Raw genomic sequence first — 60,969 nt, forward strand, 5'->3', positions numbered from 1 at the left:
GGGGCGTTTTGTAGTTGTGGGTCTTGGCCTGGGGGCAGTGGGCCTGGGGTAGGAGGTCTGGTGTTTGTGGATATGGGGGGGGGGGGGTCTTGGGGGCAGTGGGCCTGGGGTAGGAAGTGGGGGTCTTGGGGACCTGGGGGAGATGGGTGTTTGAGGGACGGGGGGGGGGGGGGTAAGTTCCTCCCTACAGAAAGTTGTTTTGTTTTACTTGGAGAATAAAACAATAATTATGTATTTGTGTAAAAGAAACATTGTGCTGGGGAATTAACCATTACCTGCCTAGCAGCAACAGGGTTTAAAATTCCTTTTAATATGTATCTGTGTATACTGTACTTAAGATTTCATAAATGTGTGTATATCTATCTTTATACACACAAATCCTAATATATACACTCTTGGGTCTTCTATTAACTATTTCTATTTTGTGTTGATCAAAAAATAGATTGACATTTAGGTTCCCTCAGGGATAATTTCCAAAAGTGTGTGTGTGTGTGTGTATATATATATATATATATATATATATATATATATATATATATATATATATTATTGTTGTGTGTGTTGTGTGTCTTTTATATAGCGCCATAAATGTACATAGCGCTTCACAGTAGTAATACATATATAAATAACAAATAATATAAATAACAAGTCATGGGAATAAGAGCTTCAGACATAAAAGTAACATTAAGGAAGAGGAGTCCCTGCTCCGAGGAGCTTACAATCTAATTTGTGTGTGTATGTGTAATATATCTATATATATATATATCTCTCTCAGAAAATAGCCGTGTTAGTCCAGTTGCGATAGTGCAGAATAAATGAGTTCTTCAGTATTCGGTGATACCTTTTTTATTGGACTAACAATTTATCACCGAATACTGAAGAACTCCTTTATTCTGCACTAATATATATATATATATATATATATATATATATATATATATATATATATATATATATATATATATATATATTCCTTATCTGACCTTAAAAATAGCTCACATGGTGTTGTTTTTTTTAAATTAAATTTGTTGGTTTTGAGGGGGGGGGGGGGGGATTGTGTAATGTCCTTCTGTTCTGTTGAGACTCAAAACGGACTAATGTTTAAAATGTCCTGTTATAAGAACATCCCCCTTATAAGAACATCCGTACGTGCCCCATCCTATGTGGAGAACCCCGTTATAAGAACACCCCCCTTATAAGAACATCTCCTCACAGCCCGTACGTACACCTCCTATGGGGGATCCCCCGTTATAAGAACATCTCCCAGCCCGTAAATGCCGCATCCTATGGGGGGATCCCCCGTTATAAGAACACTTCCGTACACGGGGTCTCAAAGTCTTGTAATTACAGACCTGTGGCCTGTACAGGGAATTAAATGTTCGTTTAAAGAGCCATCTCCTTAGACTGCTTCAGCCATTTTGCTAAGCCGGCGTGTGGAGACTTAACCCCAGTGGTCCTGCTGTGTGTTAAAGGCTTCACACTGTGTGTGTGTGTGTGTGTTTATATATATATATATATATATCTATCTATATCTCTCCCCCCATCCCCTCCCCCTGTTTATCGCCGGTTAAGCGTACGTCGTTGGGCAGGACGGGGTTAATATATACCGGCTGCTTCCGCCTTCCTGTATGTAAGGGTGGAGTCTGGCCCTGGACCACTACACTGAGCGCTGTGTGTATGCGTGCTGTGTGTGTATATAATAATGCTTTTATATATATATATATATATATGTATACAGAATTGTGGGTGTATATTTTTACATACATGCGTAGTTTTGTATACACATACATACAATGTGTGTTTAAGTATTGTACGCCAATGTATATAGCGCCATGCTTGTATGTAGGAATGTGTGCTGTACTGTAATTGTGTGCGCATATATACTTCCCGACAGTGTACGGGCTGCTTATGGTGGGCGCTATATATGCTGCAGTGGCTGTATGGCTGGAGTGTGTGTATCTATATCTGGCTGTGTGTGCGCGCGTGTGCGGCTGGCACTATACGCTGTGGTGTGTAGGGCTGGCACTGTATACGCTGCTGTGGCGGGCGCTGTATACGCTGCAGTGGGCGCAGTATACGCTGCAGTGGGCGCAGTATACTGTTTGTGTGTCTGGACCTGTATACAATGCTGTGTGTAGGGCTGGCACTGTGTTTGTGTGTAGGACTGGCGCTGTATACACGTGTGTTTGTGTGTGTGTGTGGGACTGGCACGGTGTACGCTGGTGTGTGTGACTTGCGCTGTATACACTGGTGTGTGTGTGTCTGACGCTGTATACACTGGTGTGTGTAGGACTGGCACTATGTGTGACTGGCGCTGTATACACTGGTGTGTGTGTGTGTGTGACTGGTGCTGTGTACACTGGTGTGAGAAGGGCTGGCTGTGTGTGTGTGTCTGGCGCTGTATACACTGGTGTGTGTGGGACTGGCACTGTACGCGTGTGTGTGTAGGGGGACGACTGGTGCTGTGTACACTGGTGTGAGTAGGCTGGCTGTGTGTGTGTGTGTGTCTGGCGCTGTATACACTGGTGTGTGTAGGACTGGCACTGTGTGTGTGTGTGACTGGTGCTGTATACACGTGTGTGTGTGTGTGTGTGTGTGTGTGTGTGACTGGTGCTGTATACACGTGTGTGTGTGTGTGTGACTGGTGCTGTATACACGTGTGTGTGGGACTGGCACTGTGTGTGTGTGTGACTGGTGCTGTATACACTGGTGTGTGTAGGACTGTGTGTGTGTGTGACTGGAGCTGTATACACTGGTGTGTGTAGGACTGTGTGTGTGTGTGACTGGAGCTGTATACACTGGTGTGTGTAGGACTGGCACTGTGTGTGTGTGTGTGTGTGTGTGTGTGGGACTGGTGCTGTGTACACTGGAGTGTGTGTCTGTCGCTGTATATACTGTATTTTAGGGCCTAGTGTTCATGGCCTTCTTGCCCTTTTTGTGTTTCTCTCTTCAGGCTCGTGGGAGTCTAACGGCTTTGGGCCGGACCCAGAGATAGAGTCGCTAGCAGGTCGCACCGAGGAGAGCGTTCCCCTCAGCCCCTCCAACTCCCTCAACCTCCGTCATCTGCGAAACTGCGAGAGAGAACCCTCCGGGCGCCAGCCCCAGCGCTCCCCTCCCTCCCAGTACCATCCGAACCACTATCCCTCCCACCATCACCACCACCACTTCCGCCCCTTCTACTCCGGCTACCGCAAAGGCTACTGGGACTACGAGAGCCAGTACCGGGACGGCAAGCGCAAGGAGTGGGTGCCCAGGCCAGGCGGGGGAGGCCGCAACCAGCGACCCAGGAACCGTGAGGCCTTAAACTCCACGGAGGGCTCGTGTGGAGACGCCAAGCCTGAGCAGACCGCGGGGGAGAAGGGGAAGGTCGGGCAGACGGGAACCGGCGCTGTATCTCGCCAGCCCTCGCCCCCTGCCAAGGAGGAGCAGGCGGCAGACAGCTGGTCGCTTTTTAAGCCTTTGCCTGTGTTCCCGGTCGATAGCAGCAGTGCCAGGACGCTGCCGAAAATCAGCTACGCCAGCAAGGTGAAGGAGAACCTGGTGCCCAGTTCGGCCCTTCGGACCTCCAATGGTTTGCCCAACTGCCTGCTGAGTGCCAGTCCACCGGGGGCCCAGCCCGAAGTCCCGGCCACTGGGCAGCTGGCGGGCTCCCTCTCCTCCTCCTCCTGCTCCTCCCTCTCCTCCGCTCCCCCGTCCCCAGTCAGCCAGGAGAACCTGGGTGCCATTTTCCAGAACGAGTGGGGGCTGTCGTTTATTAATGAGCCGGGGGCCGGGGCGGAGGGGAGGGGAGCCCAGGAAGGGGGAGGAGGGGGCAGTTCAGCAGCGGCTCTGGGGCGACTGTCGCTGCATGGATTCTACGTGGAGGGAACGGAGGAGGACGGGTCGCAGCTGGAGAATCCTCGGGATTGGGAGGCCCTGGTCCATTACAACGGGCAAGGTAAGCACTGGAGATGCAGTGAAAGCTGGGGTCCGTACAGTAATGGCAGAGGGGGCTGCCAGGCCGTATTGGAGGTGCAGTGGCAGAACTGTGCGTGGTTGGGTCTAGTCATTGGGTTCTGCACTACACAGTGATGCAAGTATCTCTCTCGCACAGCGTTGAGCTGCCTGTAATGTTACATCTGTCACTTCTGATAGGAAGATGACCCATCTGGTCTGCCCAAGTGGTTGTGATCTGCCATCAAATTCTGTTTGCTGTCTGCCCTATAACCCAGAGCACTAACCTGCAGCATGAGGTGTGAGCGTCTCTTGGGCCCCTTCTGCCCGTGTGTCACTTTGTAGTGTTGTGTTATGGGCCCTTTTGAGTCACTGTGGAGTGCTCTTGGGTCCCTTGGGTCAGCGTCATGTCATGTGAGGGACCAGCTGGTTGGGTGCGGGGTCCCCTGTGTCACTCTGCTGTGTGGGGGACAGACTTGCTATGTCCCGTGTGTCATTGTCACCCTGCTGTGTGAAGGACTGGCTGGCAGATTGGGCCACTTCCTGTTGGACCTATCCCTCGCTCTCCTCCCCTTCCTGTTTGGTCTGAGAGTCGGGGGTCAGGGAGAAGTGCACACGGGGGAGGACATGAGATTTGGAACTGCAGTACATACATGTAGGAGCGGTGTCTGTACATACATGTAGGAGCGGTGTCTGTACATACATGTACATTTTTACTTCATTATTTCCTTTTTTTTATTTCCCCCCCAGAGTGGAATCGGGTCTGGAACCTGCATAAGAAAGGTAAGCTATAAACCTAAATCTGACCGCTCCACCACTGTGTATATAATGCAGAGGGATGAGAATAATCCCATATCTCACAGCTCACCACAGTATATATAACACCCCATACAGGTATGCACTGTGTATATAATGCAGAGGGATGAGAATAATCCCATATCTCACAGCTCACCACAGTATATATAACACCCCCATACAGGTATGCACTGTGTATATAATACAGAGGGATGAGAATAATCCCATATCTCACAGCTCACCACAGTATATATAACACCCCCATACAGGTATGCACTGTGTATATAATGCAGAGGGATGAGAATAATCCCATATCTCACAGCTCACCACAGTATATATAACACCCCCATACAGGTATGCACTGTATATAATACAGAGGGATGAGAATAATCCCATATCTCACAGCTCACCACAGTATATATAAAACCCCCATACAGGTATGCACTGTGTATATAATACAGAGGGATGGTGATAATCCCATATCTCACAGCTCACCACAGTATATATAACACCCCCATACAGGTATGCACTGTGTATATAATACAGAGGGATGAGAATAATCCCATATCTCACAGCTCACCACAGTATATATAAAACCCCCATACAGGTATGCACTGTGTATATAATGCAGAGGGATGAGAATAATCCCATATCTCACAGCTCACCACAGTATATATAACACCCCCATACAGGTATGCACTGTGTATATAATGCAGAGGGATGAGAATAATCCCATATCTCACAGCTCACCACAGTATATATAACACCCCCATACAGGTATGCACTGTGTATATAATACAGAGGGATGAGAATAATCCCATATCTCACAGCTCACCACAGTATATATAACACCCCCATACAGGTATGCACTGTGTATATAATACAGAGGGATGAGAATAATCCCATATCTCACAGCTCACCACAGTATATATAAAACCCCCATACAGGTATGCACTGTGTATATAATGCAGAGGGATGAGAATAATCCCATATCTCACAGCTCACCACAGTATATATAACACCCCCATACAGGTATGCACTGTGTATATAATGCAGAGGGATGAGAATAATCCCATATCTCACAGATCACCACAGTATATATAACACCCCCATACAGGTATGCACTGTGTATATAATACAGAGGGATGAGAATAATCCCATATCTCACAGCTCACCACAGTATATATAAAACCCCCATACAGGTATGCACTGTGTATATAATGCAGAGGGATGAGAATAATCCCATATCTCACAGCTCACCACAGTATATATAACACCCCCATACAGGTATGCACTGTGTATATAATGCAGAGGGATGAGAATAATCCAATATCTCACAGCTCACCACAGTATATATAGCACCCCCATACAGGTATGCACTGTGTATATAATGCAGAGGGATGAGAATAATCCCATATCTCACAGCTCACCACAGTATATATAACACCCCCATACAGGTATGCACTGTGTATATAATGCAGAGGGATGAGAATAATCCCATATCTCACAGCTCACCACAGTATATATAAAACCCCCATACAGGTATGCACTGTGTATATAATACAGAGGAATGAGAATAATCCAATATCTCACAGCTCACCACAGTATATATAACACCCCCATACAGGTATGCACTGTGTATATAATACAGAGGGATGAGAATAATCCCATATCTCACAGCTCACCACAGTATATATAAAACCCCCATACAGGTATGCACTGTGTATATAATACAGAGGAATGAGAATAATCCAATATCTCACAGCTCACCACAGTATATATAACACCCCCATACAGTTATGCACTGTATATAATACAGAGGGATGAGAATAATCCCATATCTCACAGCTCACCACAGTATATATAACACCCCCATACAGGTATGCACTGTATATAATACAGAGGGATGAGAATAATCCCATATCTCACAGCTCACCACAGTATATATAAAACCCCCATACAGGTATGCACTGTGTATATAATACAGAGGGATGAGAATAATCCCATATCTCACAGCTCACCACAGTATATATAACACCCCCATACAGGTATGCACTGTGTATATAATACAGAGGGATGGTGATAATCCCCCTACCTCTCAAAACTCTGCACTGTGTATATAATAGCACATAGTGGATGTATAGAAACCATCTCGCCTCCTGTACCCTGCTCTCACGCTCTCGCTCGCTCTCACGCTCTCTCTCTCTCTCTCTCACAGATCCCTCCCGTGTAGTGGTATATGCAGAGTCCCTGGATGGGAAGGGTTAATCGTCTCGAAGGGGCTACAGGAGGTCTGCTCCGCCCCTCCGCACACCCACCCATGAACCCCCTCGGCACGCAAAGAGTCCGCAGCGCGGGAAACAAGAGAAGCCACGGCAGCCCTCCCGGGCCCACCATATTACCCCCTTCCCTGCTGCCCCCCCCAGGACAGAAGGGGTTGAAAGTGGCATTTCCCGGGAAAAAGAAATTACATTTTTACTGTAACCGCCCCCCCCCTTTTTTTTTTTGGCCCCCAATTTTTTTTCTTGCACTTTTTTTTAACCCCTTTCCTGCCTGTTTGTGCACCAAGACACCCCAGGAGTCGCGCTTCCTCCTCTCCTGCAGGGCAGACGCCGCCTTTCTGTTCCCCTGTTCTCTTCATAGCGACTCTCCTCCGGGGTGGTAAAAGGGGGGGGGGGAAAGAGGCAGAGCCAGAGCCATCTCCTGGATGCGCCGCAATGTACATCGATAACAAGTATATCTGCACACTTGCAGATCCCTACAGCTGCTCTGAAGCAGACCTAAAATAAACATTACCGCACTTCAGCAGTTATGGCAACCCCCGGGTGAAAACTCCCCCTTCTGTTGGGAGGAGTGTATCTGTTTTTATTGGGGTGTAAAGGGGGCAGGTAAAAAAGGAGGTGCAGGGCAGCTGTATAGGGCGAAGGTTGCAGGTGTATAGAGATACTCGGCATCATTATATAGTGCAGCGTGTTCATTTAGCATGGGATGGGGAGCTGCTTGGGGATCCCGTCTCCCTGTAGGATTTGAAAGGATCTATCCTTTTATCTGTATCCTGTTGTAAACACTCTCTCACACGTAATGGTGGTCAGAGACATCCTGGCGATTGGTTTCCTGCCAGGACGGGATTTATATTGTGATTAAAGCAAAAATCTGTTTTATTAACCTGTTGCCGTGTTTAATTAGCACATCTCTGTTTTTTATGAATCCCAGAGGGAAGGTGTGTGTCCGTGTCCACACCGCAGTGTGTCGGAGCCGGCTGATGTTTGTAGACTTCGTGTGTAACACGGGAATAATCAAAGGAACTGACCTGTGTAATCGGGAGATCCCAATAATGTTTGTGTGCAAATGAGGGCATCGAGCTGCAACGTCTGACGGTGTAACACCCCGCTGTAGCGTATAGTGTCAGGAACACCGCCCACCCTGTAGCATGGAAGGGGGTGTAAGAGGGGCACCCCGACTACGTTGTGTGGGACAGCCTCCTTGTAGTTTGTGTGTGACTCCCCCCCCCCCCCCCCCCTGAAGGGTGTGTGTGCACACATGGGGGACCCCCCTTGCACTGTGTGACCCCCCTGTAGTATGCAGTGTGCGTGCAAGAGTGACACCCCATGTAGCGCGCGTGCAAGAGGACCCCCCCCCCGTTCCCAGAGTATCGCGTGTGCAAGAGGGACACCCCCACTAGCGTATATAGTGTGTGACCCCCTGTATTGTGCTGTGTGGAAGAGGGACACCAACCCCCCCCCCCCCCCCCCTGTAGTATGTGCGTGCAAGATTCTCCCCCCCCCACCTGTTCCCAGTATGGGGGGGGGGGGTGCGCGCAAGAGTGGCACCCCCCCGTAGCGCGTGTGCAAGTGGGATACCCCCACTAGCATATATAGTGTGTGACACACCACTGTAGCGTGTAAGAGGGATACCCCACTGTGGCGTATCGGGGAAAAGGGGGGGGGGTTGGTTATACCATTGTATGCCTGCGTTCCACTATAGGATAAGGAGAGTGTGGGATGAAGCAGCTATTCTCCCCCATAGTGAGTGAATTCAGGCCTGTGTTTGGCCCTAAATTTCTATGGTAACTGACATTGCCCCAAGAAATCCTTTAACTGCAGGCCTCAGTTGCTCACACATCCAGTTCTCCGCTCCCACAGCTCTGTACACATACATGGCTCAGATACTACACCAGGGGAACAGAAGTGTGGGAATAGAAACTAGCCAATGAAGAGACAGGGTTTAGAGCCTTTATTGAGACTCGTATGTGATTATCAACATATTAGGATGTGAATTCACACGTAATCATTTGTTTTTATCATCGATATTGACGTGATTTATATGGGTTGCAGGCAATAAATGGGGAGAAGAGGGAGTTGCAAATGAAAGTGATGCGCATTACATAATGGGGAGAAGTGAACGTGTGTGTGTGTATATATAATACATAGAATATACATTTTCATCACACGTATACTCTTTCTGGGGCATTGTGGGAGATGGAGTCCCGAGGTATGAGCCCATAACGCCTTTGGAATGGACTGGTGACTACAACTCCCAGCAAGCAACGGGCACACAGACAAGGAAGTCTGCTCTAGGTTTCCCTAGCAACCCAGAGCGCCTGTCAGACACGTTGCTCTGACGTAGCGGCGCCATTTTGTCCACCGACAGCAGCTTCCCCGATACGCGCATGCGCCCTTTCCCGTCGCTGAGCAGCACTTCCGGGAGGCGTGTCGCGTCTGCGCGTGCGCACAGGCGAAGTTGGCGCTGACCACTGCATTGGGCGTGCTGAGGTGGGGATATAGAATAGTGCAAGCTGGGAAATATAAGGCGGTGGCAGTCGTCACTGGCTTTCTACTCCCATTGAGGTAGTCCGCGGCGTACCGTTTCATAACGTTGGACTACAAGTCCCAGAATACATTGCGGCAGAGAGCTTGGGCGGAGTGCATTGTGGGGTATGCAGAGCCCTGCAAATCCAACTGTAAAACGTTCAACTACAGGTCCCGAGTGCATTATAAGGGAAGGTGCATCATGGGAGCTGAAGTCTCGCTTTTGAATTAGGACTACAACTCCCAGGATGCACTCCCATCATTTCACAGCAGAAAATAGGTACACATGCGTCTAATATAACCCCACGCCCTATATCTATCTATCTATACATGCACACTTTCTCTCATATATATATCCTACACCCATCATATAGATCCACACACCTCATATACACTAGATCCCCTCATATATCCCACACCCCTCATATAGATCCCCACTTAAACCACACCCTCAGATCTGCTCATATACCCTACAACCCCCATATAGATCCCCACATATATCCCACACCCCTCATAGATCCTCTCATATACCCTACACCCCTCATAGATTTCCACATATACCCTACACCCCCCATTTAGATTCCCACATATATCCTGCTCCCCACATATACCCCACACCCCTCATATAGATTCCCATATATACCCCACACCCCTCATATAGATTCCCACATATACCCCACACCCCTCATATAGATTCCCACATATACCCAACACCCCTCATATAGATTCCCACATATACCCCACACCGCTCATATAGATTCCCACATAGCCCCGACACCCCTCATATAGGTCCCCACATATATCCCACACCTTTCATACAGATCCCCACCCCACTAATATAATAGCATGCATCATTTGGCAGCCGCGCCTTACATCCACTTTATAAGGAAACTCCTTGCAGCTGCAGGCAGAGGGGACCCACACGTATAAGGACATCGTTGGGTCCAGAGGGCAGCTGCTGCTTGCTACCTGCAACAGCGGCCCAATCGGAATCTTTGACGACGCTGATCGGCCGGCCATTTAGTGAAGCCACGCGACCAGCCTTTCGGCACCGCCGAAGATTCTGATTGGTCAGTGGTCGCAGCGAAGGAGCGTGCAGCAGCGCCAAAAACCGGTATACTGACTGGGGTTTGGTACAGGAGCTTGCTAAACCGGTACTGTACCGGCTACATCGGTGCCGTGGGAGGGATCGACTGGTACGGCTCTCCTTAAAATAAGGGCGTGGACAGAGGTGTACGGTGGGAAAGAGAGCGCATTTGATACAGCTATTAGAGAGAAGAGATGTATTATGGGATGGCAATGACGTGCATGCTGGGATAAAAGAAAGCTGGGCAGTATGGGAGTAGTGAGCCATCCTCGGTGACCTCTTTCACAACGAGATCCTACACGAGGAGGGGACAGACTCCGAGGGGCAGTACTGCACTGCAAGGGTGGTGCGTGCTTGGATCAGGCTCCCAGCGAAGGAGACAGGAAGTAGATAGATTTATTGGGATTCCAGAGCACCTGGGACAGACACACGGGATCCTTATAGGATGAGCAAAATGGTGGTGCAGGTTCCACTGGCTGCCACACTACACCCATGGCTGCAGCTTTCATGGAGTGGGCCAAGATGGTGGCCCTGCCGGCAAGCCAATCAGGAACTGCGACCAATGATATCATGCAGGGAGCTGCTTGGTGGCCATCTTGGTAGAGGGCAAATGTCTCTTGAGGGAAGTGATCAGGATAGGGTTGTCCCCACTTCCCTCTGCTTATCTTCTCCCCCTGCAGGTGTTTGGGGTGAAGGACCTCTCGTTCACTGATTGGAGCTGGTGGGGGGGATTCGCCATGTTTCTGTGCCAGCCATGCGGGGGCCTGCGGTCCTGTGTATTCCAGCAGCCGCCTCTGCTCATGTTCTTCCTGTGCCTGGTGACCCTCGCAGTCACCTTCCTGTCCCTCGGGGCGTACGTCAAGACTCACCCCGTCAGGAACGCAGACGTCACCCAGGTAGCTAGCGGTGTGCCTGGGCTGGAGAGGCTGAGAATATGGCTGTTTCTGAGACACGGTGACAGATAGCTGTGTCTCCCCCACCCCTCTCTCTCAGGACTGGGACTCCCTCCTCCAGGCCCTGGGCTTGCTGCAGTTCTGCCCCCAGGGTAATACGACTGGGCGTGTCACCCCCCTCCTACTGGCCGGGAGTCCGTTGAACGTATCAGGGCTCCATCCAGGTGGTCTTGCCAGCACCTCGGTGTTGGTTGGGCTGTCTCTGCGCCCGTGGGACCCCGTCACCAACACCAGCGGCCTGCGGCTTTCTGTCTCGAGCGCCCAGCTTGGGCTTAGAGGTATTTATACAGGGGTCCCGCACATGCAGGGGGGCAGCACCTAACTGTCGTATTGGGGGCCGACTCCCTGACTACACGCCCCTCTGTCTCCATGACATGGTCTCTTGCATCCATGTCACCCTGCGTTAAACAGGCCACACAGGATAGTCCTGTCTCTGTCACCTTGCGGTGTGGGGGACGGGCGTGTCACTGGTCCCCAGCGGTGGGAGGGACGGGCGTGTCACTGGTCCCCTGCGGGTGGGAGGGACGGGCGTGTCACTGGTCCCCTGCGGCGGGAGGGATGGGCGTGTCACTGGTCCCCTGCGGGTGGGAGGGACGGGCGGGTTAGCGGTCCCCTGCGGGTGGGAGGGACGGGCGGGTCAGCGGTCCCCTGCGGGTGGGAGGGACGGGCGGGTCAGCGGTCCCCTGCGGGTGGGAGGGACGGGCGGGTCAGCGGTCCCCTGCGGGTGGGAGGGACGGGCGGGTCAGCGGTCCCCTGTGGGTGGGATGGGCGGGTCAGCGGTCCCCTGCGGTGGGAGGGACGGGCGGGTCAGCGGTCCCCTGCGGGTGGGAGGGACGGGCGTGTCACTGGTCCCCTGCGGGTGGGAGGGACGGGCGTGTCACTGGTCCCCTGCGGCGGGAGGGATGGGCGTGTCACTGGTCCCCTGCGGGTGGGAGGGACGGGCGTGTCACTGGTCCCCTGCGGGTGGGAGGGACGGGCGTGTCACTGGTCCCCTGCGGCGGGAGGGATGGGCGTGTCACTGGTCCCCTGCGGGTGGGAGGGACGGGCGGGTTAGCGGTCCCCTGCGGGTGGGAGGGACGGGCGGGTCAGCGGTCCCCTGCGGGTGGGAGGGACGGGCGGGTCAGCGGTCCCCTGCGGGTGGGAGGGACGGGCGGGTCAGCGGTCCCCTGCGGGTGGGAGGGACGGTCGTGTCAGCGGTCCCCTGTGGGTGGGATGGGCGGGTCAGCGGTCCCCTGCGGTGGGAGGGACGGGCGGGTCACTGGTCCCCTGCGGGTGGGAGGGACGGTCGTGTCACTGGTCCCCTGCGGTGGGAGGGACGGGCGGGTCAGCGGTCCCCTGCGGGTGGGAGGGACGGGCGGGTCAGCGGTCCCCTGCGGGTGGGAGGGACGGTCGTGTCACTGGTCCCCTGCGGTGGGAGGGACAGGCGGGTCACTGGTCCCCTGCGGTGGGAGGGAGGGACGGGCGGGTCAGCGGTCCCCTGCGGGTGGGAGGGACGGGCGTGTCACTGGTCCCCTGCGGTGGGAGGGACGGGCGTGTCACTGGTCCCCTGCGGTGGGAGGGAGGGACGGGCGGGTCAGCGGTCCCCTGCGGGTGGGAGGGACGGGCGTGTCACTGGTCCCCTGCGGTGGGAGGGACGGGCGTGTCACTGGTCCCCTGCGGTGGGAGGGACGGGCGGGTCAGCGGTCCCCTGTGGGTGGGTGGGACGGCGTGTCACTGGTCCCCTGCGATGGGAGGGGTGTGTGGGTGTCGGGGATGGGCACTGACCCTCCTGTCATGCTGCTGTTGCAGGTGAGGGGACGGGCGCGGATCTATTCGTCACAGTGTCCCCAGTCAGGTCGGCGGGTGGCTGCGGTGACACCGACTGCTCCACGAAATACTGCGTCACCGTCACCGCCCCGGTGTCCCTGCTGCCTCAGGCCAGGTGAGAAATAGACGTGTGTGGCGGGACTGCGGTGACAGCCGTGTGTGGCGGGACTGCGGTGACAGCCGTGTGTGGCGGGACTGCGGTGACGGCCGTGTGTGGCGGGACTGCGGTGACGGCCGTGTGTGGCGGGACTGCGGTGACGGCCGTGTGTGGCGGGACTGCGGTGACGGCCGTGTGTGGCGGGACTGCGGTGACAGCCGTGTGTGGCGGGACTGCGGTGACAGCCGTGTGTGGCGGGACTGCGGTGACAGCCGTGTGTGGCGGGACTGCGGTGACAGCCGTGTGTGGCGTGACAGCCGTGCGGGGCGGGACTGCGGTGACAGATAGCCGTGTGGGGCGGGACAGAGGGACGTAGTGCTAGATAGCTGTGTACCCTCTCACACTGTACCACTGGATGCAGGTCGCCCCTGCAATGCCCCCAGAGCATGCCCAGCGCCCCCCCCGCCTCCTGATCTGTACGTGGCACAGCGGTACCCGGGCCACCCCTCCCACTGTTACACAGCCACGTATAACCGGGACCCTGAGATGCTGAGCATGATATCCCAGGTGAGGAGCGTACAGTGCTGTATACACTGCCAGTAACTATACAGTATATACACGTATAGCACCGTATATACCTGGAACTCTACAGTATGTGCACATACAGCGCTGTATACATTGGCAGTAACTCTATACAGTATACACACAGCACCGTATACGCTGCCTGTAACTCTATACAGTATATACACGCACAGCACCGTTTACACTGCTTGTAACTATACAGTATATACACGCACAGCACCGTATACACTGCCTGTAATTATACAGTACATACACGCACAGCACCGTATACACTGCCTGTAATTATATAGTATATACACGCACAGCACCGTATACATTGCCTGTAATTATACAGTATATACACGCACAGCACCGTATACACTGCCTGTAATTATACAGTTTATACACGCACAGCACCGTATACACTGCCTGTAACTATACAGTATATACACGCACAGCACCGTATACACTGGCAGCATAGAAACCTGGAATGTGACGGTGGATAAGAGCCGCCGTGTCAGTGCGCTCCCCACCCTGCTGTAACACCTCCGTCCTGGTTGGATCCGTGAGGCTTTCTCTCATATTGAGGATTTAGCCTTCTGTCTCTCACCCCGTAGCACCTCTGCTGGGACGCTAGTCCACGACTCCACCCCCCTTTCCATAAAGAAGCACTCCCTCACATCTCCCTTAGCTGCCGCCTGTCGGCCCCGGAGAGCGACTTCTTGTCCTAGCGCTCCTCTCTCTCTCCGGAATACGCTTCCCGTCTGTACTCCTGAAGCCCTCATTCTCTCCCTCGTCCCCCCATGGCAGTACACACGGGGGGTGGGGAGGGATTGATGCCCCACCTCCTGCGTGGCAGGACTGGCTTTGGATTGGCTCCTCGCCCGTCAGGTCCCCTGGCATGGCCTTACTAGGCGCGGGTGTAGACCTTCTCTCTCTCACTCCCCCACCCTTCTTGCTCACTCTTCTTCCCCCCCTCTTTCTCTCTCCCCCTTCTTCTTTCTCTCTCCCCTCTTACCCCCTCTTCTCTTACTCAGCTGTCCACTTCTCTTACACCCCTCTCCACTTCCCTTACCCCCCTCTCCTCTTACCCCCTCCCCCTCTCCTCTTACCCCTTCCCCCTCTCCTCTTGCTTCCCCCTCTGATCCCTCTTTTTACTCTTCGTCCATCTTCGCCCCCCCCATTCCTTTCCTCCCCCCCTTTCCTCGCCTCCCATTCCCACTGCCCCCACGCCATTCCCTTCCCCGCCCCCCATTCCCACTGCCCCCACGCCATTCCCTTCCCCGCCCCCACCCCATTCCCTTTCCCGCCCCCACGCCATTCCCTTCCTCGCCCCCACGCCATTCCCTTCCCCGCCCCCACCCCATTCCCTTCCTCGCCCCCACCCCTCCTTTCCCCTTCTATCAGGAGCATGATCTGGCGCAAAGGCTAACCGGGCCCGCAAGCCTAGCAATAGCTCCATCTGGCCCCTCCACACCATCTGGCCCCTGCCCTCCCTCAACACCGGCTCTTCCGTCCCTCCACATTTGCTCTTCCGTCCCTCCACATTTGCTCTTCCCCGCCCCCCGCCCCTCTCCTGGCAAAAAACGATGAAGAAGCTGCCGCCCGTGGGAAGCCACATGTTGTCGCATCACCCTCCGATCCGGATCATCAAGGTAGGTTAGAGTTGCAGGGACCGTCCTGTCTGGACCACAGGAGGAGGGTGGGGGGCGCCAGATGAGATCTTCCGCAGGAGCCGTCTATGCCTCCGTCTGGTGGGTCTTATGTGTTCTGCTGGAAACCGCAATGACGGTGCTACCCGGCCAGATAGAAAGAGGGACTCCGGCAAACGACGCATATCAGGGGATGTCGGCGTCTTCCGTGACGGCTAGGTCCAAACGTTTGCCACACGAATGGTAAAGTTGAATAAAGGCGCAATGTTCCAGGTACAAGGACTAACCCGGAGGCACCAACACAATCCTATGCGTTTCGTGGCTACGTGGCCACTTCATCATGGAATGAATGGTGGAATTCCCATCTGGCTTTAAATACCCTTCCTGGATTTCTTATTGGCTCATGTCCACATGGTAGGACTACATGTCATTAAAGTTACACTAACACACAAGTAACGTACGCTTATTCATAAAATGTAACACAATAAAGAACACAATGAAAACAACTATATGTAGCAAACAAGACCGGCCCCTTCAGCTTTAACATATAAGGGGATTGATGTTGTTCCTATCAATAGAAGGGGTGGAGATCGAGAGAGGACCCTATCCAGCCCGGAGAGCTATTGGATTTACAAGCTCAAGACTACAATTCCCTTTGGCCTTAATGAGGATATTGTATTTCTCCTCTAGTACGGCATAATCAATCCTTCCCCTGCTGAGAACCCTCACTTATCCCTCCGCCATTCCTTGTCTGTGTAGCCCCCTCTCTCTCTGTCTCTCTCCCAATATGCTTCTGCAACTTCCTATATGCTCTCCCCAGCCCCCTGTGACATACGAGGTGGAAGATATGCTAGATGGTGGTGCTTTTGAATTCTGGGTGCTCTCCGTTGGCTTGGTGTATCTACATTTAATATAAGTATCCAAACAGGTCTGCTCCTTCCACCTCTTACTATAGGATTTTCCCAGCAGTGTTTCCATATGGTTCCTTTATTACATTAGTGCTTAGATGGTTATTCTGTTTGCATGAGCATATACCATCCTATTCATGCTAGCACACTTTCTTTTTTTAAACATAGATTTTTTTTATTGTAAAATTTGGGTACAGAAGGGAAAAAGGGTAGGGAAAGGTGTTAAGAATTACAGTACCTTGACATTCGTTTATTCACACAGGGAGCTCAACTTACTGAACATTCATAGTCGTAGTGTGGTACAAAAATCGTAAGTCAGTCACTCGGGATGTAGAGGGTGGGGACATCCATGAGGTAAAGAACACACCAACTAACGTAGGGAGAGGGCGGGGGAGAGGAAATGATCACAGTATTCTCGGAATGACATCTCAGCATCTTGTCCCATTCCTATCGCCTGCATCTCCTCTGCATTTACATCTTTCCAAAGCATCAGATTTTACAGCATTGCTAGCTCTGGGGCAAGCCCCGTGCCACCCTCTTGTGACAGCCATGGTTCCCACACCTGAGCAAATGTATGGGATTTCTCTCTTAGATATGCCGCGATCCGCTCCATTTTCAAGATATGCCATATCCTGTGTTTGGATAGTAATCCTGGGCTAGTCTGCTTATTCCAACACGCAGCTATGGAACATCTAGCGGCCAGCAAGATGTGTAGCATTCATTTATATCTGTGCCTGGGTATGACCTATGAGGGGATCTGCCTAATAGGTCAAGCTAGCTATGGGTCAGGGACCATCCGTGTGTCTCCTAGGGAGTTGATGAGGTCGAATATTTGCCACCATAGGGTAATTAGAACTGGACAGGATCACCAGATGTGTAAGAGGGATCCTCTCAGCCCACAGCCTCGGACACATAAGGGGGATATACTGCTATTGATAGCATGTAGTCTTCTTGGTGTAAGGTACCAGCGACACGGCATCTTATATGTATTTTCTTTTATGGTCGTGCATATGGAACTGGAGACTGACGCCTCACATATCAGACCATACCTCAACCTCTAGGACTTTCCCAAACTCCTCTTCCAATCGCTGCATATAGATAGTCTTTATAGTAAAATCCATATCTAGCAGAACCTGATAAATGGTTGAGATTAAACCCTTCACATATATCTTGAGATATATAGCATTTCCAAATAGGTTTCAGCCGCCGGAGATGTGCTTGTGTGCTTTGTTATGATAACATTGTAGAAAGAGAAAGGGGGTGGCCCGGTATTAAAGGGGTTGCACCCCATTTGGCCATCCCCTGACCTCACCAGGGAGACAAGGGGTTAACTGGGCTGAGGTCCAGAAATGTGATGTAACCCTTGTTATGACATGAAAATGTGTATTCCCCTGTTCCCATGCTTTATTGTAATGTCTGGTTTAATCAGTGTCTGCATCACACACACACTAGGATCCATCCGGGAGCACAAGGGTTAATAGTTGTTTAGTGATTATAGCCCTTTGTGTAATTTTTCCGCCTTTTCAGGCACCATTTTGCAGGATCCCATAGGCCGCCATTGGGGCTCCATGTGTTTCAATGGCGAATCTTGCTGTTTGGGTCCTGGTTCCTGTGAAGACCAGCAGATGGCGTCCGAGAGGAGGAGCGGAGGTTTCCCATTGTACATCAATGGGCCCATTGACTTCAATGGAGAATCCTCGAAAGAGCTTTCCAGGAACGAGTTGGCTGCCGTCCAAACCGCAAAGCGGATACATTTTCAATAAGAGCTTTGATCACTTAACAGTCAAGTTCAACGACAAGTGGCGTGGGAATAAACAGTTCTAGAGCACATAGAAATAAAATTCTTTTTACCCCTAGTTCCTAGACCTTCCCCCACTCGACCACAACCGGGACCCAGTATCCTGGACCCCCGATAAGGGTCGAACCGAGAAGAGCGGGTCGCGCCATAGGTTCCAATGGCGGCGGCAGAAACAGCTCAGGAAAACGGCTAAGTGTCAAAAGCTGAACTTTGGGAATCCATAGCTCCGGTTCCGGAGGGTCCAGAGGATCAGGGTTTGGGGTATCTGTAGTCACTGCTCCGGCATCGCTGCAGAACCATCCTTGACCCTCTTGGACCAACCCAACGGAGTATGGACCCCCTTGAAAGTTCGGGACTTTTCCCATAGACTCCAATGGTGGCCAATCGCCATTGACCGGCTATGGCGGAAAACCCCCATTGATTTCAACGGCGGCGTCGCCCCGTTGAAAGTCTATGGCGGCGGATTCCCATAGCCGCCAACGGCGGCGGTTTGCCATTGAAAGTCTGGCGGCGGAGCCTGTTGTTTTCAATGGGGATTTAGTGAAAAACCGTGATTTAATTTACAGCGGAGTTTTTTGTATTAAAATAGGAAACGGTTTAAGGTGTATTTGTGTAACTCCGGTTCTGAAGGTCGTAGCAAGTCGCAAATTAAACCATAGGATGTCCCAGTTCCGGCATTGAGAACTGGGAAGTTTGGACTGGCTGGACCCAACGGAACCGTATATTTTAATATGTTTGTGTTTTATCCTTCATACTGTGTCCCAAAGCAGGGATAAAACCCAGAGGAAATTCCTTTGCATACCAGGGGAGCATATGGCCAGAGAGGCGACCCAATGTCTAGGACTTAAGTATTGTCCACCTTTTATCCTTTGTCTTCTGATATCATCTGAATTGTTACCTGATTGCGAGAGAATTGCTATGCAACATACTTCTCATCCCCCATCCCCAAAGTAAGTGTACTTCTTTTCTGTTACTGTATTATTTCGTGTGTTCACCTATCCAAAGGAATAAATATACTTTATTATATCTAAGCCTCGTTCAGTTCAAACCCAGTATTTGGTGTAAATTACAACCTGTGATAAGCTATCGTCACAGGCTTGTATATTAACTGGTGGCAGCGGCGGGATTGAACTGCACCTGGATTACAGTATTCTGTGGGGTACTGTGATCCAGTGGGAACTTGATGGTAATTGCAAATTCCTGGGACTAAAGATATTGAACACACAGTAGTGCAACAAGTAACGCAAGTTGTCACACCACCTCACTGCTGCGACCCAGAACCATGAGTGAAGCGGAAAGTGTCTACTACCTGAGGACTAGAGCTCAGCTAAAAGAAAAGTGCCGTGATTATGGACTGGAATATGAGGACTAGGAGGTCGAAGACATGATTGCCGCAATCACGGACTATGAAGCCAAGCGGGCAGAGTCGCAGGATACGGCTCAGCTTGCCCTTGTACAGCCGCCCGGAAATCAGGGACTGAACCCAGTGCCGGGGCAGCAGAATCCCGGGGAAGGAACGAGTGCACCTCCCGGGACAAGTGCGACAGGAGGGGCACTGATGGCTGCGGCCACCAGTCCGTTTACCCCCGAAATGTTGGCACTGATTACAATGTGGGGAGACCGAGGGACAGCGGAGGAGCGGCTAAAGTTTATCTGGCCAGTGGTTGACAAATCACCAAAAAATCTACTCGCCACACAAAAAAATCTACTCGCCACCTAGTACCAAACGTGTGCTGCTTGGGCCAATATTTACTCGCCCGGGGGTTAAATCCACTCGCCCGGGGCGAGCAAATGTATAGGTTTGTCGAACACTGTCTATGGCAGTGAACAGACCCGCTTATTGCCCCCCGGTCCAACCCTGCAAAGATGAACTACAACTGGACAAGCACAGTCTCACCAAGTACGTGGAAGGCACTGATCGGATCGACATGGTGCTTCCCCAGCATAGGGTTGCACGCTTGGACCCGCTACTCTCCGGCTTGGCTAAGCAGACATTGATGGAGCTTACAGAGGAGTTTGCTGATGATTATGACCACCTGAAAGAACTATTGCTATTTCAGCACGGTTTTACCCCTGAAGCTTACCGGGGTAAATTCCGGCTGGAGGAGAGGCAGCCTCAGGAGACCTACGTCACCTATGTGACCCGCATGGCTTTATACGGGCTACACTGGGTGGAGGGCTGTGAGGCCAAGACTTACCAACGCCTGCTGGACCTCATCTTTCAGGAGCAGCTCATGCAGCAGTGCCCGCCGGCAGTGAGGGCTTTGGTGTATGACAAAAAGCCCAAGACTTACACAGAGGCGGCGAGGCTGGCAGATGACTATGTGGTCAGCCGGTCCTAGATGATCGCCAAGGTACCAGCCAAAGCGGCGGCAGCGCCGGCGCCGGCCAAGAAGTCTGTTACTACCCCCCAGTGGACCCAAAAGCCGCCTGCGGGCAGCAGTTCACAGAAGGCGGGAGAGCTCCGGCATGAGCGCCGGTGCTACAACTGTAACAACACTGGTCACTTCAGACCAGATTGCCCGGAACCCCTGTGTTCCAACGGACCCCATTGGGGGCAACGCACCCCAGCTGCGAAGCCGGTAGCCCGCGTGCAGGTGGCTTCCACCAAAGAACCAGGTCCGGTCATGGAAACAACTCCCAGCGAGACGTCCCATGTCACCCCTATCCCGGTTTCATCGGTGCCTACAGCCAGTAGTGGAGGACATCTCAGCGCAGACCTGCAGCAGACGGACGGCCGGAGCAAACATCTCACCCCGGTCACAGACGGTGACCGGCAAGCAGTCGGCTTGCTGGATTCAGGAGCTGCAGTGACCCTGGTCCGACCTGATATGGTCCGGCCAGAGGAATTGCTCCCAGGCCCAGGGATGCAGATCACTGTGGCCGACGGAGAGCCACGTTTCTTGCAGGTGGCCCGCATCTTTTTGGATTGGGGGGTGGGCCAGGGTGTGCGGGAGGTGGGGGTTTTACCCGGTTTGGATGCTGAAATTCTTTTGGGCAACGACCTGGGACCGATGACCAGCACCTACGACCGTGTGCCCCAGCCCGCTGCAGTGGTGGCGGTTACCCGGAGCCAGACCGCGGCAATGCCGGCGACGGCCGCTCCAGTCCCCCAGCCTTTGGGACCAACGTTAGCGGAGGGCGCAGAGGAGCCCGGGGAGGTAAGCCAGGATCAGTTGCAACCACAGGCTGACTTACTGTTCCCTTTCACCCTGTCCCCTTCCCCTGACAATGACATGACTGGGGGGTGGCCAGACTTAGGAGCCCAGTTTAGGGAGGCAGTGAAGACAGACCCTACCCTGGCCGGCGTGAGACTTCGGGCGTCCGAATCTCAGGCAGGGGAGGGCACTGAGCGCTGCCTATGGCATAAGGGACTCCTATACAGAGAAGAAGGGAACCCGGGGATAGAGGAGGGGGTGACCGGTAAGCGACAGCTAGTAGTGCCCCAGGGGTACCGACAGCAATTGTTACGGGTAGCTCACTCTATTCCGTTAGCAGGACATCAGGGGGTCACCAGAACGCGAGCCCGGCTATTACAGCGTTACTACTGGCCGGGGGCATCCCGGGATGCGAGCAACTTCTGCCGCTCCTGTGATGCCTGCCAGCGAGTGGGTAAGGCGGGCGACCGTGTGAAGGCACCCCTGGGACCCCTACCGATAATAGGGGAACCCTTACAGAAGGTAGCGATGGACCTGATAGGACCCCTCATGATTCCTAGCAGGTCAGGGAAGCTCTACATCCTGACGGGGGTGGATTTTGCCACCCGGTACCCTGAGGTGGTAGCGCTTGCCACCATAAGTGCCAAGACAGTGGCAGCAGCTTTGCTGAACATTTTCTCTAGGGTAGGTTTCCCTAGTGAGATCCTAACCGATCAGGGGTCGCAGTTCATGAGTGAACTGTTACATTGTCTCTGGGATGCATGCGGTGTACAGCACCGGCGCACTACCCCTTACCATCCCCAGACAAACGGATTATGTGAGAGGTTTAACGGGACCCTGAAGCAGATGCTTCGGACCTTTATAGAGGCAGAGGGGAAAGACTGGGAGATTCACCTGCAGCACTTGCTGTTTGCATACCGAGAGGTACCGCAAGAATCTACAGGCTTCTCCCCCTTCGAGCTACTATATGGCCGCAGGGTACGTGGACCTCTGGACATATTCCGTGAGGGATGGGATGGGGAGACTACTGCTACTGATGCTTCAGTGATCCAGTATGTATTTGATCTCAGAGACCGGTTAGAGATGCTCATGGGCGTGGCCCAGGACCACCTCAGGGCTGCGCAGACCAAGCAAAAGCAATGGTATGACCAGCATGCCCGTAGCAGAGAATTCATCCCAGGACAGCAGGTGCTTGTTCTCAAACCCACTCGGGAGAACAAGCTGATGGCTGCCTGGTCGGGACCGTACTCGGTTATCCGAAAGGTGAATGAGTGCAACTATGTTGTACAGGTAGCGCCTGAGAGGCACAAGACATACCACATTAACATGCTGAAGGAATACAGAGCACCGAGTATGGGAGCAGTGCTGGCCATTTGTAGCCCACTGCTGGAGGATCCGGCGAGCAATGCTCTGCCTGATCTCCTAGGGGAGGCTAGGCAGGGAAACACTGTAGAGCAGGTAGAGATAGGGGCACAGTTGAGTGCTAGGCAGAAGGGAGAAGCCAGGGACATGCTAGCTAAGTTTGGGGCCCTCTTCACTGACATGCCAGTGACCACATATCTCACAAAACACCCAGTGCACACAGGGGACCTGCAGCCTCTGCATAAGCACGCTTATAGAGTGTCAGCAGAGGTCAAGACAAGTATGGAGAGAGAGATAGAGGAGATGCTGATCCTAGGGGTAATTACTCCGTCCCAGAGCCCTTGGGCAAGTCCAGTAGTCCTAGTTCCTAAGAAGGACAAGACCACCCGGTTTTGTGTGGACTACCGGTTGCTCAACGCTGGGACGGTGTCAGATGCTTACCCCATGCCCCGCATGGATGAGTTACTAGATGAAATCGTGGGGGCAAAGTACCTGACCACCATGGATTTGAGCAAAGGCTATTGGCAAATCCCACTGTCCCTGGAGGCTAGGGAGAAGTCAGCATTCCTCACTCCAAGTGGCCTCTATGAGTTTTTGGTGATGCCATTTGGGATGAAGAATGCCCCGGCTACCTTTCAATGCCTGGTCAATAGGTTACTGGAAGGGATGCAGAGCTATGCCAGGCTTACTTAGATGACATTGCTGTCTTTATTAGTTCCTGGGAATCCCACATAGGACATGTAGCTGCGGTGCTGGATAGGATCAGGGAGGCTGGGCTTACCTTAAAACCCAGTAAGTGTATGGTCGGGATGGCAGAAGTCCTGTACTTAGGGCACAGGGTGGGTGGAGGGCATCTCAAACCAGAGCCAGCCAAGGTAGAAGCCATAGTTCAGTGGCCTGTTCCAAAAACCAAGAAACAGGTCATGGCATTTTTGGGCACCGCAGGGTACTATAGGAAGTTTGTCCCACAGTACAGCGCCGTGGCCAAACCCCTGATTGATCTGACTAAGAAGCAACTGCCTGTGCTTATTACCTGGACTCCTGCCTGTGAAACTGCTTTCCAGGCACTGAAAACGGCTCTTGCTGGAGCCCCCATACTGGCTGCCCCAGACTATACCAAGCATTTTCTTATTCAGACTGATGCCTCAGACTTTGGTGTTGGGGCTGTATTGAGCCAGGTGGGGGACGACGGCAAAGAGCACCCTGTGGTGTATCTCAGTCGCAAACTGCTCCCCAGGGAAGTGGCATATGCCACCATTGTGAAGGAGTGCTTAGTCATTGTGTGGGCACTCAAAAAGCTCCAGCCCTATGTATATGGGAGGGCTTTCATGGTCATCACAGACCACAATCCCCTGAGTTGGCTACAGATTGTATCAGGGGAGAATGCCAAGCTGCTGAGATGGAGCTTGGCTTTGCAAGAATTTGAATTTACCATTCAACACAAAAAGGGCAGTGAAAACAGCAATGCTGATGGACTTTCACACCAGGACTATCCCTCTGAGACTGAATTCATTAATGGTGCCAGCAGTGCCCCACTCCCCGTTAGGACCAGTGGGCCTCAGGCAACCCATTAAGAAGGGGAGGTGTAGAGGGAGAAAGGGGGTGGCCCGATATTAAAGGGGTTGCACCCCATTTGGCCATCCCCTGACCTCACCAGGGAGACAAGGGGTTAACTGGGCTAAGGTCCAGAAATGTGATGTAACCCTTGTTATGACATGAAAATGTGTATTCCCCTGTTCCCATGCTTTATTGTAATGTCTGGTTTAATCAGTGTCTGCATCACACACACTAGGATCCATCCGGGAGCACAAGGGTTAATAGTTGTTTAGTGATTATAGCCCTTTGTGTAATTTTCCCGCCTTTTCAGGCACCATTTTGCAGGATCCCATAGGCCGCCATTGGGGCTCCATGTGTTTCAATGGCGAATCTTGCTGTTTGGGTCCTGGTTCCTGTGAAGACCAGCAGATGGCGTCCGAAAGGAGGAGCGGCGGTTTCCCATTGTAAGTCAATGGGCCCATTGACTTCAATGGAGAATCCTCGAAAGAGCTTTCCAGGAACAAGTTGGCTGCCGTCCAAACTGCAAAACCGCAAAGCGGATACATTTTCAATAAGAGAGCTTTGATCACTTAACAGTCAAGTTCAACGACAAGTGGCGTGGGAATAAACAGTTCTAGAGCACATAGAAATAAAATTCTTTTTGCCCCTAGTTCCTAGACCTTCCCCCACTCGACCACAACCGGGACCCAGTATCCTGGACCCCAGATAAGGGTCGAACCGAGAAGAGCGGGTCGCGCCATAGGTTCCAATGGCGGCGGCAGAAACAGCTCAGGAAAACGGCTAAGTGTCAAAAGCTGAAATTTGGGAATCCATAGCTCCGGTTCCGGAGGGTCCAGAGGATCAGGGTTTGGGGTATCTGTAGTCACTGCTCCGGCATCGCTGCAGAACCATCCTTGACCCTCTTGGACCAACCCAACGGAGTATGGACCCCCTTGAAAGTTCGGGACTTTTCCCATAGACTCCAATGGCGGCCAATTTCATTGACCGGCTATGGCGGAAAACCCCCATTTACTTCAACGGCGGCGTCGCCCCGTTGAAAGTCTATGGCGGCGGATTCCCATAGCTGCCAACGGCGGCAGTTTGCCATTGAATGTCTATGGCGGCGGAGCCCGTTGTTTTCAATGGGGATTTAGTGAAAAAACGTGATTTAATTTACAGCGGAGTTTTTTGTATTAAAATAGGAAACGGTTTAAGGTGTATTTGTGTAACTCCGGTTCCGAAAGTCGTAGCAAGTCGCAAATTGGACCATAGGATGTCCCAGTTCCGGCATTGAGAACTGGGAAGTTTGAACTGGCTGGACCCAACGGAACCAGATATTTTAATGTGTTTGTGTTTTATCCTTCATACTGTGTCCCAAAGCAGGGATAAAACTCAGAGGAAATTCCTTTGCATACCAGGGTAGCATATGGCCAGAGAGGCGACCCAATGTCTAGGACTTAAGTATTGTTCAAAGGATTTTGTCACCTCCACTGTTTACCTGAGGGCGGAGATTACTCAAACCAGAGCAGTCTTTAAGTGTCCCATTTAACACCTTACAACAAAGTATATCCTGCCAGGAATCCAATCTGGTAGACTAGCTGGCATTCCTGATGCAGATGAGGGGCTACAGAAATGAGACCCCAGAGCTCTAATGCGCATGTACCAGCTAGCAGGGGGGCATGTATCAAAATGTGTTCCCACGTTAATGACTGGCTAGAGGTAATTGAAGACTAATCACCTGTACTTAATGTTAAGGATAGGGTACAAAAGGTTTATAAACTGTGGTCCACCCTTTATCCTTTGTCTTCTGATATCATCTGAATTGTTACCTGATTGCGAGAGAATTGCTATGCAACATACTTCTCATCCCCCATCCCCAAAGTAAGTGTACTTCTTGTCTGTTACTGTATTATTTTGTGTGTTCACCTATCCAAAGAAATAAATATACTTTATTATATCTAAGCCTCGTTCAGTTCAAACCCAGTATTTGGTGTAAATTACAACCTGTGATAAGCTATCGTCACAAACATGTTTTAGCTGGAGATATCTGAACACCTCTCCAGGCCGTAAATCAGCCTTCTCTTAAAGCTCAGAGAAATCCTTAAAAATTTTTTTATCAGATATCATGTGCTTGATCCTAGTTATGCCCCATCTTTTCCAGGCTGCAATCCTGCCTTCCTCCATCCCCGGGGGAAAATTGGGGGTTATTGAAAAGCGGGATCATACTAGAGTTTTTTTGTTTGTGAATCTGTACTTAATTTAAGCCGATCCCACTTTGACAGTGAGTGCTTAATCATTGGGTTTGCTATTCCTCCTGGTGGTCTATTCTGGCTGTCCAGCCAGGGCAAGGCCATAGCAAAGTGTCTAGATTTGTCGGGGAACAGATATGGTCCTCTATATCAGCCCATGCTCTCGTACCCCTTTCTGAGTTCCAGAGGAGTATCTGGCTCAGCTGCGAGGAGTATATTTTTTCACCGCTAATCACCCTAGCTTCGAGGGTCTTTGTTGTATTGTATTTAGGATTCTGGACTGTTTCCCTGACCATATGAACCTAGCAATACTTCGCTGTAGACTGGAAATATCTTTCTCTAGGGCTCGGACCGGGAGAGTCCGAAAGAGGCACATTATCCTGGGAAGGAGAGTCATTTTGATTGCCGTAATCCTGCCTATCCAGGAGATACAATATCTTTCCCATTCTTATAAATTGCTCTTGAGCCAACGCATTTGTTGAGGATAGTAATACTTATAGATTGTCTGCACGGATGTTGTAAGATTTACCCCTAGGTATGGTATATAGTTTGTGCGCCATGTAAAGTTAAAATTAATACTCAGAAATTTGATCAGGTCATGGGTCAGATTGATACATAGGACTAGTGATTTTGTCTAATTTATTTTGAAACCTGATATACTTCCAAATTGTAACAGTGCTTAAAAGGTTGGGAAGAGTAGTGAATGGTCTGGTAATCGTCATTAGTATGTCGTCCACAAATAACGCCACTTTATGTTCTGTTTTTCCCACCCGTACACCTGACACGTTGGGGTCCAGTCTCAAGGCGGCAGCCAAGAGTTCAATGGCGAGCACAAACAGGAGTGGAGAGAGGGGGCAGCCCTGTTGTGTACCATTTGCTATGGGTATTGTGTCAGAGAGGCGCCCTGCATTCCTAATCTGGGCTCATAGGGCTTGATATAAGGTCTGTTCACCCCTAAGAAAGGCTCCAGTGAAACCCATTTCTGTCAGTACTCTCAAAGAGATATCGCCAGTCCAGACTATCAAAAGCTTTCTCAGCATCCAGTGAGAGTGGCATACAGGGGGTCTTTTCTGTTCCAGCTGTGGGTATGAAGTTAATATATTGTCTGGAGCATGTCTAGCTGGGATAAACCCCACTTGATCGTGGTGAACCATATAGTTCATCTATTTTTGTAAGCGGTTAGCTAGAATTTTTGCATATAGTTTGATATCAGTGTTTATGAGCGAAATAGGGCGATAGCTGGCGCAACTCGTGGGGTGTCTTCATCTTTTTTTTATATATTAATACAATGGTAGCTGTAGCCATCGATTTGTGGGACTGGTTCACCCTTTAGAAATGTATCGAACATTGTTACTAGATATGGGGTAAGAATATTCGAGAGTTTCTTATAGTAGGCCCAGGAAAAGCCGCCTGGGGCTTTTGATGCCTTCAGTTCCTGCATGGTCTCGATCACCTCTTTTGCAGAGATTGGTTCATTAAGCTCTGTTCTATGGTGTGGCTTAAGTTTGGGCAATTGGCAGGCCTCTAGATATTTGTTTGTTTTGTTTGTATCATTTCCCAGGTGATCCACCTTTTTTCCATCATATAATTTTTTGGTAGAAGCTGTGGAACTGTTTTACTATCTGTAGTGGGTCTTTGGTCAACGTTCCATCAGCTAGGCGTATTGCGTGTATATTTTGCCTGGCAAGCATAGTGTGGGCCTTATTGCCTCTCTTGTAATATTTTTGAGAGGTTCAGCGTAGAGCCTGCTCTGTTTTAACTGAGAGGCATACATTTAGCTTCCCTCGGGTCTGGATAATCCTGGCCATCACCTCTGCGGTGCTGTTGGCTTTATTTGTCGCGGTAATGCCTCTGTATGATAATATTGATCATTGCATGGTCTGACCACGTAATACTGTCAATGTTTGCCTGCACTTTTTGTGATAGCAGTCTCGCGTCTACTAAGAAAATGTCAATTCGCGAATGTGTTGTGAGGGGCTGAAAAGAAAGTGTAATCTTTTTTGAGGGTGTTAAGTGATCTCCAAACATCGACTAGTTTGTGTTCCTTCATAAAATACTCAAATAGTTTTAATTTCTGGGGTTTGTCTCAGACCCGTCCCAAATTTTTTTTATAACCATTTGCATTTCTCTGGGGTTCTTCCCATCTCTTTTCAGCAGTCTATGGATCAAACTCTCAGAATGCATCCATTCTCTATATTAATGTATCCATTGGATAGTCCTTTTTTACTACATATAGTTGTTTTCTTTGTGTTCTTTATTGTGTTATATTTTCTGTATAAACGCATGTTACTTGTGTGTTAGTGTAACTTTAATGACGCAGTGGTATCGTGGCCATGAGCCAATAAGAAATCCAGGAAGGGTATTTAAAGCCAGATGGGAATTCCACCATTCATTCCATGATGAATTGGCCACGTAGCCACGAAACGCGTAGGATTGTGTTGGTGCCACCGGGTTAGTCCTTGTACCTGGGACACTGCGCCTTTATTGGACTTTACCTTTGCATGGCAAACATTTGGGCTTAGCCGGCACGCAAGACGCTGACGTCCTCGGATACGCGTCGTTTGCCGGTGTCCCTCTGTCTATCTGGCCAGGCAGCACCGTTATTGCGTTTTTCAGCGGAACGCATAAGACCCACCAGACGGAGGCACAGACGGCTCCTGCGGAAGATCTCCTCATCTGGCGCCCCCTCACCCTCCTCCTCCCGTGGCCCACTTACCTTGATGATCCGGATCGGAGGGTGATGCGACGACCTGTGGCTTCACGGTTCATGACCCATTGTTTTTAACTTTTTTTTTATTCTGTCCGTGCATATCTTGCCACTGTAACTATTTCATACAAACTTAGTCTACTATGAGAGTTTGTTGCACGTTTCTTTTCCACTTTCTCCAGATCTGATGCTGTCATCCCACCTGATCAGCAGCAGACTCTCATATTCCCACAGAGAGGATACCTGCTATATTTATTCCTTGATTATTAGTTGCGTTCACATGCTTCACTTGTTTGCCCTTTTTTAAGTTTATTTGCACACATTTTGTCTTTTTTTTTTCACTGTATCCTATACACAGATTTGGTCCGTTTGATTCACTATTTTATATATCACCATTTTTTGTATATGTACATATTTTTGTGCACTTTAGACCTTATTCATGTTTATACTCGAGGTCTGATGCATCCTCTGTGATCCGGTCACTTCACTTCGGCACGTACAACCTCTGAGATCTGATGCATCCTCCGTGATTTGGTCACTCCACTTCTGCGCATATACTGGTAAAAATTCCTCCGGTCGAGGCCTGACACATTGTGTTGCTCTATGTGCCTAATGTGGAACAAGATGACATACTCACTATGCTACAAGGCTTTGCTCCGTCTGCATTAAGCCCATTTCAGAAGAGAGAGCCCCAACTCCGATGAGGTTCTCTCATGGCTGAAATCCTCCGTCTTGGAGACCTTTTGAGGTTACCGGATTGGAAGCGGAGACCGTAGCTCACCAGAGAACGATGTCCATCTCCGTGGATTCTGATGTTCACAACGGCTTGCACGCTGATTGGCAAGACTCTTCATCGGAGGAAGAAGCCATAGAAATACCAGAAAATGTCACGGTGGAAATTGTAGATTAACTCATCAAAGGCATAGTTACCTAGTAGTTACATAGTTACATAGTAGATGAGGTTGAAAAAAAGACACGCGTCCATCAAGTTCAACTTATGCTAAATTTAGACGTCAGATACTTTATCCTATATCTATACTTACTTATTGATCCATAGGAAGGCAAACAAAAAACCCCAGTGACATATCATCCAATGATATCTCATACCCGTCTCCACGGGTAATGAATTCCACATTGTAACTGCCCTTACTGTAAAGAACCCGTTCCTTTGTTGCTGGTGAAATCTCCTTTCCTCCAACCTTAAGGGATGGCCCCGGGTCCTTTGTACTGACCCTGGGAAGAATAGTTATTTTGAAAGCTCCTTGTACTGTCCCCAAATATATTTGTATATAGTTATCATATCCCCTCTTAGATGCCTCTTTTCTAATGTAAATAACTCTAATTTAGCTAGCCTCATAAGTTAGAATGTCCATCCCCTTTATTAATTTGGTGGCTCTTCTCTGCACTCTCTAGTTCCATAATGTCTTTTCTAAGAAGTGGTGCCCAAAATTGTACTCCATACTCAAGGTGAGGTCTTACTAATGCTTTGTAAAGGGGCATAATTATGTTTACTCCCTTCCATCCATTGCCCGTTTAATGCAAGATAAGTTCTTGTTTGCCTTTGCAGCTACTGCCTCACTTTGGGCACTATTGCTAAGCCTGCTGTCTACAAGCACTCCTAAATCTTTCTCTATCGAGGATTCCCCCAATATATCTCCATTTAATGTGCAAGTCGCCTGTTTATTCTTGCTTCCCAAATGCATAACCTTACATGTATCTGTATTAAGGGACTGTGATACATATGAAGGACTGTGACAGGACGGCCTTGCGGTAGGGTCACTAAAGAGTCACAAACCATGGGTAAGGCTTTTACCTTCAGTGGTTTACTTTCCACAATCGTATAAACATTAGGCACACTGTCCCTTTAAGGTAAACATAAAAGGAACACCCACTCCACTGTAGGGAGCCTAACTATACAATATAAGCCTAGCTGCGAGCTGGCTGACTAAACCGGTTACCAGCTTTTAAATCACATTCATGGATAGAGGAATAAGATCAATTCCTTATCTGTTTGGTTGGGACTCCTGTCCTAAGAGTGTACAGGCAATCCTTCTGGATCCAGCAGCCTGGACAAGACAGCTCTGTAGTATGAGACAGCCACCTACTACAAGCAGTAGCCTCCTTATCAAGCTGCCTGACAGCTGTCTTAATGCAGCCCTGATTGCTCAGGTACCTCTAACTGGGTTAACCCTCTGACTGCTGCTTTCAGCAGTCAAAGGTATGTTTCCGAGGCATACTCATTAGCAAATGACTTCACCCTGTCACAGGGACGCTATGGACATTGAAGATGTAAAGCAAGATCTTAATACTGTGCACCAAGTGGTCCAAGATATCATGGGTAATAAGTGGCTTCATCCAGACTAGAAATTTGCCATCGTGAAATGTTTTGAAAAGATGTACAGTATCCCTTCAGTGGCAAGTGGGGAGAACTTAAGAGACAGTAGGAGGGTATTATGGTAAGTTCATCTGCAAGGGCTCAGTGCATCTGAGATGTTTAGTATCAGCCAGGGGAGCTACCCATGTGCTTCATTAAAGAGGTGTGTTTTTTAAGAAAGGTCCTAAAGGTGGAGAGAGAGGGTGCTAGTCGGATATTTCAGAGGTGTAAGGCAGTGAGTGGGAGTGGGCTTTTTAGATACTAAAGGGGTAGACAGAAGACATCCTTGACCAGAATGCCAGAGTTGGGTCAAGCTTGCTGTTTTTGAGTAAGGGTACAACTGTTGCATGTTTTGAAGGAGGTGGGAAAGGTACCAGAGTAGAAGGAGGAGATGAAAATGTGAGTGTAGGGATTAGAGTAGGAGCGATGGCTTTGAGGATATGGGAGACAATAGGGTCAAGAGGGCAGGTGGTAGAGTAAGAAGAGGACATCAGCAGCAACACATCCTCCTCTGTGACAGTGGAAAAACTCGAGGAAGGCAGGAAGAGGTGTTTGATGGGAGGATAGTCCTACACGGACTCCAGTTTTTTGGATAGTTCATAAATATGGAAAAGTGCTTGCTATCAATGAACCAAAGGTTTCTGGGAATGCAGTCAAATACCAGCATGGGCAAAGTTTTCTTACCTCGGGAAAAAGTCCTCAATTTCCTACTTCAGCAGGCCACTGTACAAGGTTGTGATGTCTCTTCACCTTGGCCATAGAAGCAGAGCCATGGGCACAACTCTATGTCCGAGCACTCCATGCCAATTCTTTTAATGAATTGGGACGGAGATCCACAGAATCATGCACAGGAGATTCATTCATCGTTCCTCACTCGAGAGTTTGAGATGATGGGAAAGCCTTCCGAATTTCATGAAAGGGCAAGCTCTTGAGATCAGAACTTGGCACACCCTCTTTACCAATGCCAGCTCAAATGGTTGAAGCACCTTCTCTCAAGGAAAATGGTCTGCAGTAGAAGTCTTTGTCCCGATTTAAATGTCCTGGAGATCAGAGACATATACTGGGGCGATAATCCACTTCTCCCCTCTCCTTCAAGGAACGGTTCTCCGAGTCATCTCGGACAATGCCATGGCAGCGGCTTACCTGAATAAACATGGCGGCACAAAGAGTTCACAGGTGTTAGAAGATGTTTCAAAGATTCTGTCTTGGGCAGAAAATGATGTTCCTCACATAAGGACTCTGCATATATCCGGGAAATCAAATATATCTACGGATATCTTAAATTGTCACATGATCCACTCAGGGATGGGGCCTCTAAAGCCAGAGGTGTTCAAGTGACTTCCAGTTGGGAGATCCCGACAAACGATTGTATGGTCGACCGGAGAGTGGGCAAAACTCCAGGTCTCTTGTTCTCGAAATCGCGATCAAATCGCGATCAAAAAGCAATTTTTGTGGCCATGGTTTGCGGGCCTTCTAAAGATGTTCATAGAAGCTCCCTGGAAGTTACCTCTCCTACCGGATCTCCTCACACAGTGCCCAATAAGGCATTCAAATCCAGCATTCCTTGCCTTGACAGCCTGGCGATTGAGAGGTGGTATTTACAGAACGAGATTGTCGGACAGAGTAGACCAGACTTTTGTCTGGACTAAAAAGCCATCTGCGTCCAAAATATACCATATGGTATGGAGTGTTTTTTCCAATTGGTGTGTCTCGCAAAGGCATAGATTCGGCAAAAGTCCAAACTCGTCACGTGCCAGGCTTTCTGCAGAGTGGATATGACAAAGGCCTTGGCCGTAGTTCTCTCAAGATCCAAGTTACAGCCCTATGAGTTTTTTCAATACATCTTTGGCTAGTGACATATACGTTTTTAGTTTCCTCAAAGTGGTCGAAAAACTAATGCTGGAACTTCATCTCCTCGTACCTGCTTGGGACGTAAATGTTGTTTTTGGAAGTGTTCGCTTCCACTCCTTTTGAACCGTAATTCCAGGTTTCGGATCAATGGCTTACCCATAAGACAGTATTCCGTACAGATATTACCTTGCGCAGAAGAATTGGGGACTTGCGGGCCTTGTCTTGTAAAGCACCTTGTTTCAGGGTTCCCCAGGATAAGATAGTTATGCGACCTGTACCTCAGTTCCTCCCTAAGGTGGCTGCAGCCTCCCATATGAACGAGGACATGGTCGGCCCTTCATTTTGTCCAAATACTAGGGGTGAAAAAGAGGAACATTTGCATTGTTTAGATGTGGTTGGAATCTTATCTCATTACATTGATAAATCTCGGGTTTATCGGAGTTCAGAGCGGTTGTTTGTACTGTTTACCGGTAACAGAAGAGGCTGTCCTGCCTTTCTCCTCCATCATTAGGTGGATCAAGCGATGTATCTAGGATTTCTATAAACGTAGTCACCTGGATTATCTATAAGTAATTAAGGCCCATTCTACGAGGGCCATAGCTACTTCATGGGCCGATACGACTGGTGCCTCTTCAGAAGATACATGTAAAGCTGCTACATGGTCTTCACAGAATACATAGGAATGATAAGATTCAAAAAAGTGTAAAACTGCGTACCAATTGTGTAAGTGTGATTGTAAACACATACAATGTAATAAGGTTAAAGTGAAACCAGTGATATATACACAGAGTAAACCATATAGATAAATAAGTTACTCTAAACAATATAAGTGCACCCAATGTGATATCAATTGATATTATGTGAAAATAGTTTAAATATACCCGACAGAAATATGGTCTGCTGCTCGTCAAATATGATGGCTCAACATCACAGGTGGATACATGTAAAGAAGAAAGACAGCGCACGAGTGTATGTGTATGTGTACACACACACACACACACACACACACGTGGAAGGTAATAAATGCACATACAGGAATACAGATCATAAAAGCAGGGCATGTTCAGGGTACACGCTACCACTCCGTAAGCTGCTGTTCCGCCACTTGATGTAAACTACCGTCGCCCTGTGCCTCCGGCTGGATGGGGTTGGAGTGTCGCTGGATCACGACTGTCCGCGTCCTGGAGACCTCCCGCGGGATGATATCCGCTTCCCAGTTGGATGTACCTCCTTGGCATTGAGGTGATGGAGGGTTTATGGCGGAAGAAAATGCAGCACAAAGTCCCACACTCCCGGCTTGAAGACACTACCACCCTCAATGGATGTCTTCGCTCCGGTGCCTCGTCACGGGCCCGCTGACATCACTTGATTGCGCCGCTATTATGCGACCCTCCAGCGCTGTTTGTGTGAGCATCGCAGGCTACCAATAGAGTGACAAGTGATACGGGGACAATAATGTGAGATTGCAGTTGCCTCAAACGTCCTACGCGTTTCGTAGAATTAATCTACTTCAGGGATCCTAATACCTCTCCCTATACACCCCAACATCCCACTGCTAATACCTCTCCCTATACAACCTAACATCCTGCTGCTAATATCACTCCCTATACAACCTAACATCCTGCTGCTAATATCACTCCCTACACACCCTAACATCCCGCTGCTAATACCTCTCCCTATACACCTTAACACCCTGCTGCTAATACCTCTCCCTATACACCCTAACATCCCGCTGCTAATACCTCTCCCTATACACCCTAACATCCCGCTGCTAATACCTCTCCCTATACACCTTAACACCCTGCTGCTAATACCTCTCCCTATACACCCTAACATCCCGCTGCTAATACCTCTCCCTATACACCCTAACATCCCGCTGCTAATACCTCTCCCTATACACCCTAACATCCTGCTACTAATACCTCTCCCTATACACCCTAACATCCTGCTGCTAATATCTCTCCCTATACACCCTAACATCCCGCTGCTAATACCTCTCCCTATACACCCTAACATCCCGCTGCTAATACCTCTCCCTAATCACCCTAACACCCCGCTGCTAATACCTCTCCCTATACACACTAACATCCCGCTGCTAATACCTCTCCCTATACACCCTAGCACCCCGCTGCTAATACCTCTCCCTATACACCCTAACATCCTGCTGCTAATACCTCTCCCTATACACCCTAACATCCCGCTGCTAATACCTCTCCCTATACACCCTAATATCCCACTGCTAATACCTCTCCCTGTACACACTAACATCCCGCTGCTAATACCTCTCCCTATACACCCTAGCACCCCGCTGCTAATACCTCTCCCTATACACCCTACATCCTGCTGCTAATACCTCTCCCTATACACCCTAACATCCCGCTGCTAATACCTCTCCCTATACACCCTTATATCCCACTGCTAATACCTCTCCCTGTACACCCTAACATCCCGCTGCTAATACCTCTCCCTAATCACCCTAACACCCTGCTGCTAATACCTCTCCCTATACACCCTAACATCCCGCTGCTAATACCTCTCCCTAATCACCCTAACACCCCGCTGCTAATACCTCTCCCTATACACCCTAACATCCTGCTGCTAATACCTCTCCCTATACACCCTAACATCCTGCTGCTAATACCTCTCCCTATACACCCTAACACCCCGCTGCTAATACCTCTCCCTATACACCCTAACACCCCGCTGCTAATACCTCTCCCTATACACCCTAACATCCCGCTGCTAATACCTCTCCCTATACACCCTAACATCCTGCTGCTAATAGCTCTCCCTATACACCCTAACATCCCACTGCTAATACCTCTCCCTATACACCCTAACACCCCGCTGCTAATACCTCTCCCTATACACCCCGCTGGCGTCCCCCTTTGCTTTCTTACATTACTTGCCTACTTTAAAGTCTGCTGAAATAATGACTCGCAGACGCCTTTCCTCTGTACAGTAGTTCGTTTCATTATAGCGCCATTAATCCTGTATTCTGCCTTTGGTTTTGTGTGACCCAAGTGCATTATTTTGCACTTTTGGGCATTAAATTGTAGTAGCCACACTTGACCATTCCTCGAATCTACGTAAATCATTGGTAATTGTATTTATCCCTCTCCTGGAGTGTCATTTGCAAAAGGGTATGCTGTCCCCGCCAAACCATTTATAATGTCCCTAATAAAGATATTAAAGAGGAGCGGTCCCAGTACAGACCCCCGAGGCACTCCACTGGTTACCTTCCCTTGAATGGTCTCCCTTTACCACAACGCTATGTCACGATCCTTCCACCAATGTCTTATCCATTCTACCACCATCGAGTCCAATTCCTAGCACTGCAACTTGTGTATCAGTCTTTTATGAGGGACAGTATCAAAGGCCTTACTAAAAATCCACCATAATCTGTTAGTTTAGTCACCCGGTCACAAAAAACATCTGTTTGATTTCTTTGACATGTTCTCCACCCAGTAACCTGAGGATCTTGTAGGTTGTTAGACTTTCATCTCTTCCCTACTTCCTCTCTTGTGAAGTGGGACTACGCTTCTCTTGTCATCTGGATCCACACCTGATAAGTGACTGGTTTAATAGATCTGGTCATGGCGTTACCAGCACACCCAAGGGCGACGAGATGGGGGGGTGGGGAGGAGCAGGTACAAATACCCGGAGCCCGGTTGACCGGAAGGGAGCCCGACTGTTGCATATGTTTTTGTCTTTCTCGCTAGTATCATTATTTGTCGTGTTTTTTTTTTTTTGATATCCATTGTAAAATCGGTGAATTCCAAAGAGAATAATGTTAGTGATTATACAGAATTCTGTCAGTTATCTGCCAATATTGACTAATCAATCAAAGAACTACTAATTATATCTTAAGAACAGAATATAATTATATTTTAATGGTATTCTTAAGATATATATTTCATGTTCAATGCACGCACAATTCGGAATAACGGCTCGCGAACTTGTGCCGTGAAGCGAGCATTTCCAACTCTACACGAACATGCGCGGCTGCGCTTTGACAGTGCGACAGCGCAGTCTCATCTTAGGCCTGGGACATAGACATTGTGTCCGTGCGGAGGCGCGCTTAGGCTCAGGGAAAGCGGTGCTTTCCCTGGCCTTACACAGCGCGCCGTCCGTGGGCGTGTCGGGGGCGGGCCAGTGACGTCACAGAGCTGGTTCGCCCTCATTGGGTGAACCGCTCACGTGACCGGCCCTACGCTCCGGCGAGCGCCAAATTTGAAAACTTGGTGAGACAAACGCTTCCGCAAGCGTGCGGAAGTGTGCGCGAGCCCCTGCTAAAGCCGCTCTCATTGCGGCTGCAGGGGCTCAGTGCCGAGTGTGAGCGCGGCTCAGCACGGGTCAGCCTTGCTCACACTACTATGTCCCAGGCCTTATTCTGCGTAGTCGCCTTTGTATGTTTTCGTTAGGGAACACCGTGCGAATACAACAAAGTTGTTGTGTTACACACATTGTGTTGTGTTACACATACAAGTTTACCGTATAAAGTGTGCGGTTAGTTCAGCAACGATCGTGTGGGTGCTTATATTAGTGATATTAGTCATTAGGATCGGAATATTCTCCACTGGTACGAATATTAACATGAAAATGAGACCACGCATTTATTTTATATTGCAGTGAATTTACAATAACTAGAATACATTTTTTAAGTTTAGATAACGTTTTTTTTTTTTTAACCCCTTTTTAATTCTTACCTTGGATTATCATCACAAATCTGGTGCAAAAAACCCATAAAGAACAAAAAGAAAGAGAGGAAAGAGCTGCTGCAGGTGGAAGAACTCTTGCATGTCTCGGATTTGCTATCTCCTTGTTTGCACATCAATACATGTCCTGTGTAAAGATGTTTTTAGCTGTCCGCCCTTGCTGGGGGCCCCAGAATGTTTTCACCAGGGCCCGAACCCGCTCTCGGCGGCTCTGAGCACACCCCCTTGAAATCTTTTCCTGTCCTTCAATGTACAGTAGCCCATCTGGCCCCACTGACTTGTCCGTTTTCAGTTGTGGAACTCCCAGTAGGACTTTGTCTTCTGTAAATGGACTTGTGGCCACCTCTTACCCATCTGTGGTCCTCCTCACCTTCAGCTGTGACCACAACTAATGATTAAGGTGGTTTGCTATACCTTTTGTCTCCCTTAACATACAGCACGGTGTACACTGCCAACCCTATAAACAGACAAAGCGGTGTATATATTGGCAGCACTATATACCCATAGATACAACACCTATACACGCACAGTGTATATACTGCACCTATATACACTGCCAGCCCTATACACACATACAGCATTGCATACACTGCCCGTCTTATATACATTGGGTATCGTTGGGGCTGCCGATGGGGGTAGAGCGAGGACTTGTGTCCCGGACCTGGAAATTGGTCCAGACCGAAAGAACTCTACCTGGGCCCACCCGGAAACCCTCCCAGCGCTGCCATGGTTCTGATAATAGCCAGACACCACTCAACAACCCGAGACTCAGGTCACGACTGTCAGTGGGCCTGAGCACTGTATAAACTGCCAACCCTACAAACACAACACTGCCAATCCTATATACACAAACACTATACACCACCAGCCCTATATACACCCCCAGTGACCCTGTCTCTTTCTGCAGGAGGATCGGGTGCTGTGTTCTGTCCGCTTGCTGTACGCAGGTCTGTGTCTGCTCTCCTTCGGGGGTCTCCTGTGCGTGTTCAGCACTCTCTGCCTCCGTCACACCAAAGAGAAGAGGTCCCAGGTGCAGCTGTGACAGGACAGGCCAAGGAGGGAGGGGGGGAGCCATGCGCCCAGTGTACGGACACTGTGGCACCTGACAATGGGTGGGCAACTCTTGTCACCTCATGGAAGACAGATGTTTCACCTGGCGGTGGCGGGGTTTTGGGGGGCTCTGTAAAATACAATAAACATCTGAATAAAATGAATGTTGGAAAATCGTACTGGTTATGAGTGAGTCTCACGCAGTTGTTCGAGGTCTCGCCCTGGAAGGCAGTCTCGCTCGTGCATGAAGTCTCATCTTTAAGCATCACCACCCTTCAATGCCATCTCACTCACTGATGTCTCAAACCTACAAACACCCCTGTTACCCCCTCACATCCTGTCAGTTTGATTCCTCCACTGACCTTTGACAAAGTTACTTTACGTGCTTATCACCCCTACTCCCATTAGATTGTAAGCTCTCTGGCCAGGGCTTCCAGTATGCCCCTGACCACACTCGCACTCACTCACACTCTCTCATTTGATTTGTTGTGTATTATTTACAATACAATATTTCCACAATATTGAACAAACAAAACTTTGGTTAGCATTAGGTTGGCTTTTCTTTTAACCCCTGCTGGGATGGGGATGGCTGTAAATTCCCCATTCCAACCATCCAAGCGCTAAATGTCTTCCACTTTGTGCATCTCTGCTTCCATTCAATAAAGTTTTGATTAAAAAAAATCTATTTTACAATTAAATGTACAAATGCGCAGTCGCCTGATCGCGGCATCTTCCGGTCCCGCCCCGTGGGGAAGGCGGCGGCCGCCGTGCGCATGCGCGCTGCCCTTCTCTTTCTGGTCACGCCCCTGCATGGCACTGCGCATGCGGGTTGAGCACCTCCGTGCCGCTTCCGGTTTTGCTCCCGCCCGGTCCGCCATCTTGGATGGAGAGAGAGGAGAAAAAAAAGGAGGGGGGAAGAAAGAAGAGGGGGAAGTTGTATACAGGGAGCAGGAGGGGGCTATATACCGCTCCCTATAGACTGACAGAGGCAGGGAAGCGCACATACACTACACAGGAGAGAGACATATAGCTATATACTGTATTTTATATATACAGATACATATATATCTGACTATCCACAGCTGCCTGTTGTTTATATATATATACACATACATACACACAGAGGACTATACAGATATATATCTATATATCTGACTACAGCCGCCTATAATATATATATATAGCTAGCTCTATCTGCCTATCTACAGCTGCCTGTTATATATATTTATATATATATATATATATATATATATATATATATATACACACACACGAATATACAGATATATATCTATATATCTGGCTACAGCTGCCTATAATATATATCAAAGCAAACAGCAGAATATATATATATATACATACATACACACACACACACACGTCTATATATGTGTAGCTAAAAGAAGAGGCTATATAGAGACAAACATGTATGTAAGGACCTTATAGAAACACATGAGAGAGGTGGTATGGATATATTATATTGAGGGTATACACTGTGATACAGGAATACATATATATATATATGTATATAAATTTGTGCTGAGCCAGAGAGGCGTGAGGGGACAGCTCGGGACAGTCACAGGATTCCCCAGCAGTGACAGACACAAAGAGACAGACGCATCTGGGAGAAGCACAGAGCGCCCGGGAAGAGACGGACACAAAGAGACGCTGCTGCATCCACACACAAGAGACCGCCCGAAAGAGAGAGCGCGGGCGTGAGGGGGCGAGGGGGGAGAGGCTGGCACACTCGCCTATGTCCGGAGAGACCGCAGGGGTTAGACCCACACGAGGGCTGCCCGCCTGGAAAGCCAGCATGGGAGGCCGCGGGGAGAGAGCGCTGCTCCTCGGCCACTGAAAGCCGCCAGAGACAGCCAGCGGCACGGGGAGACACTCGGGTGAGCATGAGACCACCCGCTCTGTGGCAGAGAAGGGTTTACAGAGGGGCTGATCTGCGGGAGGTAAGGGGGGCGCGATGGTCAGCGGAGGTGTCGGGGGAGCAATGGTCTGCGGAGGTGTCGGGGGAGCAATGGTCTGCGGAGGTGTCGGGGGAGCGATGGCCTGCAGAGGTGTCGGGGGAGCGATGGTCTGCGGAGGTGTCAGGGGAGCGATGGTCTGTGGAGGTGTCGGGGGGGAGCGATGGTCTGTGGAGGTGTCGGGGGGGAGCGATGGTCTGTGGAGGTGTCGGGGGAGCGATGGTCTGCGGAGGTGTCGGGGGGGCGCTGGTCTGCGGGGGTGTCAGGAGGGAGCGGAGGGGTCGGGGGAGCGATGGTCTGCGGAGGGGTCGGGGGAGCGATGGTCTGCGGCGGTGTCGGGGGAGCGATGGTCTGCGGAGGTGTCGGGGGAGCGATGGTCTGCGGAGGTGTCGGGGGAGCGATGGTCTGCGGAGGTGTCGGGGGAGCGATGGTCTGCGGAGGTGTCGGGGGAGCGATGGTCTGCGGAGGTGTCGGGGGAGCGATGGTCTGCGGAGGTGTCGGGGGAGCGATGGTCTGCGGAGGTGTCGGGGGAGTGATTGTCTGCGGTGGGGTCGGGGGAGCGATGGTCTGCGGTGGGGTCGGGGGAGCGATGGTCTGCGGTGGAGTCGGGGGAAGCGATGGTCTGCGGAGGGGTCGGGGGAAGCGATGGTCTGCGGAGGGGTCGGGGGAAGCGATGGTCTGCGGAGGGGTCGGGGAAGCGATGGTCTGCGGCGGTGTCGGGGGAGCGATGGTCAGCGGAGGTGTCGGGGGAGCGATGGTTTGCGGAGGGTCGGGGGAGCGATGGTCGGCGGAGGTGTCGGGGGGGAAAGTTGGTCTGCGGAGGGGTCGGGGGGAAAGATGGTCTGCGGAGGGGTCGGGGGGGAAAGTTGGTCTGCGGAGGGGTCGGGGGGAAAGATGGTCGGGGGGGAAAGATGGTCTGCGGAGGGGTCGGGGGGAAAGATGGTCTGCGGAGGTGTCGGGGGGGAAAGTTGGTCTGCGGAGGTGTCGGGGGGGAAAGTTGGTCTGTGGAGGGGTCGGGGGGAAAGATGGTCTGCGGAGGGGTCGGGGGGGAAAGTTGGTCTGCGGAGGGGTCGGGGGGAAAGATGGTCGGGGGGGAAAGATGGTCTGCGGAGGGGTCGGGGGGGAAAGATTGTCTGCGGAGGGGTCGGGGGAGCGATGGTCTGCGGAGGGGTCGGGGGAGCGATGGTCTGCGGAGGGGTCGGGGGAGCGATGGTCTGCGGAGGGGTCGGGGGAGCGATGGTCTGCGGAGGGGTCGGGGGAGCGATGGTCTGCGGAGGGGTCGGGGGAGCGATGGCCTGCGGAGGGGTCGGGGGAGCGATGGCCTGCGGAGGGGTCGGGGGAGCGATGGTCTGCGGAGGGGTCAGGGGAGCGATGGTCTGCGGAGGGGTCGGGGGAGCGATGGCCTGCGGAGGGGTCGGGGGAGCGATGGCCTGCGGAGGGGTCGGGGGAGCGATGGCCTGCGGAGGGGTCGGGGGGAAAGATGGCCTGCGGAGGGGTCGGGGGAGCGATGGCCTGCGGAGGGGTCGGGGGGAAAGATGGTCTGCGGAGGGGTCGGGGGGAGCGATGGTCTGCGGGGTTGGGGGGGAAGCGATGGCCTGCGGGGGGGTCAAGGGGAGCGATGGTCTGCGGTGGAGTAAGGTGGTGTGATGGTCTGCGGGGTTGGGGGGAAGCGATGGCCTGCACAGGGGTTGAGGGGGAGCGATGGCCTACGGAGGGGTCTGGGGAGGCGGGCAATGGTCTGTCTGTTTCTGGTACAAAAGCATAATAGAGCAATGCTCTGCAGGTCTTTAGAAGACAAGGGGCTGATGATGCGATGCTCTGTGAATTGATGGTGGGGCGATTCTCCATATGTTTCTGACACTTAGAGGTTAATAGGGCGATGTTCTGCAGGCCTGTGGCAGAGAAGGGGTTACTGTGGCGACGCCTCACTTTTCTGGTGCACACACAGTTAATGGTGCGATGCTCTGAATGTCTGGTAGGGGAGAATGGCGAGATGTCCTGCAGGGCGGGAGTTAATGGGGCCACGTTCTCGGTGGCCATGTAAGGGTTAACAGGGCTAATGCAGAGTAAATACAAACGGGACCCAATCTGTAACCTGCCCCTCTGCTATACCCGCTCTGCTGCCCCTCTGTCCTGCATCCTCTGCTATACCAGCACTGACCCTCTGTCCTGCAGCGTCTCTGCTATACCAGCGCTGTCCCTCTGTCCTGCTACCTCTGCTATACCAGCGCTGCCCCTCTGTCCTGCAATCTCTGCTATACCCGCGCTCCCCTCTGTCCTGCATCCTCTACTATACCCACGCTGCCCCTCTGTCCTGCAACCTCTGCTATACCAGCGCTGCCCCTCTGTCCTGCTGCCTCTCTGCTATACCCGCGCTGCCCCTCTGTCCTGCAACCTCTGCTATACCAGCTCTGTCCCTCTGTCCTGCTGCCTCTCTGCTATACCCACGCTGCCCCTCTGTCCTGCCACCTCTGCTATACCAGCACTGCCCCTCTGTCCTGCAACCTCTGCTATACCAGCACTGCCCCTCTGTCCTGCATCCTCTGCTATACCCGCGCTGCCCCTCTGTCCTGCAGCCTCTGCTATACCAGCGCTGCCCCTCTGTCCTGCAAACTCTGCTATACCAGCGCTGCCCCTCTGTCCTGCAGCCTCTGCTAAACCAGCGCTGCCCCTCTGTCCTGCAATGTCTCTGCTATACCCGCGCTGCCCCTCTGTCCTGCAACGTCTCTGCTATACCAGCGCTGCCCCTCTGTCCTGCAACGTCTCTACTATACCAGCGCTGCCCCTCTGTCCTGCAGCCTCTCTGCTATACCAGCGCTGCCCCTCTGTCCTGCAACGTCTCTGCTATACCAGCACTGCCCGTCTGTCCTACAGCCCGCTCTGCTATACCCGCGCTGCCCCTCTGTCCTGCAGCCTCTCTGCTATACCAGCGCTGCCCCTCTGTCCTGCAACCTCTCTGCTATACCCGCGCTGCCCCTCTGTCCTGCAACCTCTCTGCTATACCAGCACTGCCCCTCTGTCCTGCTGCCTCTCTGCTATACCAGCGCTGCCCCCCTGTCCTGCATACTCTGCTATACCAGCGCTGTCCCTCTGTCCTGCAGCCTCTCTGCTATACCAGCGCTGCCCCTCTGTCCTGCAGCCTCTCTGAAATACCAGCGCTGCCTCTCTGTCCTGCTGCCTCTCTGCTATACCAGCGCTGCCCCTCTGTCCTTCTTCCTCTGTCCTTCTTCCTCTGCTATACCCGCGCTGCCCCTCTGTCCTGCAGCCCGCTCTGCAATACCCGCGCTGCCCCTCTGTCCTGCATCCTCTACTATACCAGCGCTGCCCCTCTGTCCTGCAGCCTCTCTGCTATACCAGCACTGCCCCTCTGTCCTGCAGCCCGCTCTGCTATACCAGCGCTGCCCCTCTGTCCTGCAGCCTCTCTGCTATACCAGCACTGCCCCTCTGTCCTTCAACGACTCTACTATACCAGCGCTGCCCCTCTGTCCTGCAGCCTCTCTGCTATACTAGCGCTGCCCCTCTGTCCTGCATCCTCTCTGCTATACCCGCGTTGCCCCTCTGTCCTGCAACCTCTGCTATACCAGCGCTGTCCCTATGTCCTGCATCCTCTGCTATACCAGCGCTGCCCCTCTGTCCTGCATCCTCTGCTATACCAGCGCTGTCCCTCTGTCCTGCAGCCCACTTTGCTATACCAGCGCTGCCCCTCTGTCCTACAGCCAGCTCTGCTATACCCGCGCTGCCCCTCTGTCCTGCGTCCTCTGCTATACCAGCACTGCCCCTCTGTCCTGCAACCTCTACTATACCAGCGCTGCCCCTCTGTCCTGCAGCCCGGTCTGCTATACCAGCGCTGCCCCTCTGTCCTGCAGCCTCTGTGCTATACCAGCGCTGCCCCTCTGTCCTGCAACCTCTGCTATACCAGCGCTGCCCCTCTGTCCTGCAGCCCCTCTGTCCTGCAGCCTCTCTGCTATACCAGCGCTGCTCCTCTGTCCTGCTGCCCGCTCTGCTATACCCGCGCTGCCCCTCTGTCCTGCTGCCCGCTCTGCTATACCAGCGCTGCCCCTCTGTCCTGCTGCCCGCTCTGCTATACCAGCGCTGCCCCTCTGTCCTGCTGCCCGCTCTGCTATACCCGCGCTGCCCCTCTGTCCTGCATCCTCTACTATACCCGCGCTGCCCTCTGTCCTGCAGCCTCTGCTATACCAGCGCTGCCCCTGCTATACCAGCGCTGCCCCTCTGTCCTGCTGCCTCTCTGCTATACTAGCACTGCCCCTCTGTCCTGCTGCCTCTCTGCTATACCAGCGCTGCCCCTCTGTCCTACAGCCCGCTCTGCTATACCTGAGCTGCCCCTCTTTCCTGCATCCTCTCTACTATACCAGCGCTGCCCCTCTGTCCTGCTGCCTCTCTGCTATACCCGCGCTGCCCCTCTGTCCTGCATCCTGTGCTATACCAGCGCTGCCCCTCTGTCCTACCACCTCTGCTGTACCCGCGCTGCCCCTCTGTCATGCAGCCTCTCTGCTATACCCGCGCTGCCCCTCTGTCCTGCAGCCTCTCTGCTATACCAGCGCTGCCCCTCTGTCCTGCATCCTCTGCTATACCAGCGCTGCCCCTCTGTCCTGCTTCCTCTGCTATACCAGCGCTGCCCCTCTGTCCTGCAATCTCTGCTATACCAGCGCTGTCCCTCTGTCCTGCATCCTCTGCTATACCCGCGCTGCCCTCCTGTCCTGCATTCTCTGCTATACCAGCGCTGCCCCTCTGTCCTGCATCCTCTGCTATACCCGCGCTGCCCTCCTGTCCTGCATTCTCTGCTATTCCCGCGCTGCCCCTCTGTCCTGCTGCCTCTCTGCTATACCAGCACTGCCCCTCTGTCCTGCAGCCCGCTCTGCAATACCTGCGCTGCCCCTCTGTCCTGCAACCTCTCTGCTATACCAGCGCTGCCCCTCTGTCCTGCAACCTCTCTGCTATACCAGCACTGCCCCTCTGTCCTGCATCCTCTGCTATACACGCGCTGCCCCTCTGTCCTGCATCCTCTGCTATACACACGCTGCCCCTCTGTCCTGCATCCTCTGCTATACCAGCGCTGTCCCTCTGTCCTGCAGCCTCTCTTCTATACCAGCGCTGCCCCTCTGTCCTGCAGCCTCTCTGCTATACCCGCGCTGCCCCTCTGTCCTGCAGCCTCTCTGCTATACCCGCGCTGCCCCTCTGTCCTGCAGCCTCTCTGCTATACCCGCACTGCCCCTCTGTCCTGCATTCTCTGCTATACCCGCGCTGCCCCTCTGTCCTGCAACCTCTGCTATACCCGCGCTGCCCCTCTGTCCTGCATCCTCTGCTATACCCGCGCTGCCCCTCTGTCCTCCATCCTCTACTATACCAGTGCTGCCCCTCTGTCCTGCATCCTCTACTATACCAGCGCTGCCCCTCTGTCCTGCAACCTCTCTGCTATACCAGCGCTGCCCCTCTGTCCTGCAACCTCTCTGCTATACCAGCGCTGCCCCTCTGTCCTGCAGCCTCTCTGCTATACCCGCGCTGCCCCTCTGTCCTGCAGCCCGCTCTGCTATACCAGCGCTGCCCCCCTGTCCTGCAGCCTCTCTGCTATACCAGCGCAGCCCCTCTGTCCTGCAGCCTCTGTCCTTCAGTATCTGCTATACCAGCGCAGGATGGAGGGGCAGTATGTGAGGTGAGGGGCAGTATGTGAGGTGAGGGGGCAGGATGGAGGGGCAGTATGTGAGGTGAAGGGGAAGGATGCAGGGGCAGTATGTGAGGTGAGGGGGCAGGATGGAGGGGCAGTATGTGAGGTGAGGGGGCAGGATGGAGGGGCAGTATGTGAGGTGAGGGGGCAGGATGGAGGGGCAGTATGTGAGGTGAGGGGCAGTATGTGAGGTGAGGGGCCGTATGTGAGGTGAGGGGGCAGGATGCAGGGGCAGGAGGTGAGGTGAAGGGGCAGGAGGTGAGGTGAAGGGGCAGGAGGTGAGGTGAAGGGGCAGGAGGTGAGGTGAAGGGGCAGGAGGTGAGGTGAAGGGGCAGTACGCGAGGCGAGGGGCAGTACGCGAGGCGGGGGGCAGTGCGCGAGGCGGGGGGGCAGTGCGCGAGGCGGGGGAGCTATTTCCGCGCTGCCCCTCTGTCCTGCTGCCTCTCTGCTATACCAGCACTGCCCCTCTGTCCTGCTGCCTCTCTGCTATACCAGCGCTGCCCCTCTGTCCTGCAGCCCGCTCTGCAATACCTGCGCTGCCCCTCTGTCCTGCAACCTCTCTGCTATACCAGCGCTGCCCCTCTGTCCTGCAACCTCTCTGCTATACCAGCGCTGCCCCTCTGTCCTGCAGACTCTTTGCTATACCAGCGCTGCCCCTCTGTCCTGCATCCTCTGCTATACACGCGCTGCCCCTCTGTCCTGCATCCTCTGCTATACCAGCGCTGTCCCTCTGTCCTGCAGCCTCTCTTCTATACCAGCGCTGCCCCTCTGTCCTGCATCCTCTGCTATACACGCGCTGCCCCTCTGTCCTGCTTCCTCTGCTATACCAGCGCTGTCCCTCTGTCCTGCAGCCTCTCTTCTATACCAGCGCTGCCCCTCTGTCCTGCATCCTCTGCTATACCAGCGCTGCCCCTCTGTCCTGCATCCTCTGCTATACCAGCGCTGTCCCTCTGTCCTGCAGCCTCTCTTCTATACCAGCGCTGCCCCTCTGTCCTGCAGCCTCTCTGCTATACCCGCGCTGCCCCTCTGTCCTGCAGCCTCTCTGCTATACCCGCGCTGCCCCTCTGTCCTGCAGCCTCTCTGCTATACCCGCACTGCCCCTCTGTCCTGCATCCTCTGCTATACCCGCGCTGCCCCTCTGTCCTGCATCCTCTGCTATACCCGCACTGCCCCTCTGTCCTGCAACCTCTGCTATACCAGCGCTGCCCCTCTGTCCTGCATCCTCTACTATACCAGCGCTGCCCCTCTGTCCTGCATCCTCTACTATACCAGCGCTGCCCCTCTGTCCTGCAACCTCTCTGCTATACCAGCGCTGCCCCTCTGTCCTGCAACCTCTCTGCTATACCAGCGCTGCCCCTCTGTCCTGCATCCTCTACTATACCAGCGCTGCCCCTCTGTCCTGCAGCCTCTCTGCTATACCCGCGCTGCCCCTCTGTCCTGCAGCCCGCTCTGCTATACCAGGTGAGGGTGCAGGAGTGAGGGGCAGTATGTGAGGTGAGGGGCAGTGTGTGAGGTGAGGGGGCAGGATGGAGGGGCAGTATGTGAGGTGAGGGGGCAGGGGGGAGGGGCAGTATGTGAGGCGAGGGGGCAGGAGGGAGGGGCAGTATGTGAGGCGAGGGGGCAGGAGGGAGGGGCAGTATGTGAGGCGAGGGGGCAGGAGGGAGGGGCAGTATGTGAGGCGAGGGGGCAGGAGGGAGGGGCAGTATGTGAGACGAGGGGGCAGGAGGGAGGGGCAGTATGTGAGGGGAGGGGGCAGGATGGAGGGGCAGTATGTAAGGCGGGGGGCAGGATGGAGGGGCAGTATGTGAGGCGAGGGGGCAGTACGAGAGGTGAGGGGGCAGGATGGAGGGGCAGTATGTGAGGTGAGGGGGCAGTACGAGAGGTGAAGGGGCAGGATGGAGGGGGCAGTACGAGAGGTGAGGGGGCAGGATGGAGGGGCAGTATGTGAGGGGAGGGGGCAGGGGGGGAGGGGCAGTATGTGAGGGGAGGGGGCAGGATGGAGGGGCAGTATGTAAGGCGGGGGGCAGGATGGAGGGGCAGTATGTGAGGTGAGGGGGCAGTACGAGAGGTGAAGGGGCAGGATGGAGGGGGCAGTACGAGAGGTGAGGGGGCAGGATGGAGGGGCAGTATGTGAGGGGAGGGGGCAGGATCCCCTCTGGGTTGGAGCCAATAGCAGAGCTGTAACTATGGATGTCAGCAGAACGATGAGAGTCCCGCAGCGAGAGCTCCCGTCTGTCATACTCCTCACACAGGCAGGGGAGGGGTTAATGGAGCGATGCTCTGCGTGTCTGGTAGGGGAGGGGTTAATGGAGCGATGCTCTGCGTGTCTGGTAGGGGAGGGGTTAATGGAGCGATGCTCTGTGTGTCTGGTAGGGGAGGGGTTAATGGAGCGATGCTCTGCGTGTCTGGTAGGGTAGGGGTTAATGGAGCGATGCTCTGCGTGTCTGGTAGGGGAGGGGTTAATGGAGCGATGCTCTGCGTGTCTGGTAGGGGAGGGGTTAATGGAGCGATGCTCTGCGTGTCTCGGGGAGGGGTTAATGGAGCGATGCTCTGCGTGTCTGGTAGGGCAGGGGTTAAAGGAGCGATGCTCTGCGTGTCTGGTAGGGGAGGGGTTAATGGAGCGATGCTCTGCGTGTCGGGGAGGGGTTAATGGAGCGATGCTCTGCGTGTCTGGTGGGGGGGTAATGGAGCGATGCTCTGCATGTCTGGTAGAGGAGGGGTTAATTGAGCGATACTCTGCGTGTCTGGTAGGGGAGGGGTTAATGGAGCGATGCTCTGCGTGTCTGGTAGGGGAGGGGTTAATGGAGCGATGCTCTGCGTGTCTGGTAGGGGTGGGGTTAATGGAGCGATGCTCTGCGTGTCTGGTAGGTGAGGGGTTAATGGAGCGATGCTCTGCGTGTCTGGTAGGGGAGGGGTTAATGGAACGATGCTCTGCGTGTCTGGTAGGGGTTAATGGAGAGATGCTCTGCGTGTCTGGTAGGGAAGGGGTTAAAGGAGTGATGCTCTGCGTGTCTGGTAGGGGAGGGGTTAATGGAGCGATGCTCTGCGTGTCTGGTAGGGTAGGGGTTAATGGAGCGATGCTCTGCGTGTCTGGTAGGGGAGGGGTTAATGGAGCGATGCTCTGCGTGTCTGGTAGGGGAGGGGTTAATGGAGCGATGCTCTGCGTGTCTGGTAGGGTAGGGGTTAATGGAGCGATGCTCTGCGTGTCTCGGGGAGGGGTTAATGGAGCGATGCTCTGCGTGTCTGGTAGGGTAGGGGTTAATGGAGCGATGCTCTGCGTGTCTGGTAGGGGAGGGGTTAAAGGAGCGATGCTCTGCGTGTCTGGTAGGGGAGGGGTTAATGGAGCGATGCTCTGCGTGTCGGGGAGGGGTTAATGGAGCGATGCTCTGCGTGTCTGGTGGGGGGGTAATGGAGCGATGCTCTGCGTGTCTGGTAGAGGAGGGGTTAATTGAGCGATACTCTGCGTGTCTGGTAGGGGAGGGGTTAATGGAGCGATGCTCTGCGTGTCTGGTAGGGGAGGGGTTAATGGAGCGATGCTCTGCGTGTCTGGTAGGGGTGGGGTTAATGGAGCGATGCTCTGCGTGTCTGGTAGGTGAGGGGTTAATGGAACGATGCTCTGCGTGTCTGGTAGGGGAGGGGTTAATGGAACGATGCTCTGCGTGTCTGGTAGGGGTTAATGGAGAGATGCTCTGCGTGTCTGGTAGGGAAGGGGTTAAAGGAGTGATGCTCTAAGTGTCTGGTAGGGGAGGGGTTAATGGAGCGATGCTCTGCGTGTCTGGTAGGGGAGGGGTTAATGGAGCGATGCTCTGCGTGTCTGGTAGGGGAGGGGTTAATGGAGCGATGCTCTGCGTGTCTGGTAGGGGAGGGGTTAATGGAGCGATGCTCTGCGTGTCTCTGGCAGGGGAGGGGTTAATGGAGCGATGCTCTGCGTGTCTGGTAGGGTAGGGGTTAATGGAGTGATGCTCTGCGTGTCTGGTAGGGTAGGGGTTAATGGAGCGATGCTCTGCGTGTCTGGTAGGGTAGGGGTTAATGGAGAGATGCTCTGCGTGTCTGGTAGGGGAGGGGTTAATGGAGCGATGCTCTGCGTGTCTCTTGTAGGGGTTAATAGAGCGATGCTCTGCGTGTCTGGTAGGGGAGGGGTTAATGGAGCGATGCTCTGCGTGTCTGGTAGGGGTTAATGGAGCGATGCTCTGCGTGTTTCTTGTAGGGGTTAATGGAGCGATGCTCTGCGTGTCTGGTAGGGGTTAATGGAGCGATGCTCTGCGTGTCTCTTGTAGGCGTTAATGGAGCGATGCTCTGCGTGTCTGGTAGGGGAGGGGTTATTGGAGCGATGCTCTGCGTGTCTGGTAGAGGAGGGGTTAATTGAGCGATACTCTGCGTGTCTGGTAGGGGTGGGGTTAATGGAGCGATGCTCTGCGTGTCTGGTAGGGGAGGGGTTAATGGAGCGATGCTCTGCGTGTCTGGTAGGGGAGGGGTTAATGGAGCGATGCTCTGCATGTCTGGTAGGGGAGGGGTTAATGGAACGATGCTCTGCGTGTCTGGTAGGGGTGGGGTTAATGGAGAGATGCTCTGCGTGTCTGGTAGGGGAGGGGTTAATGGAGAGATGCTCTGCGTGTCTGGTAGGGAAGGGGTTAATGGAGCGATGCTCTGCGTGTCTGGTAGGGGAGGGGTTAATGGAGCGATGCTCTGCGTGTCTGGTAGGGGAGGGGTTAATGGAGCGATGCTCTGCGTGTCTGGTAGGGGAGGGGTTAATGGAGCGATGCTCGGCGTGTCTGGTAGGGGAGGGGTTAATGGAGCGATGCTCTGCGTGTCTCTGGCAGGGAGGGGTTAATGGAGCGATGCTCTGCGTGTCTGGTAGGGGAGGGGTTAATGGAGCGATGCTCTGCGTGTCTGGTAGAGGAGGGGTTAATGGAGCGATGCTCTGCGTGTCTGGTAGGGGAGGGGTTAATGGAGCGATGCTCTGCGTGTCTGGTGGGGGGGTAAAGGAGCGATGCTCTGCGTGTCTGGTGGGGGGGTAATGGAGCGATGCTCTGCGTGTCTGGTAGAGGAGGGGTTAATTGAGCGATGCTCTGCGTGTCTGGTAGGGGAGGGGTTAATGGAGCGATGCTCTGCGTGTCTGGTAGGGGAGGGGTTAATGGAGCGATGCTCTGCGTGTCTCTGGTAGGGGTTAATGGAGCGATGCTCTGCGTGTCTCTGGTAGGGGAGGGGTTAATGGAGCGATTCTCTGCGTGTCTGGTAGGGGAGGGGTTAATGGAGCGAAGCTCTGCGTGTCTCTGGTAGGGGAGGGGTTAATGGAGCGATGCTCTGCGTGTATGGTAGGGGAGGGGTTCATGGAGCGATGCTCTGCGTGTCGGGGAGGGGTTAATGGAGCGATGCTCTGCGTGTCTGGTGGGGGGGTAATGGAGCGATGCTCTGCGTGTCTGGTAGGGGAGGGGTTAATGGAGCGATGCTCTGCGTGTCTGGTAGGGGAGGGGTTAATGGAGCGATGCTCTGCGTGTCTGGTAGGGGAGGGGTTAATGGAGCGATTCTCTGAGTGTCTCTGGCAGGGGAGGGGTTAATGGAGCGATGCTCTGCGTGTCTGGTAGGGTAGTGGTTAATGGAGTGATGCTCTGCGTGTGTGGTAGGGTAGGGGTTAATGGAGCGATGCTCTGCGTGTCTGGTAGGGTAGGGGTTAATGGAGAGATGCTCTGCGTGTCTGGTAGGGGTGGGGTTAATGGAGCGATGCTCTGCGTGTCTGGTAGGGGAGGGGTTAATGGAGCGATGCTCTGCGTGTCTGGTAGGGGAGGGGTTAATGGAGCGATGCTCTGCGTGTCTGGTAGGGGTTAATGGAACGATGCTCTGTGTATCTCTTGTAGGGGTTAATGGAGCGATGCTCTGCGTGTCTGTTAGGGGTAAATGGAGCGATGCTCTGCGTGTCTCTTGTAGGCGTTAATGGAGCGATGCTCTGCGTGTCTGGTAGGGAAGGGGTTAATGGAGCGATGCTCTGCGTGTCTGGTAGAGGAGGGGTTAATTGAGCGATACTCTGCGTGTCTGGTAGGGGTGGGGTTAATGGAGCGATGCTCTGCGTGTCTGGTAGGGGAGGGGTTAATGGAGCGATGCTCTGCGTGTCTGGTAGGGGTGGGGTTAATGGAGCGATGCTCTGCGTGTCTGGTAGGGGAGGGGTTAATGGAGCGATGCTCTGCGTGTCTGGTAGGGGAGGGGTTAATGGAGCGATGCTCTGCGTGTCTGGTAGGGGTGGGGTTAATGGAGCGATGCTCTGCGTGTCTGGTAGGGGAGGGGTTAATGGAGCGATGCTCTGCGTGTCTGGTAGGGGAAGGGTTAATGGAACGATGCTCTGCGTGTCTGGTAGGGGTGGGGTTAATGGAGAGATGCTCTGCGTGTCTGGTAGGGGAGGGGTTAATGGAGAGATACTCTGCGTGTCTGGTAGGGAAGGGGTTAATGGAGCGATGATCTGCGTGTCTGGTAGGGGAGGGGTTAATGGAGCGATGCTCTGCGTGTCTGGTAGGGGAGGGGTTAATGGAGCGATGCTCGGCGTGTCTGGTAGGGGAGGGGTTAATGGAGCGATGCTCTGCGTGTCTCTGGCAGGGAGGGGTTAATGGAGCGATGCTCTGCGTGTCTGGTAGGGGAGGGGTTAATGGAGCGATGCTCTGCGTGTCTGGTAGAGGAGGGGTTAATGGAGCGATGCTCTGCGTGTCTGGTGGGGGGGTAAAGGAGCGATGCTCTGCGTGTCTGGTGGGGGGGTAATGGAGCGATGCTCTGCGTGTCTGGTAGAGGAGGGGTTAATTGAGCGATGCTCTGCGTGTCTGGTAGGGGAGGGGTTAATGGAGCGATGCTCTGCGTGTCTGGTAGGGGAGGGGTTAATGGAGCGATGCTCTGCGTGTCTCTGGTAGGGGGTTAATGGAGCGATGCTCTGCGTGTCTCTGGTAGGGGAGGGGTTAATGGAGCGATGCTCTGCGTGTATGGTAGGGGAGGGGTTAATGGAGCGATTCTCTGCGTGTCTGGTAGGGGAGGGGGTTAATGGAGCGATGCTCTGCGTGTCTCTGGTAGGGGAGGGGTTAATGGAGCGATGCTCTGCGTGTATGGTAGGGGAGGGGTTCATGGAGCGATGCTCTGCGTGTCGGGGAGGGGTTAATGGAGGGATGCTCTGCGTGTCTGGTGGGGGGGTTAATGGAGCGATGCTCTGCGTGTCTGGTAGGGGAGGGGGTTAATGGAACGATGCTCTGCGTGTCTGGTAGGGGAGGGGTTAATGGAGCGATGCTCTGCGTGTCTGGTAGGGGAGGGGTTAATGGAGCGATGCTCTGCGTGTCTGGTAGGGGAGGGGGTTAATGGAGCGATGCTCTGCGTGTCTCTGGCAGGGAGGGGTTAATGGAGCGATGCTCTGCGTGTCTGGTAGGGAAGGGGTTAAAGGAGTGATGCTCTGCGTGTCTGGTAGGGGAGGGGTTAATGGAGCGATGCTCTGCGTGTCTGGTAGGGGAGGGGTTAATGGAGAGATGCTCTGCGTGTCTGGTAGGGGAGGGGTTAATGGAGCGATGCTCTGCGTGTCTGGGTAGGGGAGGGGTTAATGGAGCGATGCTCTGCGTGTCTCTTGTAGGGGTTAATGGAGCGATGCTCTGCGTGTCTGGTAGGGGAGGCGTTAATGGAGCGATGCTCTGCGTGTCTGGTAGAGGAGGGGGTTAATGGAGCGATGCTCTGCGTGTCTGGTGGGGGCGGTAATGGAGCGATGCTCTGCGTGTCTGGTAGAGGAGGGGTTAATGGAGCGATGCTCTGCGTGTCTGGTGGGGGGGTAATGGAGCGATGGCTCTGCGTGTCTGGTAGGGGAGGGGTTAATTGAGCGATACTCTGCGTGTCTGGTAGGGGAGGGGTTAATGGAGCGATGCTCTGCGTGTCTGGTAGGGGAGGGGTTAATGGAGCGATGCTCTGCGTGTCTGGTAGGGGAGGGGTTAATGGAGCGATGCTCTGCGTGTCTCTAAAAGGGGAGGGGGTTAATGGAGCGATGCTCTGCGTGTCTCTGGTAGGGGAGGGGTTAATGGAGCGATGCTCTGCGTGTCTCGGGTAGGGGAGGGGTTAATGGAGCGATGCTCTGCGTGTCTGGTAGGGGAGGGGTTAATGGAGCGATGCTCTGCGTGTCTGGTAGGGGTAGGGGTTAATGGAGCGATGCTCTGCGTGTCTCTAAAAGGGGAGGGGTTAATGGAGCGATGCTCTGCGTGTCTCTGGTAGGGGAGGGGTTAATGGAGCGATGCTCTGCGTGTCTGGTAGGGGAGGGGTTAATGGAGCGATGCTCTGCGTGTATGGTAGGGGAGGGGTGTAATGGAGCGATGCTCTGCGTGTCTCTTGTAGGGGTTCATGGAGCGATGCTCTGCGTGTCGGGGAGGGGTTAATGGAGCGATGCTCTGCGTGTCTGGTAGGGGTTAATGGAGCGATGCTCTGCGTGTCTGGTAGGGGAGGGGTAATGGAGCGATGCTCTGCGTGTCTGGTAGAGGAGGGGTTAATGGAGCGATGCTCTGCGTGTCTGGTAGGGGAGGGGTTAATGGAACGATGCTCTGCGTGTCTGGTAGGGGAGGGGTTAATGGAGCGATGCTCTGCGTGTCTGGTAGGGGAGGGGGTTAATGGAGCGATGCTCTGCGTGTCTGGTAGGGGGAGGGGTTAATGGAGCGATGCTCTGCGTGTCTGGTGGGGGCGGTAATGGAGCGATGCTCTGCGTGTCTGGTAGAGGAGGGGTTAATGGAGCGATGCTCTGCGTGTCTGGTGGGGGGGTAATGGAGCGATGCTCTGCGTGTCTGGTAGGGGGAGGGGGTTAATTGAGCGATACTCTGCGTGTCTGGTAGGGGAGGGGGTTAATGGAGCGATGCTCTGCGTGTCTGGTAGGGGAGGGGTTAATGGAGCGATGCTCTGCGTGTCTGGTAGGGGAGGGGTTAATGGAGCGATGCTCTGCGTGTCTCTAAAAGGGGAGGGGTTAATGGAGCGATGCTCTGCGTGTCTCTGGTAGGGGAGGGGTTAATGGAGCGATGCTCTGCGTGTCTCTGGTAGGGGAGGGGTTAATGGAGCGATGCTCTGCGTGTCTGGGTAGGGGAGGGGGTTAATGGAGCGATGCTCTGCGTGTCTGGTAGGGTAGGGGTTAATGGAGCGATGCTCTGCGTGTCTCTAAAAGGGGAGGGGTTAATGGAGCGATGCTCTGCGTGTCTCTGGTAGGGGAGGGGTTAATGGAGCGATGCTCTGCGTGTCTGGGTAGGGGAGGGGTTAATGGAGCGATGCTCTGCGTGTATGGTAGGGGAGGGGTTAATGGAGCGATGCTCTGCGTGTCTCTTGTAGGGGTTCATGGAGCGATGCTCTGCGTGTCGGGGAGGGGTTAATGGAGCGATGCTCTGCGTGTCTGGTAGGGGGTTAATGGAGCGATGCTCTGCGTGTCTGGTAGGGGAGGGGTAATGGAGCGATGCTCTGCGTGTCTGGTAGAGGAGGGGTTAATGGAGCGATGCTCTGCGTGTCTGGTAGGGGAGGGTTAATGGAACGATGCTCTGCGTGTCTGGTAGGGGAGGGGTTAATGGAGCGATGCTCTGCGTGTCTGGTAGGGGAGGGGTTAATGGAGCGATGCTCTGCGTGTCTGGTAGGGGAGGGGTTAATGGAGCGATGCTCTGCGTGTCTGGTAGGGGAGGGGGTTAATGGAGCGATGCTCTGCGTGTCTGGTAGGGGAGGGGTTAATGGAGAGATGCTCTGCGTGTCTGGTAGGGGAGGGGGTTAATGGAGCGATGCTCTGCGTGTCTGGTAGGGGTGGGGTTAATGGAGCGATGCTCTGCGTGTCTGGTAGGGGGAGGGGTTAAAGGGAGCGATGCTCTGCGTGTCTCTGGTAGAGGAGGGGTTAATGGAGCGATGCTCTGCGTGTCTGGTAGGGGAGGGGTTAATGGAGCGATGCTCTGCGTGTCTGGTAGGGTAGGGGTTAATGGAGCGATGCTCTGCGTGTCTCTGGTAGGGGTTAATGGAGCGATGCTCTGCGTGTCTCTGGTAGGGGAGGGGTTAATGGAGCGATGCTCTGCGTGCTCTGGTAGGGGAGGGGTTATTGGAGCGATGCTCTGCGTGTCTGGTAGGGGAGGGGTTAATGGAGAGATGCTCTGCGTGTCTGGTAGAGGAGGGGTTAATTGAGCGATACTCTGCGTGTCTGGTAGGGGAGGGGTTAATGGAACGATGCTCTGCGTGTCTGGTAGGGGAGGGGTTAATGGAGCGATGCTCTGCGTGTCTGGTAGGGGGTGGGGGTTAATGGAGCGATGCTCTGCGTGTCTGGTAGGGGAGGGGTTAATGGAGCGATGCTCTGCGTGGTCTGGTAGGGGAGGGGTTAATGGAGCGATGCTCTGCGTGTCTGGTAGGGGAGGGGTTAATGGAACGATGCTCTGCGTGTCTGGTAGGGGGTTAATGGAGAGATGCTCTGCGTGTCTGGTAGGGAAGGGGTTAAAGGAGTGATGCTCTGCGTGTCTGGTAGGGGAGGGGTTAATGGAGCGATGCTCTGCGTGTCTGGTAGGGGAGGGGTTAAAGGAGCGATGCTCTGCGTGTCTCTGGCAGGGGAGGGGTTAATGGAGCGATGCTCTGCGTGTATGGTAGGGGAGGGGTTAATGGAGCGATGCTCTGCGTGTCTCTGGCAGGGGAGGGGTTAATGGAGCGATGCTCTGCGTGTCTGGTAGGGGAGGGGTTTAAAGGAGCGATGCTCTGCGTGTCTCTGGCAGGGGAGGGGTTAATGGAGCGATGCTCTGCGTGTATGGTAGGGGAGGGGTTAATGGAGCGATGCTCTGCGTGTCTCTGGCAGGGGAGGGGTTAATGGAGCGATGCTCTGCGTGTCTGGTAGGGGTAGGGGTTAATGGAGTGATGCTCTGCGTGTCTCTGGTAGGGGAGGGGTTAATGGAGCGATGCTCTGCGTGTCTGGTAGGGGAGGGGTTAATGGAGCGATGCTCTGCGTGTCTGGTAGGGGGAGGGGTTAATGGAGCGATGCTCTGCGTGTCTGGTAGGGGTTAATGGAGAGATGCTCTGCGTGTCTGGTAGGGTAGGGGTTAATGGAGCGATGCTCTGCGTGTCTGGTAGGGTAGGGGTTAATGGAGCGATGCTCTGCGTGTCTCGGGAGGGGTTAATGGAGCGATGCTCTGCGTGTCTGGTAGGGGAGGGGTTAATGGAGCGATGCTCTGCGTGTCTGGTGGGGGGGTAAAGGAGCGATGCTCTGCGTGGTCTGGTAGGGGGAGGGGTTAATGGAACGATGCTCTGCGTGTCTGGTAGGGGAGGGGGTTAATGGAGCGATGCTCTGCGTGTCTGGTAGGGGGAGGGGTTAATGGAGCGATGCTCTGCGTGTCTGGTAGGGGAGGGGTTAATGGAGCGATGCTCTGCGTGTCTGGTAGGGGTTAATGGAGAGATGCTCTGCGTGTCTGGTAGGGAAGGGGTTAATGGGAACGATGCTCTGCGTGTCTGGTAGAGGAGGGGTTAATGGAGTGATGCTCTGCGTGTCTGGTAGGGAAGGGGTTAAAGGAGCGATGCTCTGCGTGTCTGGTAGGGGAGGGGTTAATGGAGAGATGCTCTGCGTGTCTGGTAGGGGAGGGGTTAATGGAGCGATGCTCTGCGTGTCTGGCAGGGGAGGGGTTAATGGAACGATGCTCTGCGTGTCTGGTAGGGGGTTAATGTAGCGATGCTCTGCGTGTCTGGTAGGGGGAGGGGTTAATGGAGCGAGTGCTCTGCGTGTCTGGTAGGGGAGGGGTTAATGGAGCGATGCTCTGCGTGTCTGGTAGGGAAGGGGTTAAAGGAGCGATGCTCTGCGTGTCTGGTAGGGGAGGGGGTTAATGGAGCGATGCTCTGCGTGTCTGGTAGGGGTTAATGGAGCGATGCTCTGCGTGTCTGGTAGGGGTGGGGTTAATGGAACGATGCTCTGCGTGTCTGGTAGGGGAGGGGTTAATGGGAGCGATGCTCTGCGTGTCTGGTAGGGGAGGGGGTTAAAGGAGCGATGCTCTGCGTGTCTGGGTAGGGGAGGGGTTAATGGAGCAATGCTCTGCTTGTCTGGTAGGGGTGGGGTTAATGGAGCGATGCTCTGCGTGTCTGGTAGGGGAGGGGTTAATGGAGCGGTGCTCTGCGTGTCTGGTAGGGGAGGGGTTAATTGAGCGATGCTCTGCGTGTCTGGTAGGGGAGGGGTTAATGGAGCGATGCTCTGCGTGTCTGGTAGGGGGAGGGGTTATTGGAGTGATGCTCTGCGTGTCTGGTAGGGGGAGGGGTTAATGGAGCGATTCTCTGCGTGTCTGGTAGGGGAGGGGTTAATGGAGCGATGTTCTGCGTGTCTGGTAGGGGTTAATGGAGAGATGCTCTGCGTGTCTGGTAGGGGAGGGGTTAATGGAGCGATGCTCTGCGTGTCTGGTAGGGTAGGGGTTAATGGAGCGATGCTCTGCGTGTCTGGTAGGGGAGGGGTTAATGGAGAGATGCTCTGCGTGTCTGGTAGGGGAGGGGTTATTGGAGCGATGCTCGGTGTGTCTGGTAGGGGAGGGGGTTAATGGGAGCGATGCTCTGCGTGTCTGGTAGGGGAGGGGTTAATGGAGAGATGCTCTGAGTGTCTGGTAGGGGAGGGGGTTAATGGAGTGATGCTCTGCGTGTCTGGTAAGGGTTAATGGAGAGATGCTCTGCGTGTCTGGTAGGGGAGGGGGTTAAAGGAGCGATGCTCTGCGTGTCTGGTAGGGGGAGGGGTTAATGGAGAGATGCTCTGCATGGTCTGGTAGGGGAGGGGGTTATTGGAGCGATGCTCTGCGTGTCTGGTAGGGGAGGGGTTTAAAGGAGCGATGCTCTGAGTGTCTGGTAGGGGGAGGGGTTAATGGAGTGATGCTCTGCGTGTCTCGGGGAGGGGTTAATGGAGAGATGCTCTGAGTGTCTGGTAGGGGAGGGGTTAATGGAGCGATGCTCTGCGTGTCTGGTAGGGGAGGGGTTAATGGAGCGATGCTCTGCGTGTCTGGTAGGGGTAGGGGTTAATGGAGCAATGCTCTGCGTGTCTGGTAGGGTAGGGGGGTTAATGGAGCAATGCTCTGCGTGTCTCTGGGTAGGGGTTAATGGAGCGATGCTCTGCGTGTCTCTGGTAGGGGAGGGGGTTAATGGAGCGATGCTCTGCGTGTATGGTAGGGGAGGGGTTAATGGAGCGATGCTCTGCGTGTATGGTAGGGGAGGGGGTTAATGGAGCGATGCTCTGCGTGTCTGGTAGAGTAGGGGTTAATGGAGCGATGCTCTGCGTGTCTGGTAGAGTAGGGGTTAATGGAGCGATGCTCTGCGTGTCTGGTAGGGTAGGGGTTAATGGAGCGATGCTCTGCATGTCTGGTAGGGGAGGGGTTAATGGAGCGATGCTCTATGTGCCTGGTAGGGAGGGGTTAATGGAGCGATGCTCTGCGTGTCTGGTAGGGTAGGGGTTAATGGAGCGATGCTCTGCGTGTCTCGGGGAGGGGGTTAATGGAACGATGCTCTGGGGTGTCTGGTAGGGGAGGGGGTTAATGGAGCGATGCTCTGCGTGTCTCTTGTAGGGGTTAATGGAGCGATGCTCTGCGTGTCTGGTAGGGGAGGGGTTAATGGAGCGATGCTCTGCGTGTCTGGTAGGGGAGGGGTTAATGGAGCGATGCTCTGCGTGTCTCTTGTAGGCGTAAATGGAGTGATGCTCTGCGTGTCTGGTAGGGGGAGGTCTTAATGGAGAGATGCTCTGCGTGTCTGGTAGGGGTTAATTGAGCGATGCTCTGCGTGTCTGGTAGGGGTAGGGGGTTAATGGAGCGATGCTCTGCGTGTCTGGTAGGGGAGGGGTTAATGGAACGATGCTCTGCGTGTCTGGTAGGGGGTTAATGGAGCGATGCTCTGCGTGTCTGGTAGGGGAGGGGTTAATGGAACGATGCTCTGCGTGTCTGGTAGGGGAGGGGTTAATGGAGCGATGC

At 53.1% G+C, this 60,969-nt stretch overlaps 2 protein-coding genes across 8 annotated transcripts; both read left to right on the top strand.

Annotated features, from left to right (window-relative positions):
• Positions 1–2,811: 2,811 nt before the first annotated feature.
• On the top strand, positions 2,812–7,893 carry LOC142477012 (uncharacterized; the record flags this gene model as incomplete). Its single annotated transcript, XM_075582067.1, has 3 exons — positions 2,812–3,937; positions 4,684–4,716; positions 6,947–7,893. Coding segments are annotated over 3 exons (1,209 nt in total), but the record flags the coding sequence as incomplete, so codon positions are not given.
• A 1,470-nt stretch (positions 7,894–9,363) lies between these two features.
• Positions 9,364–39,579, top strand: LOC142477013 (transmembrane protein 248-like). Of its 7 annotated transcripts, XR_012792138.1 has the most exons (6): positions 9,372–9,500; positions 11,304–11,519; positions 11,617–11,854; positions 13,365–13,497; positions 13,901–14,046; positions 39,261–39,397. XR_012792138.1 is itself a non-coding variant. In XM_075582068.1 (5 exons), the coding sequence occupies exons 2-5, from the start codon at positions 11,361–11,363 to the stop codon at positions 39,457–39,459; spliced, it is 729 nt and encodes a 242-aa protein (XP_075438183.1). In that variant the 5' UTR covers positions 9,364–9,500; positions 11,304–11,360; the 3' UTR covers positions 39,460–39,579. The 7 variants fall into 7 exon arrangements, 6 of the variants coding, with proteins under 6 accessions (XP_075438183.1, XP_075438184.1, XP_075438186.1 ...); XM_075582068.1 differs by lacking the exon at positions 13,901–14,046 and having other exon boundaries at positions 9,364–9,500; positions 39,261–39,579; XM_075582069.1 differs by lacking the exon at positions 13,901–14,046 and having other exon boundaries at positions 9,491–9,575; positions 39,261–39,579.
• The last annotated feature ends 21,390 nt before the right edge of the window (positions 39,580–60,969 follow it).

Source organism: Ascaphus truei, unplaced genomic scaffold (assembly GCF_040206685.1).
Source record: "Ascaphus truei isolate aAscTru1 unplaced genomic scaffold, aAscTru1.hap1 HAP1_SCAFFOLD_1863, whole genome shotgun sequence".
Classification (NCBI taxonomy): Eukaryota; Metazoa; Chordata; class Amphibia; order Anura; family Ascaphidae; genus Ascaphus; species Ascaphus truei.

Excerpts from the sequence above, each read along its gene's own strand:
- LOC142477013 (XM_075582068.1), top strand. The coding sequence starts at position 11,361 with ATGTTTCTGTGCCAGCCATGCGGGGGCCTGCGGTCCTGTGTATTCCAG. Across the intron at positions 11,520-11,616 it reads GGAACGCAGACGTCACCCAG|GACTGGGACTCCCTCCTCCA; the intron begins GTAGCTAGCGGT and ends CCTCTCTCTCAG. Across the intron at positions 13,498-39,260 it reads TCCCTGCTGCCTCAGGCCAG|GAGGATCGGGTGCTGTGTTC; the intron begins GTGAGAAATAGA and ends CTCTTTCTGCAG.